We start from the raw sequence: 72,089 nt of genomic DNA, 5'->3' as shown, positions 1-72,089 counted from the left end.
TGGGCCTGAAATGTGGAGTGCTGGTACCAAGTAAAACAAAAAAACAGAGGGGATAGACTCTGTATAATAATATCCAAGGGGAGAGAAAAGACATGGACCGCACATCCACAGTATACAATGATCAATTGCGGCTAGGCAAAATCTATAAATATGAACGAGAGGTTCTTTGTAACATTTTGATCAAATTGTATGCAAGCCCACTTGCCACTTCACGGCGACCTCTGAAAGTGGGTCCCTACTCTAACGGTTGCAGCACCGCATGGCGGCTACCGCCACCGCAGCGCCGCTCCTGCAGAGGGAGCAACCCAGGGGCCCAAAAGCACCCATGCCTTCAGACCGTGCCAAGCCTCCTTGGCTCTGGGCCACGTCCCCCCACAAGTGCAGCACTACAGCAACAGACACCACCACACAGCACCACAACATGTGAACAGATGGAAATGAGCTCACCTTGCCATGCGCCCCCAGTGGCCAACTGAGAGTACAAGCACGGTCTGAAGGCATGGGTGCTTTTGGGCCCCTGGGTTGCTCCCTCTGCAGGAGCGGCGCTGCGGTGGCGGTAGCCGCCATGCGGTGCTGCAACCGTTAGAGTAGGGACCCACTTTCAGAGGTCGCCGTGAAGTGGCAAGTGGGCTTGCATACAATTTGATCAAAATGTTACAAAGAACCTCTCGTTCATATTTATATTTTGCCTAGCCGCAATTGATCATTGCATACTGTGGATGTGCGGTCCATGTCTTTTCTCTCCCCTTGGATATTATTATACAGAGTCTATCCCCTCTGTTTTTTTGTTTTACTTGGTACCAGCACTTCACATTTCAGGCCCAGCTGATTTTAATTTAGGAATGACCTGATAAGTGTTCCTGCTCCTGCTTGTACTCTCAGTTGGCCACTGGGAGCGCATGGCAAGGTGAGCTCATTTCCATCTGTTCACATGTTGTGGTGCTGTGTGGTGGTGTCTGTTGCTGTAGTGCTGCACTTGTGGGGGGACGTGGCCCAGAGCCAAGGAGGCTTGGCACGGTCTGAAGGCATGGGTGCTTTTGGGCCCCTGGGTTGCTCCCTCTGCAGGAGCGGCGCTGCGGTGGCGGTAGCCGCCATGCGGTGCTGCAACCGTTAGAGTAGGGACCCACTTTCAGAGGTCGCCGTGAAGTGGCAAGTGGGCTTGCATACAATTTGATCAAAATGTTACAAAGAACCTCTCGTTCATATTTATATTTTGCCTAGCCGCAATTGATCATTGCATACTGTGGATGTGCGGTCCATGTCTTTTCTCTCCCCTTGGCTATAATGAAGTATGTTTCATTTACTATGGATCATTCTGCTGACAATATAATATGTGATTAATATAAAATATATTAATAATATATTTTGGGATATAAACATACTAGCTTAGAACTATTTTACACTATTTATATTGTCTGTCACTGGGAGAATGTGTAAGCAAACTATGTGTGTGTATATTTAATAAGATTGGATGTTGATTCTGGGATTTATTCTGATTGCCATATTTGGAGTCGGGAAGGAATCCCCCCCCCCCCCTCAAATAAAAAAAAAACAGGGGCTATTGGCCTCTGCCAACCCGGGGGTTTTTGCCTTCCTCAGAATCAACACTAGCACTTTATAGCCAATATATCCTGTGTTATTATGTTAGAAAAAATAAACAAACAATTTTAAATAATTTTCAACATCTTCTCAAGTGTTTGACAAAAAAAAAAATATTTTCAAATATAAACATAGGAAACTAAACAACCAACAAATTTCAAAAATCAGCCATTTCAGAAGCATTATAGTCAGTGGCTTGTGTGAAACCAACGTATCTGTGGTTTTCTTCTGGAAACATTTCTCTGACTTTACGGACAGCACATGCTGGTATCGTCCGCCGGTTTTTTTGGTCCAAGGTAACCGTGAACCCACATTGTGAACATTCTGTAAGCTACCTTCCGTAACAACCTATACAGGATTAAAAACTTTCTTGATTAAAAGTGCTAATAAAAAATTGTAGTCACTCACATTTGCACACTATACAGAGGACAATCTTATACGGTCACCCCTAACATGGTCATATTATTGACATTAGAATCTGCAAACATAAGAGCTCGCAAAGGCTGTGGCGACACACATCAGTTGATTGCAGCGTGTAACACAATCCCAATTTACTGCTAGTCTTACACTAACCACATTATGAGAATTTGGGCTGACATACACTACCGTTCAAAAATTTAGGGTCACTTAGAAATTTCCTTATTTTTGAAAGAAAAGCACAGTTTTTTTCAATGAAGATAACATTAAATTAATCAGAAATACACTCTATACATTGTTAATGTGCTAAATGACTATTCTAGCTGCAAACGTCTGGTTTTTAATGCAATATCTACATAGGTGTATAGAGGCCCATTTCCAGCAACCATCACTCCAGTGTTCTAATGGTACATTGTGTTTTCTAACGGTGTTAGAAGGCTAATGGATGATTAGAAAACACTTGAAAACCCTTGTGCAATTATGTTAGCACTACTGTAAACAGTTTTGCTGCTTTGAGGAGCTATAAAACTGACCTTCCTTTGAGCTAGTTGAGAATTTAGAGCATTACATTTGTGGGTTCGATTAAACTCTCAAAATGGCTAGAAAAAGAGAGCTTTCATGTGAAACTTGACAGTCTATTCTTGTTCTTAGAAATGAAGGCTATTCCATGCGAGAAATTGCCAAGAAACTGAAGATTTCCTACAACGGTGTGTACTACTCCCTTCAGAGGACGGCACAAACAGGCTCTAACCAGAGTAGAAAGAGAAGTGGGAGGCCCCGCTGCACAACTGAGCAACAAGACAAGTACATTAGAGTCTCTAGTTTGAGAAATAGACGCCTCACAGGTCCTCAACTGGCAGCTTCATTAAATAGTACCCGCAAAACGCCAGTGTCAACGTCTACATTGAAGAGGCGACTCCGGGATGCTGGCCTTCAGGGCAGAGTGGCAAAGAAAAAGCCATATCTGAGACTGGCTAATAAAAGGAAAAGATTAATATGGGCAAAAGCACACAGACATTGGACAGAGGAAGGTTGGAAAAAAGTGTTATGACAGACGAATCGAAGTTTGAGGTGTTTGGATCACACAGAAGAACATTTGTGAGACGCAGAACAACTGAAAAGATGCTGGAAGAGTGCCTGACGCCATCTGTCAAGCATGGTGGAGGTAATGTGATGGTCTGGGGTTGCTTTGGTGCTGGTAAAGTGGGAAATTTGTACAAGGTAAAAGGGATTTTGAATAAGGAAGCCTATCACTCCATTTTGCAACGCCATGCCATACTCTGTGGACAGCGCTTGATTGGAGCCAATTTCATCCTACAACAGGACAATGACCCAAAGCACACCTCCAAATTATGCAAGAACTATTTAGGGAAGAAGCAGGCAGCTGGTATTCTATCTGTAATGGAGTGGCCAGCGCAGTCACCAGATCTCAACCCCATAGAGCTGTTGTGGGAGCAGCTTGACCGTATGGTACGCAAGAAGTGCCCATCAAGCCAATCCAACTTGTGGGAGGGGCTTCTGGAAGCATGAGGTGAAATTTCTCCTGATTACCTAAGCAAATTAACAGCTAGAATGCCAAAGGTCTGCAATGCTGTAATTGCTGCAAAGCAAAGTTTGAAGGAGAAAATTATTATTTCAAATAAAAATCATTATTTCTAACCTTGTCAATGTCTTGACTATATTTTCTAGTCATTTTGCAACTCATTTAATAAATATAAGTGTGAGTTTTCATGGAAAACACAAAATTGTCTGGGTGACCCCAAACTTTCGAACGGTAGTGTACATATATTAGCCACATGCATGCAGCTCAAAAGCCAAAAAAAAAAAAAATTATATTACAGGCATAAGGCTATGTTCACAATCGCATCATTGGTTAAAACATGCTAAAATGACAAGACCGTAGTTAGCAAATAATGTCACAAAATAATGTCCTTACCTGTTATCCATTGGTGCTGGACGTGTTGGACCAAAACATCGATACATTTCACAGAGTGTTAGTTTGTCCTTGTCGAGACATCTGTCAATAAAAGTCGGATGCTCTGTAATGCATGGCATAGGCTCATGTTCTTCCATTTTGTTGAGCACATTGCGTACATCTTGACAACAGACGCATTCCTCTTCAGTAGGCAAATTCATACATTTACCACAGCTACACCACGATTCTACAGTTCTTACTGATGGCGATGGACTTTGTTCTTCTCCTGTTCTCATAGGCTGTAGTGACAGAATTTGATTCGGATCTTGATATTTTTGCCACCTTTCTCTAAGCTCCTGATCTAATATCGCTCTCTAAAAGAAGAAACAATGGTGTCACTATAAAATGTACTGTAAGTCTACATTCAGAGGAGTGTGAAAGGTTTTATCACGTAAGAAATGTACGGAACTCACCACCTGTGCATTGAGTTATTTCATCACTGATTTTGGAGTGGCATGTAATTTTCACGCAGTCAACAAGGAATTAGTATTTTCATAAAATAATTGATGCACACATCATAGGTATGTTCAACAGTGTGCGCTCCACTTACTTCAATGGGCGACAAGGTGAGTGAAAAGGCACATAAAATATAGGACTTAACATAATGAATGGAATAGCCGACCAAAACAGTTACTGAAAAAACACACCGGAATAGTACCGGTTCGGTTCTTGGTAAAACCACTAGATGGAAGTGTGCGTGGCCCCATAGAAATGAATGAGTCAGCATGCTATCCGATAGCACAGTGAAGCATTTCACAGACATCAACTGCACAAAGTCTTACCTCCTGGGCTCTTTTTTCTTTCTCCTCTGGGGTAAAAGTGGGTGGTATTCTTTTACGTCTCATTTGGTTTTAATCACTGGACTTCCAATTTCTCTTTTGGAGCCATAACTTAAAAATACACACAACTGGTGAGACATATCACTCCCAAGACGACAAATCAAAAACGTGGATAACCATGTCTGGTTCAGTTCCGTGTATTTCTATAAATTGCCAAAAATGTAAATGCACTCTACAGAAAGTATAACAATCTAATTCCAATGACTCGATGGTTGGGTTCACATGGTTTTTTTGGCAGGCGGAAAATACATCTGAAAGTTCCGTTTGGGAAATTGGCTGCACAGCTATTTCCTGCGTTTGTCGACCACGGCCATTGATGTCATTGGGAGTTCAGAGTCGTTTACGCACAGATACGCCATGTTCCTTGTTTTGACTGTGAGGCTTTTTTATGCTCGCAGGAAGAAAAGCCCTCCGCCTCACATTGCAATCAATGGGAGGCATTTTCTGACGCGGTTTACGCATCAAAAAAAATAAATCCCAATACTCCCTATGAACTCCCCCTAAAAGTGTCCCATAAATATGGACTGTGGTTGGTGGCAGATATATGTCATGTGGATAATTATGTTTTGAAAATGTCAAATAGTTTCTAGGTAACTGTTTGGCACAGGGAATTGACTGTTCACCAAGGCTGAAAAATAAAGTGTCTTCTGTGACACTATCACTGCAAAACAGTCAATGGTCGCAGTGCCGGACAGTTTCACCATCTCCATGGCTTTGGAGAGCAGATTTGTGTGACTTACCCAAAATTACATGTATTTTGACTGGAATAGCGACAGGGAATGAAAGACAAGAGCATTTCTAAACTAATTTTTATTATATAAAATTCAGCGAACCCCTTTGCACCGGTCTTACTTACTTTCTGAAATTCCTGGGTACTACTGCTCAAAATGGCCTGTACGTCCACGCCGTGGTAAACCGCTCCGCTTGCTGCCGCCGCTGTCGTCTGGTTCTGATGTGCACAGTCGCTGTCCTCAAGGTCTTCACTCTTGACTGGCACGGTCCTTCTCCTCCTCAGTCTGCAGACAGTATCGCACCCAGTGGGATTACATACAGGGCTATGCAGACAGTATCACACATGGTGGGATTACATACAGGGCTATGCAGACAGTATCGCACATGATGGAATTAGATACAGGGCTATGCAGACAGTATCGCACATGATGGGTTTACATACAGGGCTATGCAGACAGTATCACACATGGTGGGATTACATACAGGGCTATGCAGACAGTATCGCACATGGTGGGATTACATAGAAGGCTATGCAGACAGTATCGCACATGGTGGGATTAGATACAGGGCTATGCAGACAGTATCGCACATGGTGGGATTACATACAGGGCTATGCAGACGGTATCGCACATGGTGGGATTAGATACAGGGCTATGTAGATAGTATCGCACATTGTGGGATTACATACAGGGCTATACATACAGTAGCACACATGATGGGATTAGATACAGGGCTATGCAGACAGTATCGCACATGGTGGGATTAGATACAGGGCTATGCAGACAGTATCGCACATGGTGGGATTACATACAGGGCTATACATACAGTATCGCACATGATGGGATTAGATACAGGGCTATGCAGACAGTATCACACATGGTGGGATTACATACAGGGCTATGCAGACAGTATCGCACATGATGGGATTAGATACAGGCCTATACATACAGTATCGCACATGGTGGGATTACATACAGGGCTATGCAGACCGTATCGCACATGATGGGATTACATACAGGGCTATGCAGACTGTATCGCACATGGTGGGATTACATACAGGGCTATGCAGACAGTATCGCACACGGTGGGATTAGATACAGGGCTAGGCAGACTGTATCGCACACAGTGGGATTAGATACAGGGCTAGGCAGACTGTATCACACACGATGGGATTAGATACAGGGCTCAGCAGACACTATCGCACATGGTGGGATTAGATACAGGGCTCAGCAGACAGTATCGCACATGATGGGATTAGATACAGGGCTATGCAGACAGTAGCGCACATGATGGGATAAGATACAGGGCTATGCAGACAGTATCGCACATGATGGGATTAGATACAGGGCTATGCAGACAGTATTGCACATGATGGGATTAGATACAGGGCTATGCAGACAGTATCGCACATGGTGGGATTACATAGAAGGCTATGCAGACAGTATCGCACATGGTGGGATTAGATACAGGGCTATGCAGACAGTATCGCACATGGTGGGATTACATACAGGGCTATGCAGACGGTATCGCACATGGTGGGATTAGATACAGGGCTATGTAGATAGTATCGCACATTGTGGGATTACATACAGGGCTATACATACAGTAGCACACATGATGGGATTAGATACAGGGCTATGCAGACAGTATCGCACATGGTGGGATTAGATACAGGGCTATGCAGACAGTATCGCACATGGTGGGATTACATACAGGGCTATACATACAGTATCGCACATGATGGGATTAGATACAGGGCTATGCAGACAGTATCACACATGGTGGGATTACATACAGGGCTATGCAGACAGTATCGCACATGATGGGATTAGATACAGGCCTATACATACAGTATCGCACATGGTGGGATTACATACAGGGCTATGCAGACCGTATCGCACATGATGGGATTACATACAGGGCTATGCAGACTGTATCGCACATGGTGGGATTACATACAGGGCTATGCAGACAGTATCGCACACGGTGGGATTAGATACAGGGCTAGGCAGACTGTATCGCACACAGTGGGATTAGATACAGGGCTAGGCAGACTGTATCACACACGATGGGATTAGATACAGGGCTCAGCAGACACTATCGCACATGGTGGGATTAGATACAGGGCTCAGCAGACAGTATCGCACATGATGGGATTAGATACAGGGCTATGCAGACAGTAGCGCACATGATGGGATAAGATACAGGGCTATGCAGACAGTATCGCACATGATGGGATTAGATACAGGGCTATGCAGACAGTATTGCACATGATGGGATTAGATACAGGGCTATGCAGACAGTATCGCACATGATGGGATTACATACAGGGCTCAGCAGACACGATCACACATGGTGGGATTAGATACAGGGCTCAGCAGACACTATCGCACATGATGGGATTAGATACAGGGCTATGCAGACAGTATCGCACACGGTGAGATTAGATACAGGGCTAGGCAGACTGTATTGCACACAGTGGGATTAAATACAGGGCTAGGCAGACTGTATCGCACATGGTGGGATTAAATACAGGGCTAGGCAGACTGTATCGCACATGATGGGATAAGATACAGGGCTATGCAGACCGTATCGCACATGATGGGATTAGATACAGGGCTCAGCAGACACTATGGCACATGATGGTATTAGATACAGGGCTATGCAGACAGTATCGCACATGATGGGATTAGATACAGGGCTATGCAGACAGTATCGCACATGATGGGATTAGATACAGGGCTATGCAGATAGTATCGCACATGGTGGGATTAGATACAGGGCTCAGAATACAGTATCACACATGATGGGATTACATACAGGGCTATGCAGACAGTATCGCACATGATGGTATTAGATACAGGGCTATGCAGACAGTATCGCACATGATGGGATTACATACAGGGCTCAGCAGACAGTATCGCACATGATGGGATAAGATACAGGGCTATGCAGACAGTATCACACATGATGGGATTAGATACAGGGCTCAGCAGACAGTATCGCACATGATGGGATTCGATACAGGGCTAGGCAGACTGTATCGCACATGATGGGATTAGATACAGGGCTATGCAGACACGATCGCACATGGTGGGATTAGATACAGTGCTCAGCATACAGTATCGCACATGGTGGGATTAGATACATGGCTCAGCATACAGTATCGCACATGGTGGGATTAGATACAGGGCTAGGCAGACTGTATCGCACATGATGGGATTAGATACAGGGCTATGCACACAGTATCAGACATGGTGGGATTAGATACAGGGCTCAGCAGACACTATCGCACATGGTGGGATTAGATGCAGGGCTCAGCAGACAGTATCGCACATGGTGGGATTCGATAAAGGGCTAGGCAGACAGTATCGCACATGATGGGATTAGATACAGGGCTATGCAGACAGTATCGCACACAGTGGGATTTGATACAGGGCTCAGCAGACACTATCGCACATGGTGGGATTAGATACAGGGCTCAGCAGACTGTATCACACACAGTGGGATTACATATAGGGCTCAGCAGACTGTATCGCACATGGTGGGATTACATACAGGGCTCAGCAGACTGTATCGCACATGGTGGGATTAGATACAGGGCTAGGCAGACTGTATCGCACATGATGGGATTAGATACAGGGCTATGCAGACAGTATCGCACACGGTGGGATTAGATACAGGGCTGAGCAGAAAGTATCGCACATGGGGGGATTAGATACAGGGCTCGGCAGACAGTATCACACATGATGGGATTAGATACAGGGCTCTGCCGACAGTATTGCACATGGTGGGATTAGATATAGGGCTGTGCAGACATGATCGCACATGAACATAACTTACCTGCTCCTGCCGCTGCCTCCGCTGATCTACCAAAGTTCTTACTGCCAACGCTCCTCTTCCTTGCGCCTCGTTGCACTGAACATATGACCGGAAGCCGCGGCCGGAAACCCCCAAAGAGAAGTAAAAGTAAGAAAAAAGTACAACACCAGAACACAAATAAATAACATTTAGTTTAATATCATACTAACAGCAATATTATATAAAAACATTTTTTTTCATGACACCTTCCCTTTAAGAACATCTTGAGAGTCTCTCTGTTATGGAATCACTGGTTAAGAAATTCGCAGGATGGAATTTATGGAGTTGGTGTGTGAGCGATTCCCCAAAGGCTGCGGGAGATTGTCAGGATTGAGCGTGCAAGTAAATATACGCAACCCCAAATCCGTCACAACTTTGATCAACAGAGTCTAAGGCTACTCTGGTTTTTGCCAGAGCCCACAGCAAGGCACTATGGTTTTTCTGCATAGAACTTAGGTTGTCTTAACAGAGTTCGGTGTTGGATAAGAGGTGCAATGCAGGCAATAACAGAACAGGTAACAAGACAGCCAGAGGGTAAACAGAAAATCCTACCTACAAAGCTTGGGAATGTCAGGAATAGTAGAGGTCAGAACCAGCCGGGAGCAGAAAGTCCAAATTAGAAAGCAAGGGGTAATCCAGAGACAAGATGAGGTCCAGATCCGGGAAGTCAAAACCCAAAGGTACAGGGTATAGTCAGAGCTTGATCAAACACAGGGAAACCAGGAAATTCACAAGCAAAGAACACAAAAGCAACTAAGGTGTAAGTACTCCACCCTTACACCTAATAGGAAGAAAGACAGAGAAAAGGGATAGACTCAACAATTAAAACCAGGACCGTCCAGAAGCTAGACTAGTAGTCATGGTAATCTTAAAGGGACGGATGTTTCCTAACAGTACCCCCCTTTCTACGAGGGGCTACCGGACCCTTAAACCTCGGCCTAGGTTTCAAAGAAAACTTCAAATTAAAGATTTGGTTCCTACTCAGTACAACCTTATACTACATGGCCTCTATAGACTAAAATATATCCGCTAAATTCAATGTCACTGTCCACAGCTTCAGCCACTGGACCCATGGGAACAGACCTTTTTAGGATTTTAGAACTTTTGTCTTCAAAAATATTAACTTCTAAAATATATCAAACACCTGAATAACTTAGCAGTTGGTTACAGGAGTTGGAACCTGTGATTGGCTGAGAGGTGATGAATGGTGGCTGTGACTGTTTTTTTGTGGACTGAACCAGCCTTCCAGGTCTCCAAAAAGGGGCTACTAAGATTAGAAAAAAAAGACCTTCCTCTGTTTAAGAAACAGCACCACTCTTATCCATGGCTCTGTCCGTTATTATAGCTCAGTCCCATTTACATTAATGCTGAAATACCAGACACAATAATGGAAAATTGTGGCGCCGTCTTATGCACAACCCCTTTAAGAATACAGCAAAGCCCCTGTTAACTTATGTTTTAGGTCATCTGTTCCAATGAGTCCATTAACAAGATGCAATTGTAGGGGGTTATTCACTAGGAGGTTTTTTTGGGTGGAAGCTGAAATATAACATCAACATAGGGCAAGCTCTTTGTCAATAAGTCCTCTCAGTCAATTAGGAGGGATCAGATAATACCCCATAGACTCCTTTTAAGATGATAGAGAACTAATTACTCATAATATACACCGTTCAGCCTTAGAATTAAATCCACCTGCCTAATACTGTGCAGGTCTCCCTCGTGCCACCAAAACAGGTCTGACGCATCAAGACATAGACTCCACAAGATTTCAGAAGGTGTGTGGCGTTTAGCTTTACCTTTAAGTCCTGTAAGTTGCGAGTCGGGGCCTCCTCAGACTCATTTTTCCAGCACATCCCACAGATGCTCCTGGTGGTACATGTCAAAATAACATTGACAGCAGTGCCAGGACTCAAGATTTCCCATTAGAACATTGCCCAGAGCATCACACTGTTTCCGCCGGCTTGTCTTATTTTCATAGTGCATCCCGGTGCCATCTCATCCCCAGGTAAATGACGCACATGCACCCGGCTGCACCTATGAGGTAAAGAAAACATAATTGTCATTAGACCAGTCCACTTTCTTCAATCGGTCCTTGGTCCAGTTCTGATGCTCGCGTGCCCATTGTAGGAGCCTTCAGCGGTGGACAAAGGTTCACAACTTTGCCCTTGTAAAGGTGGACCCAGCTCAGCGACCATCTCTATGAGCCAACAAATAGAAACTCTCACTTTGGCAGACATAAGCTGTCAATGTATTACATGGTCAGCCGTTGATTTGGGCAGAGAAAATATATGACTGGCCCCAATTTTCCCCAGCGACACTTCTCATTGAAATTAAAGGGGTTGTCGAGGTTGGGGGCTATTTTTTATACTAATGACCTATCCACAAATTTGGTCATTGGTATATGATCCGTGGGGGTCCGACACTGATCAGCTGTTTCGGGTGCCTCCGGGAACCAAAAGTTATGCAGGGTCGGTGTCCGAAGCAAAAGGCTCCAACCACTGTATTGGGCGCTGTGCTGCAGCTCTGCTCCTATTCACTTGAATAGGAGCAGAGTTGCAGTAACGCCGCATGGCCACCATACTGTGGTAGGAGCTTTCTGCTTCTGGCCCCAACCACTGCATAGCTACCAGCGCCCGGAGGCTGCCGGAGCAGCTCATTGGTGCAGGGTTTGGGTCGAACCCCCACCGATTATATACTAATGACTTATCCTGTGGATAGGTCATCAGTATAAAACACAGCCCCGAACCTGCACAACCCCTTTAATGGGCCGTCCTTCTAATAAACAGACGTGCCAGGTCTTTCAGCGTGAGACCCTCTTTGTTGCTGCTTTCAACTAATTAAGCAGGTTCTTGAACGGGGGAAATCACCTCAGAATATCTTAATAGGCTATTTGAAAATGGATTTTCTAAACAAGACAATCCCTTTAAACATAATAATTAAGGAGGTAAATACTATTTCTTCATTAGGTTGAGGCATGTTTTTTTGAGTAGCCACTAAATGGTATTTCTGATTTACAGAATTGGGAGCAAAAAGGGGTTGTCTCATCAATACAACCTCTGTCCATATGCTCTATTAGGCCATATGAACGTTCGAGAGGGGGGCTCAAGTTCACCATCGCCACTAGCACCACTATAAGCCATAATATAAAGTCACTCTGGTGGACCCGAGGCGTCCATACATTACATAGAGGGACCTTCATTTCAGTAGTTGGTATATAATGCTACATGTCCTTGTTTTTCCAACACTTCCCACAGATGCTTGATTGATATCTAAGGAATTTGGAGGCAAAATCAACACCTTGAACTGTGGCAGGCGCATTATCCTGCTGAAACAGGCCACTGCCAGTAGGGAATACCATTGCCTTGAATGGGTGTACTTGTCTGTAACGATGTATAGGTAGGCGCTATGTGTCAAAGTAACAGTCACATGAATGCCAGGAACCAAGGTTTCCCAGCAGAATATTGCCCAGAGCATCACACTGCCCCCCCCTGGCTTGTCTTCTTCTCATAGTCCATCCTGGGGCCATCTCTTCCGCAGGTAAGCGATACACCTGCACCTGGCCATCTACATGATGTATAAGAAAACATGATTCATCAGACCAGGCCACCTACTTCTATTGCTCCATGGTCCAGTTTTGATGCTTATGTGCCCATTATAGACGCCTTCATCTGTGGATAAGGGTAAGCATTAGCACTCTGACAGATCGGCGGCTAGGCAGCCATATATGCGGTAAGCAGCGATGCTCTGCGTGTTCTGACACCTTTCCATCATAACCTGCATTAACTTTTTCAGCAATTTGTGCTACAGTAGCTCTTCTCTGGAATCAGACCAGATGGGCTAGCTTTCACGCCCCTTGCACAGCAATACGTTTTGGGCGCCTATGACCCTGTCGCCGGTTCACCAGTTGTCCTTCCTTGTACCGCTGACAACTGCATACCAGGAACACCCCACAATACCTGCCATTTTGGAGATGCTCTGACCCAGTCGTCTAGACATCACAATTTGGCCCTTTAAAAGTCACTCAGGTCCATACATAGATTGAAAAAACACAAAGGTCCATCAAGTCCAACCTTTCTCAATCAATTAAACGTCATTCATTGCTTGATTAATTTTAACCCGAAATACCATTTGTTAGTAAATAATCATCTCTCCTTTTTTTTAATGCTGACATAGTATCTGCCATCACTACCTCTCGGGGTAGGGCATTCCATAGCTTGACCACTCTAACTCCGGCGCGTCCTAACAGGCATATGTCCAGGGCAGACCTGGGGGCTTTTATCAAGCCCCCGGCTGCCATGACACCCCATCGGGGACCCGCGATTGCATTCGCGGGCCGCCGATGGGTGACAGAGGGAGCTCACTCCCTCTGTAAGCAAAGTTAAATTCCGCGGTCGCTATTGACGGCGGCATTTAACGGGTTAAACGGCCGCGATCGAAGTAAACTTCGATCGCGGGCGTTGGAGCAGGAGCTCAGCTGTCATTAGACAGCAGAGCCCCGGCTCCTGCCTGCACGGGAGACCCGTGCAGGACTTAGACTAGGCTGACGTGAAAAGGCGTCAGCCTAGCCTAAAGCCCATTAGTGACCGACGTAAAAAGGCGTATTAGTGGTCACTAAGGGGTTAAATGCTGACATAGTATCGGCCATCACTACCTCTTGGGGTAGGGCATTCCATAGCTTGACCACTCTAACTGTAAGGAACCCTTTCCTATATTGATGTCTGAAACTTCTTTCTTCCACACGCAATGAATGTCCCCTGGTCCTTTGTACTAATAATTAATACTAATATTGTGTCCTAGATGCATTACTTTACATTTATCAACATTAAATTTCATCTGCCACCTTTTTGCCCATGCTGCCAGCTTATCTAGATCTTTCTGTAATATTTTATAGTCAAGCTGAGTTTTAAGTATCCTAGAAAGTTTTGCATCATCAGCAAACACTAACACCTTGCTATTAATCCCATCCACAATGTCATTAATAAAGAGATTAACAAGAATTGGGCCTAACACCGATCCTTGTGGTCCCCACTGCTGACTTCAGCCAATTTTGAGTAAGTTCCATTTATAACGACTTTGTTTTCTGTCCCTTAACCAATTCTTTACCCACATGTATACAGATTCCCCCAGTCCCTGTGTCTGTAGCTTCAGAACAAGACTGTTGTGTGGAACAGTATCAAATGCTTTTGCCAAATCCATTACATCAGTCACATAACCAACATCCAGATCTGCACTTCCTCCTCCTTATAGAAAACGAGCATGTTGGTTAGACACGACCTGTTTTTCATGAATCCATTCTGGTTATCAGTAATTAGACTTTTCTTTGCTATATACTTTTGTAGTTCATCTCTTAGAATGACCAAAAATCCTTTACATACCACAGATGTCAAACTTACTGGACGGTAGTTACTCGGTTCCACCTTATTATCCTTCTTAAATATTGGTACATCAGCCGTCCTCCAATCCTGTGGCACTGATCCTGTTACAAGTGAGTCTAAGAAGATGAGATACAATGGTCTGTCCAATACTGAGCTCAATTCCCTTAATATCCGCAGATGAATGCCGTCTGGGCCAGGGGATTTATCAAGATTTCATTTGCTCAGACGCAGCTGTAATTCCTCCTGTGATAAGCAGGTAATATTGGGTGGGGAACCTTTATCACTGTACCCCTGAATATCTTGTACTGGCAGCTCATCAGTGAACACGGAGGAAAAGTATGTGTTTATATCTCAGCCCTCCCTTTGTCCTCTACAATTATATTCCCATGCTCATCTTTAAGAGGGACAATCTTATGTGTTTTCTTCTTGCCATTAATAGTTATGAATATTTTTGGGATTCATTTTAATGTTGTTAGCAATTTGCTTTTCTGTAGATAACTTTGTAATGTGATTTCATTTTTACATTTTCTATTGAGATCTATGTAAATCTGGAATGCTTCTGCTCAGCCCTCCTATGTTTTGAATGCTTTTTGTTTTTGTCTTACTATATTCAGTAATTCCCTATTCATCCATATCGGTCTCAGTTTATTTCTCCCCATTTATCTTCAATATTCCTATTCACCATTACATGATCCCAGTAAACAAGACTAAATTTTCCTTGAGTCGATTGAATTTCGCTTTCCTAAAATTCCAGGTTTTTGTAGCTCCCCTTCGTATTGTTTTATAAAATATTATATTAACCCGTTAGTGACCGCCCTATAGTGTTTCTACGTCGGTCACTGACGGGCTTTATTCCGATGCAATAGACTTTCTACGTCACTGCATCGGAATAAAGTAGCGCCGCCGGGGGGAGGTTTAGCTCCCTGCTCTCAGCTGCTGGAGGTAGCTGTGGGCTTGGAGCAGTGACTGGGGACCGCTGTTTGCGGTCCCCATACCGGCGTTAGCCGGTATTCAACGAATACCGGCGACCGCCATTACATTGTACGTGCCAATGTAAAGGAGTTTTTTATCACCTCTCACCATGTATGTTAGGTGAGAGGAGATTAAAAAAACTACTTGTTTGGCCCCCGCTGCCACCGGTCATGCCCCCCCCCCACCCCTAACTGCCGGGAAAAAAAGAAAAATGGCACATGCATGCGCGGTCAGTCTAGGGCAGCTATTCTGCCTGTAAATAGAAACTGATCAGGGACCCTTATAATTGGTCCCTGATCAGATGGTCACTGTGATATACCTATCACAGTGACCATAGTCCCATATTTACCAAATACAGCACAAGATTTGTGCTCTTTCCCTCCCTCCTCTCACTGTAGTTGATCTGTGAGAGGAGAGAGAGAAATACTATACAAATCTTGTGCTGTTTTACTGTGAAAAAACACACCAGATATTCACATTCCTATATTACCCGTAATCATATCCCAGATTACCCGTAATCACCCCAGATTACCCGATTACCCGTAATTACTTGTTATCTCCGTAATCTTTTTTTTGTCGCTGATTTAGTTTTAGTTGCTGTTATTAACATTGGTTTACCTTTTTTTTTTTCTGTTAGTGTTGTGTATATATACACTACCGATCAAAAGTTTAGGGTCACTTAGAAATTTCCTTATTTTTGAAAGAAAAGCAGTTTTTTTCAATGAAGATAACATTCAATTAATCAGAAATACACTCTATACATTGTTAATGTGGTAAATGACTATTCTAGCTGCAAACGTCTGGTTTTTAATGCAATATCTACATAGGTGTATAGAGGCCCATTTCCAGCAACCATCACTCCAGTGTTCTAATGGTACATTGTTTTTGCTAACTGTGTTAGAAGGCTAATGGATGATTAGAAAACACTTGAAAACCCTTGTGCAATTATGTTAGCACCGCTGTAAACAGTTTTGCTGCTTAGAGGAGCTATAAAAAGAGAAGTGGGAGGCCCCGCTGCACAACTGAGCAACAAGACAAGTAAATTAGAGTCTCTAGTTTGAGAAATAGACGCCTCACAGGTACTCAACTGGCAGCATCATTAAATAGTACCCGCAAAACGCCAGTGTCAACGTCTACAGTGAAGAGGTGACTCTGGGATGCTGGCCTTCAGGGCAGAGTGGCAAAGAAAAAGCCATATCTGAGATTGGCTAATAAAAGGAAAAGTTTAATATGGGCAAAAGCACACAGACATTGGACAGAGGAAGATTGGAAAAAAGTATTATGGACAGACGAATCGAAGTTTGAGGTGTTTGGAACACACAGAAGAACATTTGTGAGACGCAGTACAACTAAAAAGATGCTGGAAGAGTGCCTGACGCCATCTGTCAAGCATGGTGGAGGTAATGTGATGGTCTGGGGTTGCTTTGGTGCTGGTAAAGTGGGAGATTTGTACAAGGTAAAAGCGATTTTGAATAAGGAAGGCTATCACTCCATTTTGCAACGCCATGCCATACCCTGTGGACAGCGCTTGATTGGAGCCAATTTCATCCTACAACAGGACAATGACCCAAAGCACACCTCCAAATTATGCAAGAACTATTTAGGGAAGAAGCAGGCAGCTGGTATTCTATCTGTAATGGAGTGGCCAGCGCAGTCACCAGATCTCAACCCCATAGAGCTGTTGTGGGAGCAGCTTGACCGTATGGTACGCAAGAAGTGCCCATCAAGCCAATCCAACTTGTGGGAGGGGCTTCTGGAAGCATGGGGTGAAATTTCTCCCGATTACCTCAGCAAATCAACAGCTAGAATGCCAAAGGTTTGCAATGCTGTAATTGCTGCAAATGGAGCATTCTATGACGAAAGCAAAGTTTGAAGGAGAAAATTATTATTTCAAATAAAAATCATTATTTCTAACCTTGTCAATGTCTTGACTATATTTTCTAATCATTTTGTAACTCATTTGATAAATATAAGTGTGAGTTTTCATGGAAAACACAAAATTGTGTGGGTGACCCCAAACTTTTGAACGGTAGTGTATAAAAATATACAAAATTTTTAAAAAAAAAATACAAATATTTAATTTGTTAGTTTAGTGTTACAAAAAAATGAATCGCAGAAGCCGCAGAGTGTTCACTGCAGAGCAGGCGTACACCATGCTGTGCTCTAGCAGTTCCGGCAGCTGTACGGATACTGCATCAGAAGCAGAACTTGGCTCAGAAAGCGACACAAGTTCTGCTAACACCACTGGACCCCCCAGCCCTATGGTGGTGGACGCAGCTGTCACCGGTGAAGCGTCAGGAGCAGGGCCTAGTAATGCAGTCCCTCCCGCAATGTGGGATCCTGCAGTTTCTTTCTCCCCCCAAATTCCGCCATTTACAGCAACTCCAGGCATCAACACTGATGTCACAAATTTTACCCCTTATAATTTTTTTAATTTGTTTATAGGCGATCAAGTCCTGGAACTAATTGTCCAGCAGACAAATTTATACACCAGGCAATTTGTCACCCAACATCCCAGGTCTTACTACGCCAGAGGATGGATCCCCACAACCGTCTGTGAGATTAACATTTTTTGGGGAATTTCCCTAAACATGGGGATAGTAAAAAAACCTTCTATCCACTCCTACTGGGCTACCAGCGCTATCCACAGCACCCGTGTATTTGCTGCTGTCATGGCCCGAAAGCGCTATGAGACTCTAATGCGTTTCATGCACTTCTCAGACAACTCCCAAATCCCCCCAAGAAGTGACCCAGGCCATGATCGCCTCAACAAGTTAAGACCCCTCATCTCCCTCCTATCTGAGTCATTTCTAAATTTGTACACCCCAGGCCAAAAAATAGCGGTAGACTAGTCCATTATGTCCTTCAAGGGCCGTCTATCGTTTCGCCACTACATCCCCTCCAAAAGAGCTCGATACAGTGTGAAACTTTATAAGGTGTGCGAGAGCACAACGGGCTACACCTGTGCCTTTTTTTTTATATATGAGGGCAGGGACGGCCACCTTAATCCCCCAGGATGCCCAGAGGATGTTGGCATTAATGGGAAAATTGTCTGGGAACTCATGGTGCCATTCCTACAGAAAGGGTAGCATGTGTACACCGACAATTATTACACCAGTGTCCCCCTGTATAAGTCCCTCCATGCTGCTAATACAGGGGCCTGTGGGACGGTACGCAAAAATAGAGTCGGCTTCCCTCAACAACTGGTGTCCAGGCGAAAAGAAAGGGGTGCGACACTCTCATTTGCAAGCAACTAGTTGCTCGCTGTCAAATGGAGTGTCAAAAAGGAGGTTTACATGCTCTCCACCGTGCATGAGGACACCACAGTGGTAGTGAGAGAGAGGGGTGCTACCTCTGATAAGAGGAAACCGGTCTGCGTGGTGGACTATAATAAGTTCATGCGGGGAGTCGATCTATCTGACCAGGTCCTACAACCGTACCTGGTCAAGCGCAAAACTAGGGCCTGGTATAAAAAGGTAGCGATCTATCTCATCCAGATGGCTACTTATAACAGCTATGTGCTGTACAAGACCCAGGGAACGCTCAGTTTCCTCCAATATCAGGAAAACATTATAGAGCGCCTCCTGTTTGACTCCCTCGCAACTGGAAAATCCTTTGAGTCAGAGGAAGTCAAAAGGCTCACTGAGCGCCACTTCCTTCACCCCGTCCCTGCCACTGAGAATAAGGAATACCCCCAAAGGAGATGCCGGGTGTGTAGTAAACATGGGAGGAGGGATACCCGGTTTTACTGCCCCATGTGCCCTTCAAATCCAGGCCTTTGCAACTTCCCCTGTTTTGAGACCTATCACACCGTTTATAATTATTGATTTTATATATAATTTAGGGAACACCAAAAAGGGTGGGGTGGGGGGATTCATTGTAGGGAGTCAATTTCATTTATTCATATTTTTTGTTTAGTTTTTGGGCTTTCCAAGGGAGGGAGGGATTTTCACGGGGAGGTAGTAAAGTATTTATTTCAGACTGTAAAACTAATTTTGCCCTTTTTGATTTTTTTTATACATTTCTTGGACAATTAAATCCTGGACATGATCACTCACAAATGAATACTGTTTATTGTGCAGGAGCCCACATCTGTCTATTCAGAACATGGACCCCCACAAGTATTCTTGAAATAAAAAATAAATGTGGGCATTGCATTTATTAGTAGATAAATCCAACACCTGCGGCCTAAGCCGCACCCGAATTAGTGGAACTCGTGCATTTTAGCAATGGTTACAAGAATAAATTGGGGATGTATTTCCTTTTTCTTATGACTATGTCCTGCCACATACAGCTGTTACATTCCTATTTCTGTACCGTGATATGGGCGTGATATTTTTTTTTGGGAGGATCTCTAATAATCGAGCTGTATCTTATCAATACACCATGGGCTTTGTTACAGTTCTTCTGGAAATGCTGACATCATTTTGGGGATTAGTGATCCCTTACTGTTCCTATAGATGGTTTTGTATTTACAAAAGCTGTTACCAGCAGAGCAATTCCTCTAACACCAACTACCAATGATGAGTGTGTGAACAAAATAAACTAAATAAATTTGAATTTTATTATGCTTCTTGGAGCAAATAGGACTAACTACATATAGTTTGTTTTAAAATGAGAAATATCACCTCCATTTATGATTGAATAGGCTGTGCACCACATATATGTATGTGATCGCGCCGAAAAAGCCACGTTGTTTTAAGCTGTCACAATGGAACAGCCGGAGAATCACTGCCACCAATCACAGGGCATCATTGCGGCCGGGCCCCCATGACACCGTAACTGACAGATCAACTGGCCAATCGGTGATATAACACCGAGGCCAATGAGAGGGAAGCCTGTGCCTACACTCAGCGCCACGTAAGGGGGAAGAAACAAAGTCCCCGCCCCCTCTTCCCCGCGACTGATATCTCAGACAGCCAATCGAATAGACGGCTGAGCTGCATCATTGTAAATCCTCCCGTGCCAGGTCATACAAATGCCGCACCACAGAGAGTAACCAATCACTCCCATGCTGCGATACCGCACCTGCACCTGACAAGCACCAATGCAAAACAAAACAAAACAAAGTGCAAAATCAGTGCAGCACATGAGGCGCCGCTCTCTGCGGCAGCACCATAAAGGTCAAGTTGTCAGTCACTAACTGCAATTCTATGTAGAATCTATGTTACACTTCATCTTTGTCTTACCCTGTGTGTTATCATCACCCAGCAGCACCACATAGGATCAGGGACAGTACATCGTTCAAGCATGGTGCAGATCTCGTCACAAATAGTAAAGGATCATAAGTGTCCAGGCAGCATCCGCATACCGCCTCTCCGGCAAAACCGCATGGTGTGAACGAACACCCATTGATGCATAAATGTATACATGAACCAAGGGGACCCAGTGCTGACTTAGGCATACTGGTAGATAGAGTCACGGCGATGGGTCAGAGGCAAGTGTCCGCCCCCCCCCAGGGCGCGTGGTCACATTATATGATCCAACATTAGGGGGCATACCGACCAAAGGGTCGACGTCCAATGAAGGTGGCAGTAATACATATAAACATAAAATGGCGCAATCTTTCAATACATGATAAAAGAGAAAAAAAAACTAAAAACTATAAGCAGTCAGTATTACCTTATCATACCGACTGAAAAAATAGAAAAGGTTTTTCAGCATCATATAACGATTGATCAGACAGAAAGGTGTGCAATATCGCACTATACCCTCCACTAAAACCAGTAAATACGTATAATATATAGTAAACATACAACGTACAACGTAGCCTGCAAACGTACATAGAACAGCAAATTGTATATAGGGGCCTGCGTATCAGTTTGACTCCCAACTCTTTTCGTGGGGATGCTGCATTTGTAAAGGGGTGGGAGGAATTGTTGACATCCAATTCACTACGTATGCTTGCCTATATTTTGGAGTTCGAAAAGAGAGACTTTGATAAAGTTAGCGCACAATTGGAGAGTGAGATCACTGATATACGAACATTCAGCGCATTGCCAGAATTTGCTAGTTGTGAAATTAAACTACAAAATAATATTACAAAATTACAGGGCGAGATTAAGGAGAGAAAGCACCGGAAATATATTAGGGACAAGAAAGACTTTGAAACTGGTCAAGCCTACACTTATAAAACTCGCTCATACCCTGCACCTAGACAACCGGCATATGCCACGGATCTTTCAGAATCCGATATCTCAGGCACAGACGAGTCTAATAGCTCCAGGATTGGAACTAAGCGAAAAATTAGGAACATCAAATTTAACTCCTCCAAGAGACCTCCTACTCAGGCTAAGTCAGTTCCAATATGTCAAACTATCCCAGTAACTCAATCCGGTGTTGGGTCAAGCTCTTTATCTACATCTCCTTTTGTGCCTACCATTTCAAACACACCATCGATCTCTCGTCCAAACACCAGACAATTGATCAATACAGGTGCTGCCAGTGCCGCCCCCCCCTCAAATGGGTTTCCTTTTTTTAGGACCACCGAACCTACACTGGGGTCTAAAAACAGTGATGAGAGTAACCAGATCACTTATAAACGATGACGATAAACAAATCTGTAATATTTCAACCATCCAGCTAAGTCCACACCATGAAACCCTTCTACGTAGGGGTCTTTCCTATACTCCAATCCCCGCCTTTGACAAATTCAATTGGGTCAAGGATGTGAATCTCTTTGCCCGTAAATTGTCCTTTGGCAAATATTTTAAGAATAGTGCAACTGGTGACAGTGGTATCGCCAGGATGGAGGATAGGACCCTACGTGACCTGGAGACATTATTACTGGAAAACGAGGTGGGTGGCACTGTTGCAGAGGGCCCCTTTACGTCACTTAAACCCAGATCTAGACTTACTCCACCTTTCTCACAATACGCTCACATAGACATTTTTGTCAAGATGGTGAGTGCAGACTTGAAAAAATTGAGATCAAATAGAGAGAATAAATTTAGTAATCTGGATGCGACAGAGAGGGTGGCACTTGAGGACCTGTGTCAAAATGAACAACTTATCATCAAACCCTCTGATAAGGGTGGGAACATTGTCGTAATGGACGAAAAAGATTATGTCCTAATGGTACACGTATACCATTCTAGACAAAAACCCTACAGACAATTATCTTATTGAACTTAGAACCATCCTTGTCGAGGCAAAGACACAGAATATTGTTCGGGTACTAATCAGTCTCAACCGGCAGGGATAATACGCTGAGTTCGTACGAAAGGAATCACACCACACAGAGTCTGGTACAAAGCTCCTCACTCAGCATCAGGAGAGGCATCACTGCTTTATTACACACATTTGTTCTATATCCCCTTTCTCCTGGGGGTGGGTACATGTTATCACACTTTTATAAAAGCACGTATCACTGTAAGCCCCTTGTTACTTGTGTCATCCTTGGATAGGTTCACACTTATCTGGTCCTTTAGATATGTCTTCATAGTTCATAGTTCGTTCATACCAGGAAGTGACTTGTTATTTTATTAGTGCGTAGTCCCTGTTCAGGGGCCATCTTGCCACGTATACTTATCTAATCCTACTATTGCTTCATCACAATTATGTACACAACTCTATAGTCTATATTTTATTAAAGAAAGAAAATTATTATAAACATTAACTTCTGTCCACTCCATCCTTCACAGTCCCCCCTTTTATCATTATTTTCTTCATTTCTTAACCTAAGTGTGTCCGTGCTCTGGGAAAGGGGAGTAAAAGGATTTTTTCACCAGTTTGAGACGAGCCTCCCCTATTAGGAGACCCCCCTTTGTAGCTGGACTTAAAGAGTCGGTGCACACCCTACACTATCTATTCATCTTCAGAACAATAGTCTCGATAAAGGGTGGTTGTTTTCATGGATGGAGTTGGTAAAAGTCCTTCAATTTTTTTGTTTACTTTAGTGGCGGAATATTTCATCCATTCCAACCATAGATTTGTATACCCAAATCCAGTTTCCATAGCCATAGTGTCTTCGAATCCTGGGTCCGCGATTGCAACTATTTGTGAGATGGTTCGGATCCTAGGGGCAACGGGGTTTGGCTGTTCAAGAATCAATTTTTCCCATTCTGTGGAATTTACCATATCCATAATTCTAAATGGACCCTCAGGTCCCACATAGCCGAGATTCCCTGTATAAGACGACAGCCAATACTGTCCATTTTACAAAAGTTGATACATTCTGTAATGTTCTATATTCGGTTAGCATACTTTCATTAAAAACATTTAGAAACAGTTCATCTATAGCTAACCCTTTTTGCTGTAAGTCAAAGGTAGTAGGTAACCATGACGCACCTATCCTTAATGCAGTAGATGTGTCATCTCCCACTGAGTTTAATTTGTTCATAACTGTTTCTAACTGTATACCATTCAATACTCCTAATCCCGTTCCTAGCCCTCCTAATAGCGGGTCATACCATTCTCTTTTTTGTCTATGACAGCTGGGGGATTCAGGGAAGGAAATATTGAAGTGTACATTCTTTTTCTGCTGTTGGGTTACAGCGCTCTTACAAATGTGTGGGATTCTTTCCAGACTTTGTACTGTTATATGTGGCTTAAAACTATCTCTTAAAATTATTATCAAGAATACAAAATATCTTCTATTTCTTATTTGGCTATTATTCATACATAATATCATCCCATCAGTTTCTTTTATTACAATCGTAGAGTTGAGCCTCTCCTTGTTGCATCTTTCGTAAGTCTTATTTATCATTTTGTTTCTATTTTTACTGGTTGTATATTTCCGTAGATACTGTAAATCTGGTTCATAACAACAAAGCAACAGCCCCGGCGTCTCTTCTTGTATGCTAATGTTGGCTGTTTTGTCTATGTGAAGGTACACAGTCCCTCCATGTGGTCCTTTTTTCCAAGTCCCTTCGGTTGTAGTCACATTTGTAGTATAACACGGGGCATTGGCCTTACAGGTGTAGTTACCCTGCTTTCTATCACTGTGGCATTCGCCCACCCTGTCCTGAACTGTTCCAGTGATTCTGTACTGATTACGTGTACAGGAGTAGCAGTTCTGCCTTTTTGTATAAGAGCACACGCAACAACCGCCGCAACAACCGCAAAGATCTTCATTCTTCTGGCTGAAGAACCTTTTTACAATGACTGGCGTGAATCCAGCTTGCCTTTCCTTCGAGCTTCACTGAGGTGCTTGTAACGAGCAAAACTTGAAAAGGACCATCAAACCGTGGCTCAAGGCTCTTCCTCACGTGTCTTTTGACAATGACCCAATCTCCTGGTTCTAGCTTATACGTCCCTTCAACTGAATCAGGACCTGGAATGGAAGCAAAGACTTGTGCATGCACCTTGGTCAATTGTTTGTTCAGCGTTGATACATAATCTGTTAGTCTACCATACTGCATTTGGAGCACCTGTGGAAAATAACATCCTAATCTGGGAGCCGACCCAAATAAGATCTCATATGGGCTGAGACCTGTTCTTTTTGTGGGCGTGTATCTTACTGAGAACAAGGCTAATGGTAGACACTCGGTCCATGGTTTCCCGATTTCTACCATTGCTTTTTGGATTTTCAATTTGAGAGTCCCATTTAGTCTCTCAACCTTCCCACTGTCTATGGTTACAGTCTATTATTTGACAATAATCGAATGTGTAAGTGGCTACATGGGTGTTGCTTGAATTAAACCAGAGGACAGTCATATCGTCGATCTTAGTGACCGCTACCTGTCCGGTTACTACCCATGCTGTACCACACAAAAGGATATACTGGATCATTTCGGAACTTCCACTCGTTTGCAATGGGAAGCGTGAATCCAAGTAGGGCGACCCTCAACTTTCACAGCGGTAGGGGTGGTCAATATGACTTGGTATGGGCCCTCGAATCGTGATTCTAGAGATCCTCGGACATGCTTCTTGACTACCACAAATTCTCCAGGTTGTGGTAGTCAAGTATTCTCGTGGGTGGTAGTATCTGCTTCCGGATCTGGAAAAGAGGAGTATACTGCAGAATGTGTTATTGTCAGTTCCTTACATAATGCAATTACAAAGTTCACTAGATTGTCATTTCCCATGCTAAGCTGCTGGGGGTAGTAGTGGCCTAACCTTGGGGGACCACCAAATAGTATTTCATAAGGCGTCAATCCTGTAGGGGCTTTAGGGGTGTTCCTAACCGAGTATAATGCTATAGGTAATAGTTCTGGCCATGCCATGTTCAGTTCTTGGCTGGCTTTCAAAAGTTTGTTTTTTAGGGTACCATTAAGTCTTTCTACTTTCCCGCTACTTTGAGGATGGTATGGAGTATGTAGTCCTAGATCAGCCCCGACTAATTTCCAAATTGCCGATGTGATATCTGCAGTAAAGGCTGGTCCTTGATCGCTTTCTATTACTTCTGGAATTCCGAATCTGCATATTACTTCCTTCATAAGTTTCTTTGCAGTAGTCCTGGCTGTCATATTGGTGACCGGGTAAGCCTCGGGCCATCCTGAAAACATATCGATTACCACTAGTAGATATTCGTATTTGCCACTTTTAGGCAGTTGTGTGTGATCTATTTGAATTCTTTGAAACGGATAGGATGTCCTGGCGAGGTGTTTTGCAGGAGTGGTCATAGTCCTTCCAGGGTTGCATCGATTGCAGATTATGCATGTCCGGCAATACTGGGTGACAGGGGTGGATATTCCTGGGGCCAGGTATAGTTTGTTGATTGCCGTTACCATCTGGTTTTTCCCTCGGTGGGTAGGACCGTGTGCCCACTGTACAATTGCTGGGTACAGGGCTCTCGGGAGGGCAACTCGTTTGTCCTTTCTCCATATTCCTTGTTTATCCACACTTGCTCCTTCCGTCTGCCATTGCTGTCTGTCCTCAGGGGTACTATTGTTCTGGAAGATGGTAACTTGGTTGATGCGTCGGTCCCTTCCACATTTGGTATCTGTTCTCTGGCCCGCGACCTAGTCATAATCTGAAGGTAGCTTGTTTGATCCGGACTCCCTTCTGACTCTTTTCCGTAAGTTGCTGCCCACTTTGCCGTCTCGTCTGCCAGCTTATTTCCTTGTGCTTCTTCTGTTTGGGCTTTTCCATGGGCTTTGGTCTTGAGTATGGCCACTTTTTCTGGACGAGTCAAGGCTTCAAGTAATTCAGCCACAGCTTGCGCATGCCTGATTGGGGTACCAGCAGCTGTTGCAAAACCTCTGATTGCCCAGATCTGTCCAAAGTCGTGAGCCACACCGAAGGCGTATCTGGAATCCGTATATATCTTAGCTGTGTGGTTGGCCGCTTCGTGGCATGCCTCTGTGAGGGCTTTTAATTCAGCTTCTTGTGCAGATTTGTGGGGTGGCATCCGGCCTGCTCGGATGGTTTCGTGCAGTGATACCACAGCGTATGCAGTGTGGAATTTACCTTGTTCATCAGCATAACGTGATCCATCAGTGAAAAGAATGAGGTCCGGGTTGTCAAGTGGAGTGTCAAATACCGTGGAGGGAGATGTCGCTTGCTGCTGCATAAGTTGTAAGCAGTCATGAGATTGTGCATGATCTGATTCCATATGGGGTTCTTGGTCTTGATCCCCCCTTACAAGGGGCAGAAGGGTGGCCGGATTGAGCGTATGGCAGCGCTGTAAAGTGACGTTGTCTGGAAGGAGAAGAGAACATTGAAGACGCATACGTCGTTGTAAGGAAAGTTGTTTTTGTTGACTTTGAAGTATGATTGCGGATAAGTCATGTGGAGCTAAAATGGTGACTGGATGTCCGAGAATAAAGGGTGCTGTTTTGTCCAGTAATATCTGTGCAGCCAGCACAGCTCGTAGGCACAATATCATTACAAAAGATGAATTTAAATCAATGTTCATCCCTAGTCCAACAATCCCTACTTTTTACGCGCTCCCCAAGATACACAAGACCAGTCGCCCTGTCCCTGGCAGGCCCATTTTATCAGGCAATGATAGCCTTACCCAAGGCATCAGCCTCTATGTGGATGAGATATTATCATCATTTGTTACCTCACTACCGTCATACCTCAAAGATACCAAAGAAACTATTACCAGGATCCAGGATATCCAGGTCAATTCATCTACCCTGATTGCCAGTATAGACGTGGAGTCCCTTTACACAAGCATACAACATGAATTGGGTATTATTGCAGTCACTCATTTTTTGAGCACTAGGGGCACACAATTTCAGATGCACAATAATTTTGTTCTATCACTTTTACGGTTTCTTTTGACTCATAATTATTTCATTTTCGATAGGAAATTTTACCACCAGATGAAAGGCACAGCAATGGGCACACCATGTGCCCCCACCTACGCAAACCTACTTTTGGGGTGGTGGGAAGATACAATAGTTTTTACAGATGATCTACTCTGCTACACCTGTCACATACTATTCTGGGGTCGTTACATAGAGACATACTGATAATCTGGGAGGGAGATTCTACCACTTTCCTGGACTTCATGTCTATACTGAACAATAATGCTATTGGTATGAGGTTCACGTACGAAATTCACCATAAAGAAATTGTATTCCTTGATCTCCGGATATCCCTGGACCCTGATGGTAGTGTCCAGACCAAGATTAGCCGTAAGCCTACGGCCACCAACAGTCTTCTCCACTGGGAGAGTCATCATCCCCCGGCTTTGAAAAGGGGCATCCCAGTGGGTCAGTACCTGAGAGCTAGAAGGAACTGTTCAGATGAAGCGTCTTTCGAGGCTGAGTGTGATGGTCTCTTTCAGAAATTCACAGCCCGTGGTTGCCCTAAAAAACATTTACATAGGGCCTATGCCAGGGCCAGGGCGACAAAAAGACAGGATCTCCTGTGCGGATCGGTATCCATCAAAAATGCTAACTCCGCTGTACCCACCTCGGTCATTAGATGCATTGGGACTTATGATGCATGCTCCTCCCAGGTCAGAAAGATCCTGGAGAAACACTGGCCTATTTTAAGAGCAGATCCGGACCTACATGACCGGATTTCCCCAGTCCCTAGTGTTACATATAGGAGGGGGAAGAATCTACGGGAACATTTGGTTCATAGTCACTACTCGCAACCGTCATCTACTTCGAAATGTTGGCTTAAGACAGCGATTACGGGCTCACATCCAAGTGGCAGATGTTCATTCTGCCCCTATATGCCGGTCACAAAAAACTTTTTGAATATCTCTGATGGTAAGACCTATCAGATAAAACAATTTATGAACTGTCAGAGTAGTGGCCTAGTTTATGCGGCTCAATGCCCATGTCCGAAACTGTACATAGGAAAGACTATTCAGGAACTTAGGAGAATTTCTCGACACTGTTTCTCCATCACCGGGAAGGAAGATACGCCACTGTTGAGACATGTCCGCTCTCTGCATGGTGGTGATACCCGGGTACTGAAGTTTTGGGGAGTATCTTTGATCAGGATGGGCCCGCGTTCGGGCAATCTGGACCGCAGATTATTGCAGGAAGAGGCTAGATGGATATATCGCCTCAATACTCTGAGTCCCACTGGACTCAACGAGGGCTTTAACTTTGCAGCTTTTATCTGATGGAAGAACTTCTGTCTACTGTGGATACGTGTGACACATGCGGATGGACGTATTCATGGGCAATGTGGTTGGGCTGACCACCTACTATATATTATACGTATTTACTGGTTTTAGTGGAGGGTATAGTGCGATATTGCACACCTTTCTGTCCGATCAATCGTTATATGATGCTGAAAAACCTTTTCTATTTTTTCAGTCGGTATGATAAGGTAATACTGACTGCTTATAGTTTTTTGTTTTTTCTCTTTTATCATGTATTGAAAGATTTTATGTTTATATGTAGGAAGAAAGTATGTGATCTGTAATTAAAAGTTAACTTTTATTGATATACATTAAATGAACAATTAAGTGAACAATTAAGCTATGTGGTCATATGGTCTAAGGATCAGTATCTACATGAGGCGCAGAGACAACTGATGGACAAGGCATGCTATCGCCCATTATGGGGTGACCCCACCTCACAGTTTGTCAATGATTATAATGACATGATTTCAGAGGGTTTTGAAGGAGGTGCAATTACGGCTACTGAGAGGGAAGTACAAAACCCTAGGATCTCCACATTTTACCTCCTTCCTAAGATTCACAAGAATTCCACTAACCCCCCGGGGAGGCCCATTGTCTCTGGTGTGGGAAATTTGACCGAAAATTGTAATCACTGGTTGGACCATGAATTGCGTGATCTTGTCTACCAGTTGCCTTCCCACACCAGGGACACTATGCAGATCCTCAAGGATCTGGATGGTAGTACCTTGGAGGTGACTGACTGGCTGGCTACCTGTGACGTGGAGTCCTTGTACACCAGTATTGACCACGACACAGGTTGCAGCGCAGTGGAATTCTTCTTATTAAGGAAGGATGATTACAGTCCGATACGCAGGACTTTCGTTTTACGTGCACTGAGGTTCATCCTCAAACACAATTATTTTGTTTTTGATGGACGGTTTTACTTACAAGTGCGCGGAACGGCGATGGGAGCAGCAGTAGCACCAACTTTCGCAAATCTCTACCTTGGCTGGTGGGAAGAAACATTTGTCTTCTGTCCTTCAATGGATCAATTTACAGCTAACATCAATGTGTGGCGGCGTTACATTGATGACATCATGTTCATCTGGAACGGTCCCGCCAGTGATCTGGAAAACTTCGTAAAAATTCTTAACACCAACAATTTCAATTTAAAATTGACTACTAATTACGACCAACACTCAATCCCTTTTCTGGACGTGAGGATCTTTGTGAACGAACATGGAATCATTGAGACAGACCTCTTTCGTAAGGAGACGGCCACTAACAGCCTTCTGGACGCCACAAGTGCTCATTCTAATAGTACTATCAAAGGGATCCCTAAAGGGGAATTTTTGCGTCTTAGACGGAACTGTTCAACCTTTCAGCTTTTTAAAACAAGGGCTGCTGAATTGAAAAACAGACTGTCAGTGAGAAATTACTCTAACAAAAGTATCAAAAGGGCATACAATTGGGCATTGAGAACTGAGCGTCAAACGCTGTTGGTCCCAAAGGTGAAGGTAGATGTGGGACATGAACAACCACGTTTCATCACAGATTTCCATCAGAATTGGGATGAAATGAATAACGCCCTTAACCGCCATTGGAATATTCTGCTCAGTGACCCCACATTGAAGAACCTTTTGGGAAACAGAGTGTCTCTGGGATATAGAAAGGGCAAGACAATTTCGAACATGTTAGTACGGAGCCATTTCTCAAGATCTAATAGTACCAATACCATCCCAAACCCTGGATTTTACCCTTGCAAAATGTGCAGGGCCTGTAGAATATTGGTACAAAAAAGACACTTCATAGATGCACATGGAACCCGGCATAGCATCAGGGACCACATCAGGTGTGACACACCAGGTGTGATCTATTGTCTTGAATGCCCTTGTGGCCTCAAATACATTGGCAAAACAGTGAGAGAATTACGCATCCGTATCAGGGAACACATCAACTCTATCATCAATTATGACAAGAATTTTACTGATTGTCAGTCGAGAAATAAACCATTCTGCCCTACCCCAATAGCCAGACACTTTAAAATTAAACATAATTTGAATTGGACCACTCTCAAAGGCTGGGCTATATGCCAAATACGGCTGGGCATTAGAAGGGGAGATTTAGATCTGGCACTGCTCAAAAAAGAAAGCGAATGGATCTTCAATTTCAATACAGTTAATCCATTTGGACTGAATGAGAACTTTGGGTTCGGTTGTTTTCTCTGATAATTGACCAAGTTCCAAATGTGCGTGGGACCCTCTGATAAATCAAAATGTGTATGGAAAACAATTTTTTTGAGGGGTTTTTGAAGGATTTTTGATAAATTCTAATCATATAAATATTTTGAAATTTAGGTTTAAATTTAATAATTTAGATATCATAATACATATTTTTGTGGTACATATTCTTCTTTTGCAATTGTTCTGGCCCATTAAGATCCAGTTGATCTTCAATTTGATACTTGATAATTTTTCAAGTGTCTAACCTGATATGAGCAGTTACAACTTTTTGCTCTTTACTCAATTGTTCATTCATTCAATTTGACCTGCATTCTCTTCCTGACCTATGATTGGCTGGCCTGGATGTCAATCATTCTCTGCCCTATTTATAGGGCAGTTCAATGGCGGTCCCCCACCCCTAGAAGTAGCCAGAATGCTGGCGAAACGCGCGTCGGGTGCTCTTACATTTTAATGTCCACTGGTGCACTTAGGGCCATAGTTGCCATATCTAGGCTCATTTGCTATCGACTGCTTCCACTGCATTGCTGACAGTAGCCGGCTGTTCAACTTACAGCACGAGCGTGCTATTAGCGCAGCACACCCTGCTGTCACTCCCGAGCAGCTGGGTGTCAGCTCCTACCAGCCACTACGCTCCTTTTGACCACCGGTGAACCCACCGTGCGGTCTTATCATTGGGCTCATAGCACCAGCACAAGCACACCCCGCTGTCATTTTTGAGCGGCTGGGTGTGAACTCTCACCAGCCGCTACGCTCTTCCTGACCGCCGGTGAATTCACCGAGCGGTCCTGTCATTGGTGCACTCACTGGATCAGGGCTGCTGCCTTGCAGGACAGCTCATCCTGCGGGGCTCCCTGATCTCTCAGCACTGGAGGCATCGCTCTGTTCTGAGAACCATTACACTTGCCAAGTCTGACTCCACTGACAGTTGAGTCACACTTCGGCAGAGTGTTGCGTTACCGCCTCTCAGCTGATGCTGAGCGCGGCCACAGCTAGGCAACCCCGGCTGTTCCTGCAGATGTGAAACACAACACGATCAACCTACTGCCTTACATCTGCACATACTGCTTTTGATTCATAATAAAATTTATTCTACCTTCTCAAAGCCCTATGTCATTCAGTATGGTGATCACATTGCTATATAATTGACAGCTCTGCAGCCATCACTGCGCCACACGCTCAGGTTTTGGTTCAACTAGATCTTTACCTGGGGGCGTATATAGCAAGGTCACATTCACACTGTGCTGCAGCACAGCCGCATGGTAGTGCTATCGGCTACCATTGCCCTTATAATTGCATAGCTGCAGTCTTAGACCTCAAGCATGGTAGCGCAATAGTGTTTCCCTCACTGAAGCACTGGTGATAGCAACACAATCCATTTATTATCCTTATACCATACTTTACTACACATGGCCCACAGGTATGTGAGTTTGGGGGTCACTCACACATACCTTGGTGCACCATTGGACTTTTAGCTTAATTGTTAATTTAATGTATATCAATAAAAGTTAACTTTTAATTACAGATCACATACTTTCTTCCCCCTTTCCCTTCCTCAATCATATGACTTTATTGGGTGGTGCACACCAATGTGATCTCTTGACAATCTTGTGTGATAGGTGGTCTTCCACACATTTCCTATGTTTATATGTATTACTGCCACCTTCATTGGACGTCGACCCTTTGGTCGGTATGCCCCCTAATGTTGGATGATATAATGTGACCACGCGCGCCGGGGGGGGGGGGGGGCGGACACTTGCCTCTGCCCCATCGCCGTGACTCTATCTACCAGTATGCCTAAGTCAGCACTGGGTCCCCTTGGTTCATGTATACATTTATGCATCAATGGGTGTTCGTTCACACCATGCGGTTTTGCCGGAGTGGCGGTATGCGGATGCTGCCTGGACACTTATGATCCTTTACTATTTGTGACGAGATCCGCACCATGCTTGAACGATGTACTGTCCCTGACCCTATGTGGTGCTGCTGGGTGATGATAACACACAGGGTAAGACAAAGATGAAGTGTAACATAGATTCTACATAGAATTGCAGTTAGTGACTGACAACTTGACCTTTATGGTGCTGCCGCAGAGAGCGGCGCCTAATGTGCTGCACTGATTTTGCACTTTGTTTTTTGTTTTGCATTGGTGCTTGTCAGGTGCAGGTGCAGTATCGCAGCATGGGAGTGATTGGTTACTCTCTGTGGTGCGGCATTTGTATGATCTGGCACGGGAGGATTTACAATGATGCAGCTCAGCCGTCTAATCGATTGGCTGTCTGAGATATCAGTCGCGGGGAAGAGGGGGCGGGGACTTTGTTTCTTCCCCCTTGCGTGGCGCTGAGTGTAGGCACAGGCTTCCCTCTCATTGGCCTCGGTGTTATATCACCGATTGGCCAGTTGATCTGTCAGTTACGGCGTCATGGGGGCCCGGCCGCAATGATGCCCTGTGATTGGTGGCAGTGATTCTCCGGCTGTTCCGTTGTGACAGCTTAAAACAACGTGGCTTTTTCGGCGCGACCTCATTAAGCCCCTGAGGACGCTGTATAGCACAGCGAAACATGTCGGGGGGGGGGGGGGGGGCTCTAATACACACTTTTTAATCTAAATACTTACCTCCATTGCTTACTAATAACGCAGAGTGTCTGACTCGCTGAGCTGCAGCCAGGAGCAGCACTGCAACTGATATACATATATGTGGTGCACAGCCTATTCAATCATAAATGGAGGTGATATTTCTCATTTTAAAACAAACTATATGTAGTTAGTCCTTTTTGCTCCAAGAAGCATAATAAAATTCAAATTTATTTAGTTTATTTTGTTCACACACTCATCATTGGTAGTTGGTGTTAGAGGAATTGCTCTGCTGGTAACAGCTTTTTGTAAATATATGGTCAATAATTCCTACTAACTGCCGGGGTCCTCTTTTGTTCTTGTATTATAGATGGTTTTGGACACTGCCCGTTTATATATACTTTAACCGATTGGTTGTTTTGTGCACATAGCGGTTCCTACCTTGCCGGAAAGGGGCCTGTTATGGTGTACTGCGTCACTTGGCACGTTCGTCCCTCATATAGGGATTGATGGCGCTAAAGAGACGTACAACCAGTCACTGAAAAAAAAAAAAAAAGCTTGTCATGACAGCCCTGCAGGTGTTCTTCTATCTAGTGAACAGACTCGAGTTTGCAACATAGTTGGATACATTTTACTCCATTTGTTTGAAGATATTGCCAGTCACTCCAGTACAGTTTATTTTTTCCTCTCTGATTTTATATTAGGACAGAATTCTGTCCACAATGACATCATAATGGCACAGATGCAGGACAACTGCTTCTTCAGCAAGGCATAGTCATAAGTACAGGCAAATACGTCTATAGCAACATGCATCCGTTATGAATACACGGCTTCACATCTCTTCTGTATGCCGCACAAATGTATTAATGTGGCATATTTCTAACAAAATAACCCTCTACCACGTCTTCTCTATTTTATCTGGAAATGTAATAAGAATTTGAAGAAAACATATACCCATAATGTCTGAAATAATACCTATTATTTCCTCCTTTAAAAATGTTTTGGTCCGCATGCTCACTATACCACTAGATGAATACCTTTAGGGGTTTAGTTTTTAAAATGGGGTAATTTCTGCGTGTTTTTTTTTTGTTGTTCAGGCTGCTCAATGCCTCTAAATGCATGATATGAGGCCTAGAATTTCCACAATTGTGCCCTGAAAGCCAAAGGGTGCTCCATCTCTTATTGGCCCAGCCACACGTCTAAGAAGCAGATTGGGGCAACAATGGGGGTATTTTTAAAAACAGGAGAAACAGGGTGATAGATTTAGTGGTGTGTTTCTTCATGTTCATGTTCGCTTTACAAAGAAATGGGTCTTCAAACTGATACTTTTATGAAAAAAGTTAAATTTTTTTTTTTTTCACCTGCTATTCATTAAATGTAGCAAAAAACTGTGGGGTCAAAATACTTCCTATACCCCTAGATAAATACCTTAAGGGGTCTAGGTTTCTAAATGGGGTCATTTATGGGGAGTTTCTATCGTTCTGGCAGCTCAAAGCCTCTCCAAATGTACAGTGGTGCCTAAAACACTTTCAAGCAAAATATGAGTCCTGAAAGCCTCCGGGTGCTCCCTTCCTTTTGGGCCCTGCCCTGTGTGTTAAGGCAACTCATTAGGGCCAAAATGTGGGTATTTTTGAAAACAGGAGAAACGGTGATAGATTTTGTGGTGTGTTTCTTCATGTTCATGTTCGCTTTACAAAGAAATCGGTCTTCAAACTGATACTTTTATGAAAAAAGTTAAATTAATTTTTTTTTCACCTGCTATTCATTAAATGTAGCAAAAAACTGTGGGGTCAAAATACTTACTATACCCCTAGATAAATACCTTAAGGGGTCTAGTTTTCTAAATGGGGTCATTTGTGGGGGTTTCCATCATTCTGAGACCTATGAGCCTCTGAAAACCTGGCTTGGTGCAGGAAAACAAAATGTACTTCAAAATGTATAAAATTATTATTCAATTTGTAAGTCCTCTAAATTGCTGAAAATGTATTTTATTTTTTCAAAACTGCTGCCAAAATAGAGTAAACAGATGGAAATACATATTTAATTTAAAAAAGTGTACAGTATGTGTACATATGTGACATATTGCAGTTAAAAATAGGGAAAAATGTTAATTTTTACAAAATTTATTCAATTTTTCTATTTTTTAATTAATTTCTGCAAATTGTATCAGTCTACTTTTGCCACTAAAATAAAGTACAACATGTTACGAAAAAACAATGTCAGAATTACTTGGATATTCAAAACTTTCGCAGAGTTATTCTCTATTAAAGTCAGACATACCAGATTTGACAAATCTGGCTTGGTCATTAAGGTCCAAACTAGCTTGGTCATTAAGGGGTTAAAACTTACCATATTGTGGTCACTATTGCCCAAGTACTCCCGGACCTCCACATCGGATATTGTGTCTGGTCTATTAGAGAAGACCAGATCCAGCACATTATCCTCTCTGGTTTATTAACCATCTGAGTGAAATAATTGCCTTGAATGGTGTTTAAAAACTTGTGGCTTTTATCACATCCGGCAGCCTCTATGTCCCAATTAATGTCAGGATTATTAAAATCCCCCATAATAAGGACCCCATTATTATTTGCTGCCTTTTGTATTTCTTGCTGCATGTTCGGCGGCTTATAACAAACTTCAATTAATAGTTTAACCTTTATTAACCGTTCCATGAATATTTACTCATAAAGACTCCACACTGTCACAGTCTCCCCCAATGTCTTCATTCAGGACTGGTCTTTTACAAACAGACAAACCCCTCCATTTTGTTTTTAATATTTTCTATCCTTTCTGAATATGATGTAGCCCTCCACATGTTACCCAGTCATGGCTTCATCCAGCCAGGTTTCTGTTGTGCCCACTACATCATAATCTATGTTGGTCATTAGAATCTCCAATTCATCCATTTTACTTGCAAGACGTCTTGCACTCGGCAGCATACATTTGATCTTACTGACACCTTTATTATTCTTAGGCCCATATTTATTCCTATTCATGTCCCTACTCAACTTCTAACTGCAGCCCCCACTAAATCCCCATTAACCCCTGCTCTATCCCCCCTATGTACTCTATCTAACCCCGCTTGAGTATCCCCACCCTCCCTCCCTTCAGATCCCAGTTTAAAAGCTCCTCCAGCCGTCTAACCATTCTTTGCCCAGCACAGCTGCACCCTCCCCATTTAGATGCAGCCCGTCCCTACCATAGAGCCTGTAGCGACAGACAATTCAGCCCAGTTCTCCATGAACCCAAACCCTTCCTTCCTGCACCAATTTCTAAGCCACTTATTTAACGCCCTAATCTCCCGCTGTCTTTCTAGTGACGCTCGTGGCACTGGTAGTATTTCTGAAAACACTACCTTGGAGGTCCTCGACTTTAGCTTCTCTCCTAGTTCCCTAAAATCATTTTTAAGGAACTTCCATTTCCCACTGACTTTTTTATTAGTACCGATGTGTACCAGGACCGCCGGGTCTTCCCCAGCCCCACCCAGCAACAGGTCTATTCGATCCGCAATATGCTGAATCCGATCACCCGGCAAACAATACACTGTTCAGCGTTCACGGTCTCAGTGACAGATGACCCTGACTGTTCGCCTAATAATAGAATCCCCTACCGCCAGCATGTCTGACCTTTGCAGCACTCCTACAGTTTAGGACTAGCCTCCCTAGCACTTTTCACACTACCCCTTCTTCTGTTACCCAGCTGCTAATCTGAGGATCCTGAGCTTGACCCCCTCCCACCAGCTTCATCTCGGTGGCCCCAGCCAGTGTTTGCTCAGTGAGCTCTAAACTCCTCTCCAGGTTTACAAAGCTCCTAAGTGCTGCAAGTTGAATATTTCGATCCAATACCTGGGGTTCCAAATACACAACACGCCTGCATCTAGTGCAAAGATATTCACACCTTGTAGCATTGTCCATGGAGCACAATTTTAAATGGGATAAACAGTCTAGTAGCACAAATAATTAATTTATTTTTATAAAGAACACACAACAATGCACACAGAAAATTGACCAAACCATAATTTCCTATGTCCTTTTGTTAAACAATGGCCTTGTGCTTCGCTGTGCACTTATCTGCAAAATAGCACTTTACTAGTGGATTCTACGAGGATGAGCCGCCCAGGTCCTGATGCAGTTTAGCAGTCTCAAACCATAACATTTCCTCCACCGTGATCTCAAGTTATTTACAGGTTTCTTTCTGGTGAAACACGTCTATAATTTGTCAAACATATCTTCTAGTACTGGGGACAAATAACTTATTGATTCTTATTTCCATAGCAGACTGTTCCAGAAGTGAGGTGTTCACGACCAAACTATAGTCTTGCTCTGATGTTTTTTCTGGATAACTAAGGTTTTGTTTTGGCACACCCCATGTAGTTTTCATTTTTGCAGCATTTTTGGAATGGTAGACATCAAGAGTGTCAAATCAGCATGTAGATTTTTAAAGAAATTCTGGTATTCTCAGAAACTTCTCTCAGCATCTTCTGTTCTGCTCTCAGGCTGATCTTACGGAGACAGACTGGCCGGGACCAATTGGCAGTTGTCTGAAATCTCCACATGTAGATGGTTTTCGGGACAGTGGAATGATTGACATCTGTTAGGCCATCTACCCTTTCCTGAACCAGACATCCATAAACTTTCTGAAGGCCTCAGGGCGCCCTGGGTCTCGGGCTGGTGAGATCACACATTTCAACAAGTAAGGGTAAATCAAAAATAAGACACGTTCATCCTAGTTTCTCGCTAAGTCTGGAATTACACACATAGGTTTTTTTTTTTTTAGCCAAATCCAAGCATGTATTAAAAACAATTGGGAAATAGAAATTAAGGACTTATACTTTTCTTTCCGGATGGGTCCAATTCTGGCTTTGAGGTGCAAATTTTCATGTGCATTTTTGAGATAAACGGCATGTGTGATTCCAATTCACATATAGCAGTTTTGTTTCAGAAATGTCTGCGGCTGTCCTTTTCATCTGAATAGTGATCTCAGAATCAATGAGGATGCTGCAGGAACAACCCCACTCAGATGTATGGAACTATTTAGTTTCAGAAATTTATGCTACAAATCTGCCGCAAGTGAATCTACCGAGGGTAAGAACAGACGGAACGGCATACACAACCCTACCCACATAGGTGACGAATTGACACACGATTTAGCTGGTAAATATTGTTGTATTACCAGAAATTCGCCACCAAATGGGGGCGTGATTTTGGGCATCGACCTTGATTTTAATTCAGTGATAAATACACTTATGACATTTCCTTAATGAAAATAAATCTGTGAATACTTAATTTATTCAACTGCAAAGTTACTTTGTTAGTGTTTCTATTCTTCAATTCCATCACCTTAATCTTTTTATACTGTTTTAATGAAATTAAAATATAAAATTATCCATAAATGTAAAAACAAAACGTTTACATTGTCCTTACAGTCACTCTGGATTTTCCTGCAGTGTGGGGGAATTTATGAATACAGTAATAAGAAGCGAGTTTCATGGTGACAATTCAGTTTCTCTGCTTTGTAAGTGTACCAGGCTCTTCTTTTCTTCCTTGTATCCACGATACTTTTCCTTCATAGATCCCGGTCACAGTTGATCTCAAGTAAATATAATTTGGGTGTTTGGCAGATCCAGGCTAATTCCACCCAAAAAATAAACAAACACTCTTATTGGCTTTTTAATGTCAGTGAATTATCTGATGTGTGTAAAATCTTTTTTTTGCTCTTCTAGCATTCCCACATTATAAACGAGAATATGGTTTCTACTATGTGAATTCTCTTAGGAGTCACAAAATGTAAATTTCTTTGTAAAACATCTTCCACGTTTAGAACATCAAAATGGTTTCTCCCCTGTATGGTTTCTCTGATGAGCCCTAATTTTTCCTTTAGTAGTAAAACATTTCCCACATTCTGAACACAAATATAATTTCTCTCCTGTGTGACTTCTCTTATGTACAATAAGACTTGATTTATGTCTAAAACATTTACCACATTCTGAACATGAAAATATCTGGTCTTCTGTGTGACTTCTCTCATGTATAACAAGATTTTATTTTTCTGTAAAACATTTCCCACATTCCAAACATGAATATGCCTTCTCTCCTGTGTGAATTCTCTCATGTTTAAGAAGACTTGACTTTTCTGTAAATCTTTTCTCACATAATGAACATGAATACGGCTTCTCTCCTGTATGAATTGTTTTCTTTGTAAAAAGACCTGAGATTTGTGTGACCTGTTTACCACATTGAAACCTTTCACCCCCTTTCTGAGCTATACTAGTGGTAGCAATCTGTGATTGGTCAGGAGAAGGCTCCTCAGGATTAGTGAAATTATATTATAGGTCTTTACTGTGAAGTCCTGGATGTACATTGAGGGTAATGAGGTCTTCGCCTGAAGAGTACTGGATGAGATCTTCATCTTCTACTTTATAATTTTGCAATAACGTGAAGTTTCCCTCAGAGTTCTTACTGGGATTTTCTGTTAGGATTAAAACATTTGTTTTGTGATTTTGTTTCAAAATAGGAATGTTGACAAATTTATAACATTTATACTTGGCTGGAAACACACATACAGTGTTTTGAGTCAAAGTCAGAAGAGGATCAAGCAGGAAGAAGTTTAAGCCATGCCTTTTGAATCCACTCCTAGCTTCAGCTCAAAAACAATGTTTGATTCCAGCCTTATAACACTGTGTATAACACTTTAAAATAAATCTATGACAGTCCACGATTCTGGTCTACATTCAGTTCCCCACTATTAATTTATTACAAAAAGCTTGACTTACTAAAATTATTTTTTATGAAAGAAAAGCAGAACCTTGTCTGGGAATGAAGCCTGTTCTCTGACAACACATTTGGCCCTTTAAGTACTAATAAGACAAACAACATCTTAACTTAATAATGTTACAGACAGTCTAATATTGGCCACAGTCTACATTTAACAAGATAATGTGTCATGAGACAAAGCACACATCTCAGCCTGAATTCACAGACATGACAATGAGGTCTGTATATCCTAATGGCTGAACAGTCACTGGCTCTCAATATTATAGAACATCTTTGGGATGCAGTGGATGACAGAGTGAAGTTAATAATCAAAATTTGTAATGAAGGTTTCCAGAACTTTGTTATATCATTCCACTAAGAATTCGGGCTGTTCTAAGGGGAAAGAGGATCAAGTACGGATAATGTGAACATAATGAATTGAAGTGGCCTCATTCAAGCTTTAGTCATGTGACAATTTAATAGCAAATTGTTGTTCTATTTCTCTGCCAACCTATTTTTATTTGGTTTTCTCAGAACATACAGGGCTTCGATATTGTGTAATAAAATAAGCGATATATTTAACTGTCATGGAGTGGGAGAGTCAGAGAGGAGAAAACTCAGCTGGATATTTTAAAACTTTCTTGCAGAGATAGGTGTGGACCACCAGGACATTTATAATCTATGGGCAGACAGCAACTGGTTAAAATAGGTGCTTCCTAATAATTTAAACCCACTTTGAAAACTTCTTAAAGACCCTTAAAGCATACCTAATTTTTAGACGACTTCTCAGAATAATCTGTTATATGTGTGTGTGTGTGTGTGTGTACAGGAGAAGTAACACAATTCTGGCCATTAAATGACTTGTATTTGGCATTTTTACTAGCAGTTTTCCCTCTGCAGGCTCTGGAGCCTAACTGCTATCATGTCTTCTTTATACTGCACATACAAAGAAGAGAACCACCCTGGTCCACTATCTCTCTGTAGCACGCCCTTAGTAGCTGCAGCAGCATGGAGCACATTAAACAGAAGTAAGGAGCAGTGTAGCAGAAAATCCAGCACTGGGGTGACATATAACTCTTACCAGCAGCATATGTACTGTAGCGCCCATGGGCGCGGGCCGTCGGGTTTACTCACCTCCCGACGCCCGCAGCCATGGATCTGTGAGCGCTGGCCTCCGTCTCCCTCCTAGGAGATGCCAGCGCTCACTTCCGCTCCGTCCGGCTGGGTCCTGTAGGGTGCGCGCGCACACTCGTGCCCGGCCTTAAAGGGCCAGCGCGCGCAATTAGGAAATCATCATCATCAACTGCCACAATTTCCTGGTCTATAAGAAGGCCCCTGGCCTTCTAATCCTTGCCTGAGCGTTGTTAGTCTTTCCCAGTCTGTCTCGCAAATGGTCCCTTAGTGTCTCCCGTTCCAGCTGTTACCCGTGCCCTGTTACCGTTCCTGTATTCCGTATTGCTCCTGTGCCTACCCGCGTTCAAGTGTCTTCTGCCACGTCAAGTGCCATCTGCCATGTCAAGTGTCATCTGCCACGTCAAGTGTCTACCGCTCATCGGATACTGCCCGCCACGTCTGGCGCCACTTGCCGCACCTGCCTCCATCCGTGCTGAAGCCACAGCCACCGCCCGGACTATTTCAGGTACCCAAGCATTACTGTCTGCCATTTTACTTTCGCATAGACTGTGACCTGGTCAGCTGCCTCCCCGCTACGGCGGAGCGGCCTAGTGGGTCCACAAACCCAGTGTCACGGACCTTCCTCTTTCAGCAGGATGCAACACCATCTGGGTGGTGGTGGACCGGTTCTCTAAGATGGCACATTTTATCCCGCTGACCGGCCTACCCTCTGCTCCTCGACTGGCAAGTTTCTTCATTCAGCACATCTTCCGCTTGCATGGCTTGCCTCTTCACATTATGTCCGACCGGGGGGGGGGGGGGGGGGTTCAGTTTACCTCCAAGTTCTGGAGAGCCCTCTGTAAACTCCTGGATGTGAGTTTGGACTTTTCCTCTGCCTATCACCCCCAGTCCAATGGGCAAGTTGAGAGGATCAACCAGATCGTGGAAAATTATCTCTGCCACTTCATCTCTTCACAGCACGATAACTGGGTACAGCTTCTTCCATGGGCCGAGTTTTCATATAATAACCACACAAGTGAGTCCACCACTTCCACTCCGTTTCACATCGTGTACAGTCAACATCCCAGAGTTCCTCTTCCAGTGTCGACTTCATCTCAGGTACCCGCTGCTGACTCTGCATATGGGGACTTCCTACAAATCTGGCAACAGACCCGGTCCTCTATTTTGCTGGCGGTAGATCGCATGAAGCGAAAGGCAGATACCAAGAGAAGAGAGCCGCCTCAGTATCTTCCTGGGACTAAAGTCTGGCTGTCCTCTCGGAACATTCGCTTGAGGGTGCCTTCATACAAAGTTTGCTCCCAGGTTCCTTGGTCGTTTCGAGATCCTGCAACAAATTAACCCTGTTTCCTATAAGCTGCAGCTGCCTCCTACCCTCAGAATCCCTAACTCCTTCCATGTGTCCCTCCTGAAACCAGTGGTCCTGAACCGCTACAGCAAGACCTCTAGTTCCACAGTTGCTCCCATCGGCCCTTCTGATGTATTCGAGGTAAAGGAGATCCTGGACCGCAAGAGGGTAGGAGGAAGGACTTTCTATTTGGTGGACTGGAGAGGGTTTGGTCCTGAGGAGAGGTCCTGGGAGCCAGAAGAGAACCTCAGCGCCCCTACTCTTATTAAAAAGTTCCTCTCTCACTCTGGCCCCAAGAAGAGGGGGCGTAAGAGGGGGGGATACTGTAGCGCAAATCGATGTAGCTACTTACCTGCAAACGCTGATGCTGCTGCAGAATTAACTGTAGCCTCTGGTGCCGATGTGTCCTCGCTCGTCCGACACGATGCAGGACCTGGGGCAGGAAGTGAGTGACGTCACAGCGTGATCTCTCGAGAACACGCTGTGTGTCTGCACTGCCAGAAGCTGGGCGTTGTGAAGAGAAGTGGATGATACTTTGTTAGAAAAGTCTTATTTTAAATTTATTGTTACTTCATGTAATAGATATTAAATGTGCATACAGGGTTCTCAGAAAATGCTTTAGCTAACAAAAGGTTAAATATGTTATATTCTTAAGTGTGTAAGTCGGTTGGATTTCTTAATAAAGATTGCAATCTCCAGAGGAAGTCCAACTGACCTAATCTCATTTTGAGGGGTAAGACATTTCATATGACAGGATAGCCACAAACGGTTTTCAGTTGGTATATGTGTATATAAACCTATGCTTATGTAAGGACGGCAGACAACTGCTGATTTCGACTTGTCTCCTCATCGATGAGAATAAAACTCTTATTGGGATGAAAACTTGAATCATTATTGATAAGTATGGAAAATTCTTCTAACATCTTGGTCCTTCGAAGCCGGAAACCAATATTTCCAGACCCTCGTCCACCCGAGGACTGTACACCGTGCACGGGGTGAGTCATCAAAATACTCACTTAATTCAAAGACCTCCGGTTAAATTACCGTTAAAAAGAGGCCAGTCAGACGGAGGGACGAGGTGTGGAATGACGGTTTTTAAAAGAACATAGTAAGGAGAATTGAGGATTCGAGTTTTCATCTGAATAACGGTAATATAATTTTGTATATATGTGTTTTTATTATTTTTCATATTTAGATGTTATAAGGTTATGTGATAAAAAAACAAAAAAAAAAAGATAACGTAAAAAACCTGAGTTGGAACTTAGGTACTAAGACTGGGTCTTAGTTATATTAAGCACAGGTCTTAATATAAAAACCTGGGAATAGCGGTTCTCGAGGTTAGTAGTCCATAGCCTATGTGAGAAGGCTACAGGTAATAAATAACTCCGTGCAGCACGTAAAAGATAAAGTACTTGGAGATTTGGAGGATCTCCTATAGAATAAGTATTATGATTATTTCTTATAGAGTATTATGATTGTTTCTTATAGAGTATTATGATTATTTGTTATAGAGTATTAGGATTATTTGTTTTATAAAGTTTAAGATTGTGACTAAAAGTATTGAATAATTGAGATAAACTAAATCCAAAGTTAAAGAAAGATAAAGACTTTCAAGCTGTGGTGTAAAGACACATCCAGGACATCTGCTGCTGGTCTGACCAGCCTCTTATTGTCTCTGGACGCCCCTGACACCAGAAGTTTTAAGGTAATCAAGTATTTCTTTGGTGAAGTTGAAAGAAATGGTTGTTATAGATGAAACATATATGAGACTCCTTGACTGTGAAGATTGAATGTATGAAGGTTAAATAAATAAAACCCTGTGTGTTTAAGGGAGTCCGATTAGGAATGGTCCTTTGTAAAATTGTTACAAGGACAAATCAGTAGGAAAAATACTGTTAAAACACCCAGGAACATGAAGTATATGACTGATCAGCATAATACTTGTAAATATTGTTGTGTTTTGTGTGTGTACTGTGACTTTGGTGAAAATACCTTGTGGTCAAGATATATGAGGTATACAGAAATATAGAATATGATAGTAGGTTTTGTTATTCATATCGAATTTGTCTGTTTGTTAATCGTTAATCATGTGTCTAGTCTAAATGTGATAAAAGTGAGAGTTGAGACAGTGTTTCACATTTTCTCGTCGTGGTCACCTTGGGTGAGCGACATTACTGTCTTGGGACTGTGTTTTGGTAAGCAGCTCTAGGCGTGTAGAGTGCAGCGAGTCCTACAGTCCAGGGAGAAGAACGTTTTGGTGCAGCAAACACTGTTATTCAATATTCCCAACTGACCATCAAAATTCTACAAGACTCTTTGAATGAGATCAAATTAGAGTCAGATCATAGAACAAATAGAATAAAGGGATAAATTAATATTAGTAAGTTAAATTGTCACGTAGCAAAAAAATGGATTAACATCTATTGAAAATATTAGAAAAGAACAAAGGCACACCAGATTGTTTTAAATCTCTTGTCCTGAGTGTCTGTTTGGATTGTTGGCTATTTCTACTGGAGGTTGGAGAATAGTCAAAATAATTGATAAAGGATACAAAGTTAATCAAATCTTTTCATATTAAAAGTGCTCGTAAGACTCCTATTCTAGAAAAAAGAAAATAAACTATTTAGGTGTCCATTAAATAGAGAGATCGACATATACTAAAATTGCTAAATTAGATTTCCTTTCAAAAGGACACTGCTCGTAACATGTGTAACGTATCAGGAACAGCTTCAACATGTGGTTGTTTGTGTTAAAAAGTATTAAAATATTCCTTTAGAAAGGGATGTTAAGTATATGCACAAATTAGATGTGGTGAATGTACAATGATGATGATGATAAAGGTGTGGCAAATTTGGATTTAAAAGGAATTTGAGAGTAATTGAATGTTATAATTTAGTGAAGGAAAAAGAGAAGTGTGGTTTTGATTGTGTAAGACGACGGTTGGAAGAATCTCACAAAGGGGAACAAGGTAGAAGGTTGACAGAATGTTAAAGAAGGTTGTTTATATAGTTCAAGATGAAAAACTTTCATAGAACAGAATGCTGGCTGGTTGAAAGACCATGAAATGATCGGAAAAGCAGAACTATAGAAGAGTGTGTCAATAAATGTTGATATGTATAGCATGTGCATAAAATAATAGCATTCAATAATAGTGACTGTAGTAGTGATAAAGAGTAATACAGATAGGTACATTGCAATGAGTAAGGTGGATGATAACGAGAAGTATGATGTAGACGTGTATACAGCGTGTGTCCCCGTGTATACAGTGTGTGTCCCCGTGTATACAGCGTGTGTCCCCGTGTATACAGGGTGTTTGTTGCAGACTAGTCTGAGGAGGAAATGAAATTGTGTACTGTTTGATGTGAGATGTTTTTCTCAATCCAGATTAAGAACTGAATTAATTGAATTTCAAATTATTATTATTATATGTAAAATTAGTGTGTAAAAAGTTCTAGAACATTGAACTATAGTACAAGATTGTGTAAATAGACTGACTTTTTAAGTAATTAATTAAAGTTAGCTGTATAAAATCAAGTTTTAAATACAGTTTCCTTAATGTACGAATTTGCAAATGACAAAGACTTGTTTGATATGGAACATGAGTCTGATTGTCACAGTTTAATGTAACTTGACGCCCAAGGGTTACCAGGTGTCACTGATGTACCTCTGACTAACTATGATGTTCAGTAATTTGTAGACGGATCCAGATACTGGAATGAGCAGACAGGACATTTCACCACCGGGTATGCAGTAGTCCAGGAAGGTAAGACAGTGCTGAAAAAGTCACTGCCCTCCAGCAGTTCTGATCAGGAGGCAGAACTCATGGCACTCGCAGAAGCATGTAAGTTGGGCACAGGTAAAAGGGTGAATGTCTATATAGACTCGAGGTACACCTTTGGAGTCACACGATTATGACACAATATGGCGAGCAAGAGGCTTTCTGACTGCAGCAGGCAAATCAATACAACACTGGTTTGCACCTGGATTTCAGAACGCAGCTGCTCAACATGTAGAGGGTTGCCTGACATGCGTCAGACACAACCCCGGTAAAATGATAAAAACACCCAGTAAGCGCACGCCTTGCCTTGATTACCTCTTCCAGCGACTGCAGGTGGACTACATACAGCTACTCGAGGTAGGTGTATATGAATATGTCCTTGTATCTATTGAAGTGTTTTCAAATTGACCTGAGGCATGGCCAGTAACCAAAAAAACATAGCTAAAAATACTGCTAGGAAAATACTCAGTGAAGTAGTATGCTGATATGGGGTCCTGAAGTAATCGAGAGTGACAGAAGAACCCACTTCATAGGAGAAGTATTAGGGCATATACTTACTAGCCTCGGCATCACACAGGCATTCCATACACAATATTACCCAAGAAGGTAAACATCTAGATGAAGGAAGAAAGTCAGCAATACTCCAAGCACCGAAACCTCTGACAAAAAGACAAATGATGTCCTTTTTGGGTATGACTAACTTCTGCAGGAGTTGGATATGCTGATATTACAGGACCATTGATGTCTTTGATTTATGAAGAGGCATTTTTTTTCAGATAAAACAGGTTCTTGTAGGATCTTCAGTGCTTGGACTAACTGATTATTTAATAAAAACAACAAAGATTTTTTTTTTTAATTCAAACTGTAGATTGTAAAAATGGATACATGACTTCAGTGCTAACACAGGAGTATGGGGGAAAGGATAGACCTCTAGCTTACTACTCATCAAAACTCGACTCTGTAGCTAGAGCCTTACCTCCATGTGTTCAATAAGTTGTAGCCGCCGCAGAAGCTATAAGAGCTTCCGTTACATTAGTGTTATTTATGATAGAAAGATGTACCACTTTAAATTTTTCGACCTTGATGTCTACTGCGGAGGATGGTGCACCACATGATTGCCGATCCTCCATAGCAGAAAGAGTGTTAACAAGATCAGATCTTAAAGACATTCCACTACTAGATAGTGATCTCATACTGTTTGTAGATGGATCTTGTAAGAACAAATACATCCTACCCAGCAACAGATATGAAGCTATATTGAGCCATCGGACAAGCCATGTCTCAACAGGGGGGATGGTAGAAATCATATCTAAAGTGTTCACGGCATATGGCTTTACTAACTACTCTAAAAAAAAAAAATTATTCGTTTAACTTGTTTAACATGCGCCAAACATAATCTACAGGGGAATGTAAAACCAAAAAGAGAACAGTTCCCAAATCCACAATATCCATTCTAACACATTTGTATGGATTTCATTGAAGTTGTTTTTGCTTCCTAAGATATTAGGTATATGTATAAGGGTGTTGATTTGAAAAAATTTGGCTTGAGACACTTGTCAGATAAACTATCTGTGAATATTATGGTATCTATGGTATCTATGAATATTTCTGTGAGTAGATGTTACAGGTAATAAGCTCAGATTAAGGTACAAATCCTGCTGAAAAGGGTAACAACATGTGTGACATAAAATGTACCCAGTAACTACATATTATCTATGTGCCCTGTCCAGAGGGACAGAGAAGTTTCTCTCATATAAAGGTGTTTGTTTGATTTGATGTACAGGATTTGTCAATGAACTGATGGGACCCAAACCTGAGGGGTGATAGCATGAGATTGGTTATAGAATTATTTTCTTAGTTGAGACCCTCTTGTTTATATTGTCTGAGGTTTATAATTATAAAGTATGCCACGGTATTGTGAATACCAACTTGAGGTATTTTATATGAAGTTATGAGGTGAAGGTCACTGGTTGTTGTCACTCATAAGTAAGAAGTACATGGCAGCAATGAGAGCCCAGAGGTCATGTGACCTGGGTGTCTTTAGGTTTGAGGAAGATGCTGCCCATAACCTGTTATATCTGCAGGGGTAAAAGTCCCATTAGGACAGTAAGTGACAGTGCGACAATTATGACCAATATGTACTGTGGAGGAGAAGTTTGGATTATTGAAAATATTAGTAGGTTTAGCGTAAAGAATGCTCATAATATAGAGAAAGTGGCCGACAGATTGGACACTGCTCCCTTGGCATTTGCCAAGTAGTTGGCCTAGCCTGTTGCCACTGTATAGACCTTTTTTGGCATTATGCAGGACAAGTATGAACGCAGAGCAAGCTAAGAAAATAAAGTCCGTAAGGGGGATAAGCCCTATTTTAAGTACCTGGCTTGGGTACAAAATGTCCTAAAATAAACAAAAGGTGGGAAAAATGAAAGTGATTAAAATAATGTTTAGATTAATTTATTTTGTGCAGCAGTCATCTTGTCTGGAGACCCCATCTTGTTCTTATGTAGTGAATAAGAAAGATATTGTTTCTTTAAGACAAGTATATTAATGCTGATTTCGCATGTTATTAAAATAGTTATTTTTGACATTAGTTCTTATGCGAAACCCAAAGGGAAGAAATATTGTTTAGTGATTATTGATGTATTCACCAAATGGGTAGACTATTTGTAATACCACAGTTACATCCATTCTCTAGGATGGATGAAGAGTTTGATTTTACACTTGCTGAATATATGGCAAAAATTCTAACCAACAAGGAAGTTTCTATCTCTACTTGTATTCCAGGTGTACCTATACCTGAACCTGAACCTGTGAAGTCAGGAAATTGGATATTATTTTCATTTAAAAAGATCATATCAGGTTCTGCTTACCACACCTACGGCCGTACAGATAGCTGAACGTACCTCTTGGATACAATTATAACACTGTAACGTAGTTAGGGAATTGCTACTATCCTCCTAGGCTATAAAAGACTGATTACAAAGGGTGGTCATTTGTTAGAAGTGACTGGTCTCAAACTTCAGCGAAGAAAACATCCAGAGCCTGGGAGAAGACAGGGCAAAATGTTATATGTTATTCTAGGTATCTTATGGGGGTCCAAGGTGTGTCAACCAAAGGTATGGGATCCCTGGGAAACAGGGTCAGAGTATGATTTCTTAAAGACTTAGCTTGGAGAGTTAAATATTTTAATTTCACTGAAGGTGAGACTGCAATGTATGAAATAGATTTCCGCTCTGTGTTGTAGATCAAGGCAAGGATAGAAACACATCCCACAAACTAGCATATTCAGATAAATACATTTGTACTATCTATGTAAATACCCTAATAAAAAGGATAAGGGACTATATGATATAGGAATTGATGTTTCAGGTACTGGCCTATAGGGCATTTCTTGCAACTGAAAGTTTTTTTAGTTCCAAAGATAGACCTACCCTCTAAAGTTTATCTGGCCAACTTCACTTATGAAGATAAATTGACATTAGAAACAGGTTATAGTGATAAACATGAATGGTTAGTCTGGATGAGATACACTGCAATCCAAAATAATAGAACTGTATCGCTTGTGCAAAAGTCAGGCCTCATCTGGCTACTATATCTTTAATGCTATCAGATAAGGAGAACCCACAATGTCTGCAATGCGTGTTATCTTTATATAATGCATCATATAATCCAGGTGATGTAAGACATTCTCTTTATTGTACCCACCTGTGGGGAGAGATGAAATCCCTCCCTTAGTAGTGGCTTACCCAGGCAACTACACCTGCTTTCTGAGGAATGGGCAAGGTAAGAAAGTAGGGAACCTCACTGAACAATTTTGTGACCGATAATGGTAATTACTCCTCTAATTGGTTTACCAACCAGACAAGGGCAAGGACTGATCTCTGGTGGCTATGTGGAGAAAGGAAGGCCAAATGGCAGGGAAGCTGTACTCTGGTTCAGATTCTGATGCCATTCCACTTGTTTTTAGCACCTGAGTTTCAGAGAAGGAGAAAACGCCCTGGAGACTATCTGAATCGCTATAAGCAGTCTATCCATGGAGGTTCCTTTGACCATAGAATATACATAGAAAATAGGAGTACCCCGAAGGGGGCCAAATGAGTTTAAGGCCCAAAATCAGATTGCATCAGGCTGCGAGTCTGTACTTTTCTGGTGGTCTACGATGAATAAGAATGTCGACTGGATTAATTATATTTATTACAATCAACAAAGATTTGTTAATTTTACCAGAGATGCAATAAAGGGCATTGCAGATCAGTTGGGACCTATATCTTTAATGACATGGCAAAATAGAATAACCCTGGATATGTTACTAGCAGAGAAAGGGGGTGTCTGCAAAATGTTTGTATCTTCTGTTGTACTTTTATTCCCAATAATACAGCTTCTGATGACAGTATTACCAAGGCAATGGAAGGACTCAATTCACTGTCCGAAGAGCTTGCAGGAAAACTCCAGAATAAATGACATCTTCATCTCATGGAGTGAGGGGTAGTTTGGAAAATGGACTGGCCTGGTAACATCTGTACTCATGACCATTGCCGTTGTTGCCAGTATATTGACTGTTTGTCGATGCGACACTCTGCATAAGAGGATTGATCCAAAGATTAATTGAGACCTCAGTGACAAAGACAATGTGCCAAGAGATTCAAAAGAAGAGAACCTGTCCTGGATAATCTTACAGAACATGTCTACATAAATTTATAAGAGGAGGGAATGTTAGAAAAGTCTTATTTTAAATTTATTGTTACTTCATGTAATAGATATTAAATGTGCATACAGGGTTCTCAGAAAATGCTTTAGCTAACAAAAGGTTAAATATGTTATATTCTTAAGTGTGTAAGTCGGTTGGATTTCTTAATAAAGATTGCAATCTCCAGAGGAAGTCCAACTGACCTAATCTCATTTTGAGGGGTAAGACATTTCATATGACAGGATAGCCACAAACGGTTTTCAGTTGGTATATGTGTATATAAACCTATGCTTATGTAAGGACGGCAGACAACTGCTGATTTCGACTTGTCTCCTCATCGATGAGAATAAAACTCTTATTGGGATGAAAACTTGAATCATTATTGATAAGTATGGAAAATTCTTCTAACATACTTCTATTCACAACGCCCAGCTAGTAAAAGAAGTAAAAACGCCCAGATGTACACACACAATACACGTCCAGTTGTACTTTAACTTTAAACACGCCCAGTTGTACTTTAGAAAGCCTCATTTACATAAATATAAAAATGGTCATAACTTGGCCAAAAATGCTCGTTTTTAAAAAAAACAAAACGTTACTCTTATCTACATTGCAGCGCCGATGTGCTGCAATAGGAGATAGGGGTTGCAAAATCTGGTGACAGAGCCTCTTTAAATATAGAATTATAATGAGGATCTTTCTTCTCAGCTGTTATTATTATAAGACTTGTAATGGAAGAACCAAATAAATGACAAAGTACAAAGGCAATCACAAAAATGTATGAGTTTTTTTCATTTCGATTGACCACTAAAATGATGTTCAACCGGTTGAGGACTGCCCACGGTGTATATATGGTGCAGGTTTAAGCTTTCTGCCTGAGTGATTGAGCAGCTAAATGTCTGGTGCCCGGCTGTGAGAGACTGCCGGGGACCCTGGAAAGAAGACAAAAGTGTTTTTTACCACTTGTCTTCTCCGTACTCACATACACAACGCTCTATAAACGCTGATGCCTCTATTGATCCCGGTGGTCATATGACTGGTCACATGATTGCTGAGATGCTGGTAGTAAGAGGCTGAGGCTGTTTCTAACTAGACCCAGCACAGCACTATCAGTAACAATAGTCACTATAACAGGGCTGATCTCCCCTGCTGTAAAGCGCCAATTACAGAGGAAACGTATAGTCTAAAAGAAATAAAATAATAAAAAGTTCCCCAAATATCTTTAATGATTGGAAAGGTTATAAAAATAAAAGTTAAAAAACAAACAAAAATAAAAGTAAAAATTACACATAAACCCCTACCTTAACGCATTGTCACCTACATGTACGTAAAAAGCGTTAAAGGGAAGTATGGAGCGTTCTCACGGGCTGAGCACGCTCCATACTCAGCGGTGTCTGCTCTGTAATAGAGATGACACCTTACTGCAACGAGCGGAATAAAAGATCACTTTGATTCCATTTGTTTAACCCCTTAGATGCCGCGGTCAATTCCGGTCAAAAGCTATTACATAGTTAGTACGGTTGAAAAAAACAAAAACGTCACGTATCACATCGCTCAATCAAGCAAGCACTTTTCTTCCCAATAATATATAGTTTTATCTCGAAATTGTTAATTTTCTTAACAAATAAAGGAAAAAAAAGCCCCCCCAACATTTGTAAAGAAAATTCTCCAGAGTACGGAAATACCCCATATGTTATCAAAAACTGCTCAGAAGGGAAGGAGCACAGATCTTGATGGATTGGTTTCTGGGCACCATGTTGCATTTGCAAAACACCTGTGGGACCAAAACAGTGTAAACACCCCAAAAGTGACACCATTTTGGAAACTAGATCCCTTAAGGCATTTATCAAGGTGTTTTCCAGAAATGAATGCACTGCGGATGGTACAAAGTTAAAATTGCAATTTTTCCACAAATACGCCCTTTCAGAGTCCAATATGTTGTACCCAGCTTGTGCCACTGGAGACACACACGCAAAAATTGTTAAAAGGGTTCTCCCGGTTATAGCAATACCATATATGTGGTAGTAAACTGCTGTTTGGGCACAGTGTAGGGATCACTGTTGAGGCAGTGTCTTTTGGCGCCAAGATTTTGCTTGGTAGTAGTTCAGTTTGGGGTATTACTGGTGATTCATTTTATAACGTGGGGGCATATGTAATCTGTGCAGAGTGCATCAGGGTATATGTAATCTGTGCAGAGTACATCAGGGTATATGTAATCTGTGCAGAGTACATCAAGGTATATGTAATCTGTGCAGAGTACATCAGGGTATATGTAATCTGTGCAGAGTACATCAGGGTACATGTAATCTGTGAGGAGTACATCAGGGTATATGTAATCTGTGCAGTGTACATCAGGGTATATGTAATCTGTGCAGTGTACATCAGGGTATATGTAAGCTGTGCGGAGTACATCAGGGCATATATAAGCTAAATGGAAGCTGTGCGGAATACATCAGGGTATATGGAAGCTGTTAGGAGTACATCAGGGTATATGTAATCTGTGAGGAGTACATCAGGGTATATGGAAGGTGTGAGGAGTACATCAGGGTATATGCAAACTGTGAGGAGTACATCAGGGTATATGTAATCTGTGAGGAGTACATAAAGATATATATAAGCTGCGGAGTACATCAGTGTATATGTAAACTGTGAAGACATCAGGGTATATGTAATATGTGAGGAGTACATCAGGGTATATGTAATGTGTGAGGAGTACATCAGGGTATATGTAATCTGTGAGTACATCAGGGTATATGTAATTTCTGAGGAGTACATCAGGGTATATGTAATATGTGAGGAGTACATCAGGGTATATGTAATATGTGAGGAGTACATCAGGATATATGTAATATGTGCGGAGTACATCAGGGTATATGTAATCTGTGAGGAGTACATAAAGATATATATAAGCTGCGGAGTACATCAGTGTATATGTAAACTGTGAAGACATCAGGGTATATGTAATATGTGAGGAGTACATCAGGGTATATGTAATGTGTGAGGAGTACATCAGGGTATATGTAATCTGTGAGTACATCAGGGTATATGTAATTTCTGAGGAGTACATCAGGGTATATGTAATATGTGAGGAGTACATCAGGGTATATGTAATATGTGAGGAGTACATCAGGATATATGTAATATGTGCGGAGTACATCAGGGTATATGTAATATGTGAGGAGTACATCAGGATATATGTAAGATGTGAGGAGTACATCAGGGTATATGTAATATGTGAGGAGTACATCAGGATATATGTAATATGTGAGGAGTACATCAGGATATATGTAATATGTGAGGAGTACATCAGGGTATATGTAATCTGTGAGGAGTACATCAGGGTATATGTAATATGTGAGGAGTACATCAGGGTATATGTAATATGTGAGGAGTACATCAGGGTATATGTAATCTGTGCGGTGTACATCAGGGTATATGTAATATGTGAGGAGTACATCAGGATATATGTAATCTGTGAGGAGTACATCAGGAAATATGTAAACTGTGAGGAGTACATCAGGGTATATGTAATCTGTGAGGAGTACATCAGGATATATGTAATCTGTGCGGAGTACACCAGGGTATATGTAATATGTGAGGAGTACATCAGGGTATATGTAATATGTGAGGAGTACATCAGGGTATATGTAATATGTGAGGAGTACATCAGGGTATATGTAATATGTGCGGGTACATCAGGATATATGTAAGCTGTGCGGAGTACACCAGGGTATATGTAATATGTGAGGAGTACATCAGGGTATATGTAATCTGTGAGGAGTACATCAGGGTATATGTAATCTGTGAGGAGTACATCAGGGTATATGTAATCTGTGAGGAGTACATCAGGGTATATGTAATCTATGAGGAGTACATCAGGGTATACGTAAAATGTGAGGAGTACATCAGGATATATGTGAACTGTGAGGAGTACATCAGGGTATATGTAATATGTGAGGAGTGCATCAAAGTATATGTAATATGTGAGGAGTACATCAGGGTATATGTAAGCAGTGTGGAGTACATCGGGGTATATGTAAGCAGTGTGGAGTACATCAGGGTATATGTAAGCTGTGAGGAGTACATCAGGGTATATGTAAGATGTGAGGAGTACTTCAGGGTACATGTAATCTGTGAGCAGTACATCAGTGTATATGTAAGCTGTGCGGAGCACATCAGGGTATATGTAATCTGTGAGTGTCACGAACTGTGGGTATGTGGACCCACTAGGCCCTACTGCCGTAGCGTGATAGGAGCTGGCCAACAGGGTACCAAGTCAGTATATAAATAGTCCAAGCACAAGGGTACCTGTAGTGGTTCAGACAGTAGCAACGGCTAGGCATAGATGGGACCTTGACAGCAGACACCTGACTTGGTGGAACCGATGGCACAACACGACTCCAACAGGTTTAAGTCACAGGAACAAATAGCACGGGATACAGGGCACAGGTAGCAGGGCACGGGAAACAGGAACATCATAACACTAAGGGACCATTTGTAAGACTACCACGGGTAAACACAACAACGCTCAAGCAATGAGTAAAGGGGCGGGGCCCTTCATATAGTCCAGGGTGATCATGGGCTAATTAACGATTTACGTAGGCACGCACTGGCCCTTTAAGGCAGGGGATGAGCGTGCATGCGCACACTACCGAACACAGCAGAGCGGAGCGGTAATGTGCGCTGGCGTCTGCTGGGAAGGAGATACGGGCCAGCGCTCACCAGACCATGGCTGTGGCCATCGAGGAGTGAGTAATCCCAACGGTCCGCAGCCATGGTCGTTACAGTGAGAAGTACATCAGGGTATATGTGAGCTGTGAGGAGTACACCAGGGTATAAGTTAGCTGTGCGGACTACATCAGGTTATATGTAAGCTGTGCAGAGTACATCAGGGTATATGTAAACTGTGAGGAGTACATCAGGGTATATGTAAACTGTGAGGAGTACATCAGGGTATATGTAAGCTGTGCAGAGTACATCAGGGTATAATAAAGTGGTATAATAATGGGGTAAATAATATAATTATCCATAGATGTGTGTTACACTGTGGAGCAATCCTTTATGCACAGGCCAGTGTCGCACTGATAAACGGTGTCCTTTCTTATCCCCTTTCGGTCCACACTCTGCACCTTTGCAGTTTGGGGAATTTTGCTGGGAAGGTGTTGTCCTGGTATAATACAGGCGCCCTCACTTCCAGCAGATATGTTTGGACCCTTCTCTTCCTGGTTCCCAAATATTAGAGCCCTGATAATCACCTCCTGAAACAGAAGGAAAATTACCCTCAGATCTGTTCATCTGCATATTTTTTCATCATCAACTAATGGGAGCCGTAACTTTTTTATTATTTCATAGACGTAGTGGTTTGAGGGCTTTTTATTAATACCATTCTGGGGTACACGCAGTGGCGGATTATCATATGGCCGGTTAGGGCGGCCGCCAGGGCCCCGAGGCTGGCCACCCAAACCGCACATAGTCTTATAAAACTTTGCAGCACACTCGTGCTGCTAACTGCCGCTGTGTAGATGGGGAGAAGGATCAGGGAATTCAGGGCGGGCTTGGCCGGGATATTGCTAGCTAGCAGACGTTAAGCACGTCTAATAATGTTTAGGACACGCCTCTCAGACACTACGGGCGCACCGCCAGAGAGGAACAGGAGAGCGATCCAGTCACAAAGCTGGAAGAGAAGAGCAGGGCGGTCACCGGCTGTGAGGTTAGTGGAACTGGATGCCGGTTTATCCTCCAGCCCCAACTAACATTAAAGTCATTGGTCGACACTATGTGGGGGATTATGCAGTAAGGGGGAGGTCTAACCAACTAACTGAATACAGCTGGCTGTATGAGGAGATAATAATTTCCCCCGATAGAGCCCTCTGCAGTCAGACGCTCAACCCCCCCCCCCCCCACCACCACCCCCTTGCAGTATAAGAACTACTGAGGACTCTATGGGGGAGGGGGGGATTATTCCTAGAGCCCCCTGTCTGCAGTCAGATGGTTGTAGTATAATTCTCCCCCCCACAGAGCCCTCAGCAGTTATTATATTGCAAGGGGAGGTCAGATTGTCTGAATGACTGCGGAGAGCTGTATGGGGGGGGCTATGTACATCTTTGAAAACATTTCTTTTTTTATAAAAAGGTGTTTGGTGCAACTTTGTGATTACATTTTATTGAAAATTATTTTAACTTTTTGAGATACAGCTGCATTGTATCCATCAGGTCAGCTGGACTGACGGGATCAGTGACACGTGTCCTGCGCTAAATTATAATCTTAGATGTGATAGATTACAGGTGGATCCTCATTAGGGCTGTTCACCCGAAACTGCACATAACCGCACGGGCCCACTCATGTCTGGTAGCGTCGCTAGCACTGGAGGGGGCCCCGGTGCTAGCGACAGCCACATTCACTTGTATCTGCGTCCTCAGGACACAGATACAAATGAATACTATAGACTGCAGGCAACGTTAGATACAAATGAATACTATAGGCTGCAGGCCACGTTAGGGCTGCAGCCTATAAGGCGCTGGGAAGAATCCCTGCCCGGGCCGTCTTGAAGACGTCACTGCATCACACTGGTCTGCGCATGCATCCCGCCCGGAGGATGTGTATCCCTCCGTCCGTCGCTGGAACGGGCCAAGGTAAGTGTCATATTTTTTTTGGGGGGGGGAGTGCTGTAGCACTATATACAGGGAGTAGGGATGTGTGGCAGTATATACAATGGGGGGGAAGCGCTGTGTGACACTATATACAAGAGGGGAGCGCTGTGTGGCACTATATACAAGAGGGAGTGTTGTGTGGCACTATATACAAGAGGGAGCGCTGTGTGGCACTATATACAAGAGGGAGCGCTGTGTGGCACTATATACAAGGGGGTGTGTGGCACTATATACCAGGGGGGGGGGGGGTGGCGCTATCTACAGGGGTTGTGTGTGGCGCTATCTACAGGGGGCTGTGCGTGACGCGATCTACAGGGGCTGTGCGTATGCGGTGCTTTACTTCACAATTTTTTGTACTATTTTATTCACGGGCATAATTTTAACTTCGTTTATAGGTGTGGAAATGTTGGAAAAGTGAGGAGTGGCAAACTCCAGAAATGGGTTGTGGTCGGGAGAAGTCATCATGAAGAATGGATCGGATGGAGAAGAAAAGAGGAAAAAAAAACTACTAGAATCTGAGAAGTCTTCACCTGTGAGTCACTAGATTTCTGGAGAATCGGTCACCTCTCCTAACATGTTTATTATATGAAATCCTTGTATTTCACATAAAGACTTTGTGTGGTCCAGGACTCATAGACAAATGCATGTTACCATTCCCCTTGTCACGTAAAGGTGTCCCTGCACAGTGTGATACGATCAGCAATAGTTGGAGACTGTCAGTATGTAGGGACATAGCCCTGTGACAAGGGAATCGTAACACGCATTTGTTAATGCTCGCATAAAAAGGTGGTATTAACAATAGATACGATTCGGCAGTGTGGCGGTGGAGAAGGGGGGCCCAAGTTTGGGTAACAGCCCAGGGCCTATGGTCTACTTCAGGGGTCTCAAACTCGGCCGGGTAAGTGGGCCACATATAGATAAATAGGGAAGTTGACAGGCCGCATTACTTTCAAATTTGATACAATACAAAATTATTGTTAATCAATAAGTTATTTGATCTACTAGAATACTACATTACTATAATAATACCGCTAGGTTTAAAATTTTAGATATTTCTCCACGTGCTAATTTCAACAATCCAGTTTTCCCGTTTAAGTGTCGCTAAATGCAGTCCAGCGGCTCAGTTGGCAGTCACACATGTCAAGATTGGGCAGCCCCTTTTTAGATAGTGCCACAGTGCCCTCTGTGGATAATGACACAGTGCCCTCTGTGGATAATGACACAGTGCCCTCTGTGGATAATGACACAGTGCCCTCTGTAGATGACACACACCCCTAGATAATGCCACAGTGCCCTCTGTAGATTGTGCCACAGTGCCCTCCGCAGATGCTGCCACAGTGCCCTCCGCAGATGATGCCACACACCCCCCAAGTAGATAGCTCCATTGGGGCTCCCTCTAGGAGTGGAATCCCCAGCCAGAGCGTTGCGACGATTTGGCTGGGGATTCCTCTACTGTTGGAGCCCCTGACGTCCCTGTCCATACACTGTGACATCAGGGGATCCTCCTAGACCGGAATGTGATATCAGGGGCAACCCCAGAGCCGGAGTCGCAGAGCAGGGCACTAGTATAGGCTCTGCGCTAGACCTCTGGGGAAGCCATTAACATCAGTGTCCATATATGGACAGTGATGTCAGGGGCTTGCCCAGAGCTGGAGTCCGGGAGCATAGCTGTTTCTAGCACTCTGCCTGGGATTCCAGCTCAGCTCCTGACATCACTATCCATATATGGACATGGATGTCAGGGGCAACCCCAGAGCTGGAGTCCCAGGCAGAGAACTAGTAGGCTTTTCCTGGGACTCCAGCTGTGCTCCTGATATCACTGGGACTCCAGCTCTGGGGAAGCCCTAGACATCACTGTCCAGATGTGAAGAAAAGAGGAAAAAAAAACTACTAGAATCTGAGAAGTCATCACCTGTGAGTCACTAGATTTATGGAGAATCGGTCACCTCTCCTAACATGTTTATTATATGAAATCCTTGTATTTCACATAAAGACATTGTGTGGTCCAGGACTCATAGACAAATGCATGTTACCATTCCCCTTGTCACGTGGATGTGTCCCTGCACAGTGTGATACGGTCAGCAATAGTTGGAGACTGTCAGTATGTAGGGACATAGCCCTGTGACAAGGGAATGGTAACACCCATTTGTTAATGCTCGCATAAAAAGGTGGTATTAACAATAGATACGGTGTGGCGGTGGAGAAGGGGGGCCCAAGTTTGGGTAACAGCCCAGGGTCTATGGTCTACTTCAGGGGTCTCAAACTCGGCCGGGTAAGTGGGCCACATATAGAAAAAATGGGAAGTTGACGGGCCGCATTACTTTAAAATTTTATACAATACAAAATTATTGTTAATCAATTAGTTATTTGATCTACTATAATACTACATTACTATAATAATAATACTACTACTACATTACTATAATAATACTGCTAGGTTCAAAATTTGAGATATATGTCCACGTGCTTATTTCAACAATCCAGTTTTCCCGTTTAAGTGTCGCTAAATGCAGTCCGGCGGCTCAGTTGGCAGTGTTTGGCAGACACACAATTGGGCAGCCCCTTTTTAGATTGTGCCACAGTGCCCTCTGTGGATGCAGCAACAGTGCCCTCTGTGGATGCTGCCACAGCGGCCTCTGTAGATAATGCCACAGCGCCCTCTGTAGATAATGCCACAGCGTCCTCTGTAGATAATGCCACAGCGTCCTCTGTAGATAATGCCCCAGCGTCCTCCGTAGATAATGCCACAGCGTCCTCCGCAGATGCTGCCACAGTGCCCTCCGCAGATGCTGACAAAGTGCCCTCCGCAGATGCTGACAAAGTGCCCTCCGCAGATGCTGACACCCCCCCCCAAGTAGATAGCTCCTTTGGGGCTCCCTCTAGGAGTGGAATCTCCAGCCAGAGCGTTGCCGACGCTTTGGCTGGGGATTTCCTCTACTGTTGAAGCCCCTGACGTCACTGTCCATACACAGTAACATCAGGGGATCCTCTTGGACCGGAATGTGATATCAGGGGCGACCCCAGAGCCGGAGTCCCAGAGCAGGGCACTAGTATAGGCTCTGCGCTAGACCTCTGGGGAAGCCATTAACATCAGTGTCCATATATGGACAGTGATGTCAGGGGCTTGCCCAGAGCTGGAGTCCCGGAGCAAAGCTGTTTCTAGAACTCTGCCTGGGATTCCAGCTCTGCTCCTGACATCACTATCCATATATGGACATGGATGTCAGGGGCAACCCCAGAGCTTGAGTCCCAGGCAGAGCGCAAGTAGGCTTTTCCTGGGACTCCAGGTGTGCTCCTCACATCACTGGGACTCCTGCTCTGGGGAAGCCTCTGACATCACTGTCGATGTATGGACAGCTGTCAGAGGCTTCCCCAGCGTCCCAGAGCAGAGCCTATACTTGCCCGGGACTCCGGGTCTGAGGAAGCCCCAGACATCGTGTGTCCATACATGGACACCGATGTCAGTGAATTCCACAGAGTACCGGAGCAGAGCCGATACTAGCTCTCTGCCTGGGACTCCGCTTTGGGGAAGACCCTGACACACTGTCCATATATGGACAGCGATGTCAGGGAATTCCACAGAGTCCCAGAGCAGAGCCTATACCAGCGCTCTGCACCGGACACCAGCTCTGGGGAAGCCTCAGACATCGCTCTCCATATGTGGACAGCGATGTCAGGGAATTCCAGAGTGCCGGAGCAGAGACTGTGCTAGTGGCTCTGTGTCCTGCGGGTCGCAGATGACAGCCCCAGGGGCCGCATGCAGACCGCGGGCCCCGTGCTTGAGACCCCTGGTCTACTTAATCCACCACTGAGTACATGCAACTTTTTATTCCATTTTTTTAAGCAAACTGATATAAAAAACAACATTTTTGTTTTTGTTTTTTTTAATATGGCATTCACTGTTCTGTATAAATTACATGTTAACTTTATCCTGCGGGTTATTTTTATTTTATTTTTTATTTTGTTGATTGAGCAGAGTAAACGCTTATTTTTGTGGGGCGAGCTGTAGTTTTTATTGGCACATACCAATTTTTTAGCGCGAAGGTGACCAAAAAATAGCAATTCTGGCGGGTTCATTTTTTTTACAGTGTTCACCATGCGATTTATATAATGTTATATTGTAATACGTCAGACTTTTACAGATGCGGTGATCCTAAGGACGCAGATACAATTGAATATAGTAGTTGCCGGGACACGTCTCTGTAAATTTGGGACTGTCCCGGCAAATTCGGGATTGTTGGCAACTATGACCGTGCCGCCCACCCTGGCGCCCCCTACCTTCTTTCCTATTTGTGCTCGGGGCACATGCCCTGCCTGCCCCCCCCCCAGCTGTATAGTCATATTTTGAGAAGAATTTAGCGCCATCTACCTGATGATTCTATGGAACATTGTGATTTTCCTCTTGACAGTCCTGGGAATACAGAGGACTGGGACATCTCTCTGGTGGATTTCTCCTACTGGATCCATCTGTAGGAAACACACAGTGACTGAATACATGACTATTGTATATCTGTCTATATATCACACACTTCTCTCTGCACCTTACATTCTATACTTATTTAATCAAAGTCTAAAGGGCACGTCCTGAGATTTGCGGATACAGTTGAAAGTTGATGGGCGCAGGGGACATTTATTAAGAGCTCCCTGCCAACCAAAAAAAAGTGCCCAGGCGTGCCATGGAACAATGATACCTCTGCTTATTAGGGAATTCTACATTTCAAAAGAGGGAACCCACAGTGAAGACCCTCATCTTTTCTTAGTCACAAAATGTACCTGTAGTAAGAAAAACAACTACTCCAAGTTTTCTCTCCACAAGGGATGGGAAACCACTGAGGTGTTGGAGGAAGCTCTACGGTTTTAACACAACGAGTTTCCTTTTACCTGGTGCGGTTATGGGGAAATAAAAATATATGATTACATTTAGTTAATTGGTTTTCAGTGAGACCATGACAGCACCATGAGAGAGGCTGCCTCCCTCCTGGACAGGAAATAGAAGCTCTATAAAGAGAGGGAACACCCCCATCCTCCTCTATAGCAAGATTCATGAACCTATTAGGACAAATCCGAATTTTTTATTTTTTTTTATTTAAAACGAAGACAAGCCACACTGTCCTCCTCAATATATATACAATAATCAGCCATAACATTAAAACCACTGACAGGTGAAGTGAAGAACATTGATGATCTCGTGACAACGGCGCCTGATAGGGGAGGAGAGATTTGGCAGCAAATTAACAGTTTTTAAAGTTGATGTGTTGGAAACATGGGCAAGCATAAGAATCTGAGCAACTTTGACAAGGGCCAAATTGTGATGGCTAGACGACTGGGTCAAAGTATCTCCAAAATGGAAGGACTTGTGGGGTGTTCCAAGTAGGAGGTAGTTAGTACGTATCAAAAGTGGTCCGAGGAAGGACAACTGGTGACAGGGCCATTGATGTGCGTGGGGGGCAAAGGCCAGGCCGTCTAGTTTGATCCCACAGGAGAACTACTGCAGAACAAACTGTTCAAAAACATAGTGCTGGCTATGATAGAAAGGTGTCCGAACACGCAGTGCATTTCAGATCACTGCATTTAGGACTGCATCACTGTGGACTAGTCAGTGTACCCATGCTGACACCAGTCTTCTAGCAAAAGCTACTACAATGGGCATCAGAACTGGACCAAAAAGCAATGGAAGAAAGTTGCATGATCTGATTAATCAAGTTAACTTTTACATCAAATGAACGTCGCTTTCCTCGGGAAGAGATGACACCAGGATGCATTATGGGAAGTACTACTGTAGAACAAATTGCTGAGAAACTTAATGCTGGCGGCAGAGTGGCTGGAGGCTGAGACAGTAAGATGCATTGGACAATGTTCTGCTGGAACAACTTGGGTCCTGGCATTCATGTAGAGGTTATTTTGAAACATACCACCTACCTAAAAATGGTCATATATCAATTAAACACCTTCATGGCAGCAGTATTGTCACATGGTTTGAGGAACATGACAAAGAGTTCAAGGACTTCGAAGTGTTCAGTGCTCAAAGCGTTGATTTCAACTCAAAATTCCACAAATCTTAATTCGATCGATCATCTGTAGGACGCGCTGGAAAAACAAGTCCGATCCATAGAGAACCCACCTCACAACTTACAGGACTGAAAAGGCTCTGCTGCGAACGTCTTAGGGACAGATACAACAGGAACTTTCAGAGGTCTTGTGGAGTTCCATGCCTCGATGAATCAGAGCTGTTCTGGTGGCATGAAAGGGACATACACAATATTAGGAAGGTGGTTTTAATGTTATGGCTGATGGATGTAGATCTTAGACTCTGTGCAAACCAAGTTTTGAGCCTTCCATCGGAGTTACACTTCAGGAGGGCTCCCAAAGTATACCTTCCACGGAAGGCTGCAACGTATCCCACTGTATAGACATACAATGAGCCACGTCGCTTACTACTCCCATGCAGAAGATGCAGTCAGTGTAACAGAGGTAAACTGTGATCACCCCACCTTGCCTTCACCTCTTCCATACTCCTCCTTGTTCCCCCATATACTATGTATAGTTCATAGAAACAATGCCTGTCATGCCGCATGTACTGTAGTTTGTTCCCCTCTTTCAGCCGCCTTGTTCGGGGAGTATGGATTGTGCCCAGCTATGAGGTGCGGGCTGGAAGTGGGGAGTGTTCTTGTCTGAGGCTTGAGCATAGCTAGGTGGACATGGCTAAGCATGAGCCGGGGGCACAATATATACTGCTGTGCTGATGTGGCAAGGAGAAGGGGGTCACATCCACCGTGCACACTGCAGGCTCTATTGTCTCTGTCCTAGAGAAGGTTATTCATAGCGCAAGATCTGGTTAAGCCTATCCGTCTTCCGATCCTCCGAGGCAGGAACACAGTATTGCAAGGATTGAGTTCCCCCAGGGAAGCTTCGGTGATAACTGTTCAGTTACATCACTGGAGATTCTCACCTTATCCCTTTAACGGAGTCCTGTGGTGGATACCATATAGTGCCATCTGCCACCTATAGGCCCCCATTATAAAAAACGTATATGTTTAGGGTATATGTTTTTTACTGGACTCCACGGGATGAAATACTGTAGTTTGCTATGCTATTCTATATCGAAGGCCAAAAAGATGGTTCAGTGAGATACCTCAGGTAACGGTTCAAGGTATGGCCATTGGATTTCGGATATACAAAAATTTTAAAATAATCTTATGGGCCAGTAACAGATGTGTATCACATATCAAAATACGGTGGCAATGTATACTGCAGATTACACAATAATGTTAGTAGATGAGAAGAATTTCTCTTTGTTGTTTACTAAACCTTCTTTTATTAATAGTGATAGAATCATAAGAGGGAAAAGTAGGAGACTTTAATATGGAATGACCACTTGGTCCATGTTGACTGAATTTTGAATAATTAAAATTAACTGAATTATTGGATTTTTGGATCAGAATATTTTGCTTTCTAAACACATTTCATTTTGGACGGAGCTATATTGGATAACATCTGTGTTTGGCTCAAACGCACTGTGGATAACGGGGCCACAACTTCTTGTTATCTTTAGTTTCAGGCATTGAAAATAAAATAACATTTACGTAAGATCATATGATTTACTGGCTTTTAATCATGAGCTGATGTCATTTAATGTTGTACTACTTAAAGGCAATGTACACCTTTGAACCGAATTCTTTTTATTGTTCATTTGGTTCCTAAATTTTAAATTAAGCAACTTTCTAAATGGTCTTCATTAAAAAGGTCCTACCACTTGGCTGCTGTAGAGTTTGTGTAACTCCTGTAGACAGCTGGTCTCCTGCAAATTCTAACTCAAATCCACACTCCACTGCTGTTGGCGGCTGACTCCACCGCTCTGCCTCCTCCTTTCTTTTTTTAGTGTTCGCGATAGCCGCGTGGGGGGAGGGGGGTGTTGGTACATAGCCGGTCTGAGTATAGTGAAAGCATCTTGATAGTGAGATCACATAGGCGATCTTCACTATGATACTGGCAGCTTGTGTGATCTTGTCTGTACAACCCTCCGCTGCTATCTCTCTAACACTGAGAGAAGGGAAGGGGAAGAGAAGTTGAGTCAGCCACCAGGAGCAGTGCACTGACGGATTGGAGTTAGAATTTGCAGGAGACCAACTGTCTACAGGGGTTCCGCAAAGTCTACACTGTGTTCCAAATTATTATGCACATTGGATTGAAGTGTCATAAACATTTAATTATTAGTATTTCAATTAAACTCATGGATGGTATTGTGTCTTAGGGCTCTTTGGATCATTGTAATCAATCTCAGACACCTGTGATAATTAGTTTGCCAGGTGTGCCCAATCAAAGGAAAACTACTTAAGAAGGACATTCCACATTATTAAGCAGGCCACAGGTTTCAAGCAATATGGGAAAGAAAAAGGATCTCTCTGCTGCCGAAAAGCGTGAAATAGTGCAATACCTTGGACAAGGTATGAAAACATTGGATATTTCAAGAAAATTTAAGCGTGATCATCGTATTGTGAAAAGATTTGTGGCTGATTCAGAGCACAGACAGGTTCGTTCAGATAAAGGCATAATGAGGAAGGTTTCTGCCAGACAAATTAATAGGATTAGGAGAGCAGCTGCTAAAATGCCATTGCAAAGTAGCAAACAGGTATTTGAAGCCGCTGATGTCTCTGGAGTCCCGCGAACCTCAAGGTGTAGGATCTTCCAGAGGTTTGCAAGTGTGCATAAAGCTATTATTTGGCCACCGCTAAACAATGCTCACAAGCAGAAACGGTTGCAGTGGGCTCAGAAATACATGAAGACTAATTTTCAAACCGTGTTGTTTACAGATAAGTGCCGTGCAAACCTGGATGGTCCAGATGGATGGAGTAGTGGATGGTTGGTGAATGGCCACCTTGTCCCAACAAGGCTGCGACGTCAGCAAGGAGGTGGCGGAGTCATGTTTTGGGCTGAAATCATGGGGAGAGAGCTGGTAGTCCCCTTTAGGGTCCCTGACGGTGTGAAAATAACCTCTGCAAAGTACGTAGAGTTTATGACTGACCACTTTCTTCCGTGGTACAAAAAGAAGAACCGTGCCTTCCGTAGCAAAATTATCTTCATGCATGACAATGCACCATCTCATGCTGCAAAGAATACCTCTGTGTCATTGGCTGCTATGGGCATAAAAAGGAGAGAAACTCATGGTGTGGCCCCCATGTTCCCCTGACCTCAACCCTATTGAGAAACTTTGGAGCATCCTCAAGCAAAATATCTATGAAGGTGGGAGGCAGTTCACATCAAAACAGAAGCTCTGGGAGGTTATTCTGACATCCTGCAAAGATATTCAAGCAGAAACTGTCCAAATACTCACAAATTCAATGGATGCAAGAATTGTGAAGGTGATATCAAAGAAGGGGTTCTATGTTAACATGTAACTTGGCCTGTTATGTTTTTTTTATTGAAAGAGCTTTTTATTTCTGTAAATATGAGCTCCTGATGCTGCAAATTCAACAAATGACCATTTTAGTTCTCTTTACAACCTTTAAAATGTTTTGATCTCTGTTGTGCATAATAATTTGAAACAGTGCATTTTGAGTTTTTTACTTCTAAAAAAAAAAATCAGTTATTATTAGGAGATTTGTTCAATAAAATTTGCATTATACTCCAACGGTTGATGGGTGGAAGATTATACTGACTGGCATTTGAATCGACTATTTAGGAAAATCAGCGAAAAATAACAACATTTGCATAATAATTTGGAACGCAGTGTACAGCAGCCAAATGGTTGGAAATTGTAATGAAGACTATTTAGAAAGTTGCTTAATTTTGCATTGAGGAAGAAAACTAATGATCGAAAAATTTCAGTTCAAATAGGTGTATATAGCCTTTAAAAGGAACCTGTTAGTAGGTTTAAAGCCACTAAACCACCAGTATGCCGTCATGAATTAGGAGTTTAGCGTTCTAAACTTGCCTACCTCAAAAAAGGACAATTAGGGATTGGTCGGTAAAGTAAATTACAACTTACCGGAAGAAATCCAGCAGCATCGGGTGCATGCACATATGAAGCCGAGGACACTACACCCCACTTTACGGTGCATGCGCAGTGAACGGTCCTCTGCTTCATATGTGCATGATGTCGCTCCCGAACTCCTTTCGGTAAGTTGTAATTTACTTTACTAACTATTCCCTAAACGTCTGTTTATGAGGTACGCAGGTATTGAACACTAGACCCCGGCCTTATATCGGTACGCTGGTGGTTTAGTGGCTCCAAACCTACTACAAACCTGCCGCGTGTGAAGATTCCCAAGTGCAGCACTGCAGCAAATCAAGGAACGTGTGATCGGAAATCAGGAATCACATATCTGTATATACTGCACATGACGGAATGAACACTTACAAAAAACAAATAAATTATGATATCTATATCTTCTCACCTTGATGTGTCCGGCCGGTAGTTCTACATCATGACCTCCTCATACAGATCCTTGTGTCCTTCTAGATACTCCCACTCCTCCATGGAGAAATAGACCGCGACATCCTGACACCTTATAGGAACCTGACACACACAATGATACAGTCATCACCCAGACACCTCCAGTGCTGTTACTGTAGAATTCTCCAGCATTCCCAGCAGTGTCACCTCTCCAGTCAGCAGCTCAGTCATCTTGTAGATCAGTTCTAAGATCTTCTTCTCATGTATCCGGGAGTGCGGGGGAGGCTCTCTGATGGGGCTCTGACTACTGCTCCATCCTCCTGACTCATGGATGATGGGAGTCGTACAGTCACCCGATGTCTTCTTCACTATTGTGTACTCCTGTGTATGGAGAGAGACACTTGGAGAAGTGAACACAGTATTCCCCCCTCAGTAGAAAGAGGGAGATTGTGACCCCGCTGTATAGACCTCTAGTGACCCCACATCTGTAATACTGGAGACCTCACCTACAAAAAGACATTGAGAAAATAGAACGAGGCCAAAACTAAAAAGGAAATAATATTGGGGGGACTAGATGGACCATGTGCTCTCCTCCTGCCGTCATCTTCTATGTTTCTATATAGAGGTCATCCTGATCCTCCTGGTTCCTGGTCATTCTCATTGCTCTACAACATTACTATTGCTGCATTGGTGACATGACACATAACTGACCATATTGGTGGCTGATCTTCAGCTTTTATGCTGGTGGCTTCTTGACGTCACTTGGAAGGTCTTCACGCTGTTATACAGGACACTGGATTCTTCCTATTACTTCCTATTATGTATTGTCCCTTCCCTATGTGGGACTTGTTCTATAATGTAGAAAAGTTTACCTCTCCGCTCAACAGGTAGATGATCTCCAAGGTGAAGTCTAATATTCTTCTGCTCATCTCATTCCTGCCCTTGTCCATCCTTGGTGGGTCATTCAGGAGAAGAAACGTTGTGGAGGAGAAGATGAGAAAACTGGAGGAACTGGAGGATCTAGTACTGCAGACGTCTTTATGAGGAAAGGAGAAGATGGAAATCATACAGAGGACAACATCATGTGTGACATACCGAACCTCACTTATTCATCATTGAGAGAAACATCTTCTCAGAGCCGTCACCACATGGAATAAAGGGGTATTCCCAACACGGACATTTCCCCCCGGGATATGCCAGAAATGTCTGATAGATGCGGCTCCACCTCTGGGTGGCCTTGTTAGGCAGTTTCCGTAACTCTTATAGAAGTGAATGGAGAGACACAATCTGCTCAGGTCCTCCTACTATGTAATTTGCTGCCAACAGATCAGACGGGTGTTCAATGTGACAGATGCCCTTCATGAATTAATACACCCCTGATAAAAGTTTTTACAGATATTAGAAGTTACCTCAGAGATCCTGAATCTTCAGAGACATCTAAAAATCATATTTATTACAATATTCCCCTATTCCTTGTAGATTGTTTTACTGGATAGTAATTGTACTTCACTGTACCCTGTGACTAACACTTTGTTCACATCAGCAAGACAGACACCAACAACGATTCATGTAAGGTCTGAACGGAAGGTCCCGGCCGCCCAGAGCTTATGCACGGAAGGTCCCGGCCGCCCAGAGCGTATGCACGGAAGGTCCCGGCCGCCCAGAGCGTATGCACGGAAGGTCCCGGCCGCCCAGAGCGTATGCACGGAAGGTCCCGGCCGCCCAGAGCGTATGCACGGAAGGCGCCGGCCGCCCAGAGCGTATGCACGGAAGGTCCCGGCCGCCCAGAGCGTATGCACGGAAGGTCCCGGCCGCCCAGAGCGTATGCACGGAAGGTCCCGGCCGCCCAGAGCGTATGCACGGAAGGTCCCGGCCGCCCAGAGCGTAGGCACGGAAGGTCCCGGCCGCCCAGAGCGTAGGCACGGAAGGTCCCGGCCGCCCAGAGCGTAGGCACGGAAGGTCCCGGCCGCCCAGAGCGTATGCACGGACGGTCCCGGCCGCCCAGAGCGTATGCACGGACGGTCCCGGCCGCCCAGAGCGTATGCACGGACTGTCCCGGCCGCCCAGAGCGTATGCACGGATTGTCCCGGCCGCCCAGAGCGTATGCACGGACGGTCCCGGCCGCCCAAAGCGTATGCACGGAAGGTCCCGTCCGCCCAGAGCGTATGCACGGAAGGTCCCGGCCGCCCAGAGCGTATGCACGGAAGGTCCCGGCCGCCCAGAGCGTATGCACGGAAGGTCCCGGCCGCCCAGAGCGTATGCACGGAAGGTCCCGGCCGCCCAGAGCGTATGCACGGAAGGTCCCGGCCGCCCAGAGCGTATGCACGGAAGGTCCCGGCCGCCCAGAGCGTATGCACGGAAGGTCCCGGCCGCCCAGAGCGTATGCACGGAAGGTCCCGGCCGCCCTCAGCGTATGCACTGAAGGTTCTGGCAGTTCAGTGTGTATGTATGGAAGGTTCTGGCAGTCCAGTGTGCATGAATGGAAGGTCCTGGCAGTAAAGTGTGAAGAAAAAGATTGTATTGTGCTGTGTGCAGGATCTCTGCATTATCTTATCACTTACTGATACTTTTGCAGGTAAGTCGATGTAGCTACTTACCTGCAAACGCTGATGCTGCTGCAGAATCAACTGTAGCACAAAAATAGAAGAAGAGGGGGGAGGAATCCTCCAGCTCACCTGACACTACGGATGTGTGTCTCAGTAGCGCCCGGAATCTCGTGTCGGCACACGTTGAGGTACAGAGGAAGAGAAAGGAGTTGTTCCAGCGCTGTATGAAGTGGTTAAAATGGAAGCAGGTTTCCAAGTTTAATTAAATTCAATTAAAATAGTCCAGAAGAATAGTCCAATGTGAGGGTAAGCGGGCGGTGATGTCCTCAAAAGCCTACGCGTTTCGGATGCTCCTGCATCCTTAGTCTTGGCTGTGGTCTTGCAGGAGGAATATCTGCCTCAAAATTCCCTCTTGAAGTGTGCGCCGTTTGTGGCTTTGTTTGCCGCTTTGTTCGGGGCGTTTTTCGCTTCGTTTATCTTGGCGTTTTTTGCTTGTTTGTTTGCGTCTTTTTTTGCAATGTTTTTTGCTGTGTTTTCCGTTGCGTTTATCGTAGCCTTTTTCGCGACGTTTATCGTTTCTTTTTTTGCGTTGTTTTTCACGTCTTTTTTTTGCGTCGTTGTTTGCGGGGTTTTTTCTGCGTTTTTCGTTGCATCTTTCGTGGCGTTTTCCCTGTCGTTTTTCGTTGCGTTCTTTGCTTCTTTGTTTGTGGCTTTTTTCGCAGCTTTATTTGCGATGTTTT

General features: G+C 43.3%; 1 protein-coding gene across 1 annotated transcript; it reads right to left on the bottom strand.

Moving 5' to 3' along the window:
* Positions 1 to 38,034: 38,034 nt before the first annotated feature.
* LOC142675830 (oocyte zinc finger protein XlCOF29-like) lies at positions 38,035 to 69,812 on the bottom strand. Its single transcript, XM_075847231.1, has 4 exons — positions 69,676 to 69,812; positions 68,805 to 69,184; positions 62,780 to 62,877; positions 38,035 to 40,532 (listed from the first exon to the last, which is right to left on the bottom strand). Exons 1-2 carry the CDS (start codon positions 69,751 to 69,753, stop codon positions 68,951 to 68,953), a joined length of 312 nt encoding a protein of 103 aa, XP_075703346.1. The 5' UTR covers positions 69,754 to 69,812; the 3' UTR covers positions 38,035 to 40,532; positions 62,780 to 62,877; positions 68,805 to 68,950.
* Between the last annotated feature and the right edge of the window lie 2,277 nt (positions 69,813 to 72,089).

The sequence above is a fragment of the Rhinoderma darwinii genome, chromosome 1, assembly GCF_050947455.1.
Source record: "Rhinoderma darwinii isolate aRhiDar2 chromosome 1, aRhiDar2.hap1, whole genome shotgun sequence".
Classification (NCBI taxonomy): domain Eukaryota; kingdom Metazoa; phylum Chordata; class Amphibia; order Anura; family Rhinodermatidae; genus Rhinoderma; species Rhinoderma darwinii.
This window is presented reverse-complemented; position numbering and strand designations above follow the sequence as displayed.

Excerpts from the sequence above, each read along its gene's own strand:
- LOC142675830 (XM_075847231.1), bottom strand. The coding sequence starts at position 69,753 with ATGGACAAGGGCAGGAATGAGATGAGCAGAAGAATATTAGACTTCACC. Across the intron at positions 69,185-69,675 it reads TCTACCTGTTGAGCGGAGAG|GAGTACACAATAGTGAAGAA; the intron begins GTAAACTTTTCT and ends CTCCATACACAG.